Source organism: Artemia sp. Qi Xiang Cuo, chromosome 3 (assembly GCF_049724085.1).
Source record: "Artemia sp. Qi Xiang Cuo chromosome 3, ASM4972408v1, whole genome shotgun sequence".
NCBI classification, from domain to species: Eukaryota; Metazoa; Arthropoda; class Branchiopoda; order Anostraca; family Artemiidae; genus Artemia; species Artemia sp. Qi Xiang Cuo.
Window position 1 is genome coordinate 82,426,061 of NC_142796.1, and position 72,089 is coordinate 82,498,149.

Genomic DNA, 72,089 nt, shown 5'->3' on the forward strand with positions numbered 1-72,089 from the left:
TATTTGATTTACGAGAACGAACATTAAAGAACGAACATTAAAGAACGTACATTAAAGAACGAACTTTAGTCCATAGTCCGGGTTGCAGCGGTAGCTAGCAACCTAGTAAGAGACGATCACGTCCAATGTTAAGAAATATAAAAACTCCTAACTCCTGAGAAAAGAGTCAGAACAAATTATAATAAAGAACGAACCCTCGCTTATACTAACTCAAATCTTGAATATATTCCGGGTTGCAATGGTAGTCACATTAAAAGACAATCGTTGGAATAACAAACAATTGCATACATTGGAGTTAGTTAGCTGCCTGATTTTTTAAGAGTCGTCTCTTACTACTCCAGAGAAGAAAAAGCCGTAGGCTTTTTCCTGTTTGTAATCAGGGTTTACATAATCTGTGTTATCAATCTCGGTTACAGCGGTAGTTATAATAAACACCGATCTGTAGTCCATAGTAACTGAAGTCTTATAAGATACAGTAAAGTCAAATCTGGGAATGAGATTTTATTAGCAATTTCAATTTATAAGGTAAACTGTAAATTTTGTCATATGTATTAAGATGATCTAAAAACCCTAAGTTTATTTTCCCCATAATCCCACAGTGAAATTGCGTCATCCATGTAACGTCCCCAAAAGATAAGTTTAAAAAAATGCGAGTCCAGCGCCCAATTTGAAATGGAAAGGCAGTGTGATCTTCGTCACTATTTATTTTGTTCAAGACATTAACTGTAAACTCAAAAACTATAACCTGGAAAGTTCCCATAAAACTGAGATTAAGCCACTAACTATACCAGAAACTATAAACAGTAAAGTTCCCGTAAAATTTAGTTTAAGAGTAAATCAAAAACTTTAAATTTCAAAGTTCCCATAAAATTTAGTTTAAGTAATTAACTGTAAACTAAAAACTATAAACAGTAATGTTCCCATTAAATTTTGTTTAAGAAATTAACTGTAAACCAAAAACTAGAAACCGTAAAGCTCCCATAAAATTTTGTTTAAACCACTAACTGTAAACCAAAAACTAGAAACCGTAAAGTAAACTGTAATAAACCGTAAACAATTAACTGTAAACCAACCTGGAAAGTTCCCATAAAACTTAGTTTAAGCCATTAACTGTATACCAGAAACTATAAGCCGTAAAGTTCCCATAAAATTTTGTTTAAGAGTAAATCAAAAACATTAAATTTCAAAGTTTCTATAAAATTTAGTTTAAGCAATTAACTGTAAACCAAAAACTATAAACAGTAAAGTTCCCATAAAATTTTGTTTAAGCCATTAACTGTAAGCCAAAAACTATAAACCGTAAAGCTTCCATAAAGTTTTGTTTAAGCCATTAACTTTAAATCAAAAACTATAAACCGTAAAGTTTCCATAAAGTTTTGTTTAAACCATTAACTGTAAACCAAAAACTATAAACCGTAAAGTTTCCATAAAATTGTTGTTTAAGGCATTAACTGTGAATTAAAAACTAAACCGTAAAGTTCCCATAAAATTTCGTTTAAGTTATTAACTTTAAACCAATAACTATAAACCGTAAAGTATCAATAAAGTTTTGATTAAGTAATTAACTTTAAATCAAAAACTATAAATCGTAAAGTTTCCATAAAATTGTTGTTCAAGGCATTAACTGTGAATTAAAAACTAAACAGTAAAGCTCCCATAAAATTTCGTTTAAGTTATTAACTGTAAACCAAAAACTATAAACCGTAAAGTTTCCATAAAGTTTTGTTTAAGCCATTAACTTTAAATCAAAAAGTATAAACCGTAGTTTCCATAAAATTGTTGTTTAAGGCATTAACTGTGAAATAAAAACTAAACCATAAAGTTCCCATAAAATTTCGTTTCAGTTATTAACTGTAAACCAAAAACTAAACCATAAAGTTTCCATACAATTCTGATGAAGACATTAAATTTAAATTAAAAACTACAAACCGTAGAGTTTCCATAAAATTGTTGTTCAAGGCATTAACTGTGAAATAAAAACTAAACCGTAAAGTTCCCATAAAATTTCGTTTAAGCCATTAACTGTAAAACAAAACTAAACCATAAATTTCCCATAAAATTTCGTTTCAGCCATTAACTGTAAACCAAAAACTATAAACCGTAAAGTTTCCATAAAATTTTGTTGAAACCATTAACTGTAAACCAAAAACTATAAACCGTAAAGTTCCTATTGAATTTTTTTAAGCCATTAACTGTAAACCAAAAACTATAAACCGTAAAGTTTCCATAAAGTTTTGTTTAAGTCATTATCTGTAAACCAAAAACTATAAACCGTAAAGTTTCTATAAAATTGTTGTTTTAGGCATTAACTGTGAATTAAAAACTAAACCGTAAAGTTCCCATAAAATTTCGTTTAAGTTATTAACTGTAAACCAAAAACTATAAACCGTAAAGTTTCCATAAAAATTTTTTTAAACCATTAACTGTAAAACAAAAACTATAAACCGTAAAGTTTTCATAAAATTGTTGTTTAAGCCATTAACTGTAAACCCAAAACTAAACCGTAAAGTTCCCATAAAATTTTGTTTAAGCCATTAACTGTAAACCAAAAACTATAAACAGTAAAGTTTCCATAAAATTTTGTTTAAACAATTAACTGTAAACCAAAAACTATAAACCGTAAAGTTTACATAAAATTGTTGTTTAAGACATTAACTGTAAAACAAAAACTAAACCGTAAAGTTCCCATAAAATTTCGTTTAAGCCATTAACTATAAAACAAAACTAAACCGTAAATTTCCCATAAAATTTTGTTTAAGCCACTAACGGTATACCAAAAACTATAAACAGTAAAGTTCCCATAAAATTTAGTTCAAGCAATTAACTGTAAACCTAAAACTATAAACCGTAAAGTTCCCATAAAATTTTGTTTAAGCCATTAACTGTAAACAAAAAACTATAAACCGTAAAGCTCCCATAAAATTTTGTTTAAGGCATTAACTGTGAATTAAAGACTAAACCGTAAAGTTCCCATAAAATTTAGTTTAAGCAATTAACTGTAAACCAAAAACTATAAACAGTAAAGTTCCCATAAAATTTTGTTTAAGCCATAAACTGTAAGCCAAAAACTATAAACCGTAAAGCTTCCATAAAGTTTTGTTTAAGCCATTAACTTTAAACCAAAAACTAAACCGTAAAGTTCCCATAAAATTTTGTTTAAGCCATTAACTGTAAACCAAAAACTATAAACCGTAAAGTTTCCATAAAATTTGGTTTAAACCATTAACTGTAAACCAAAAACTATAAACCGTAAAGTTTCTATAAAATTGTTGTTTAAGCCATTAACTGTAAAACAAAAACTAAACCGTAAAGTTCCCATAAAATTTCGTTTAAGCCATTAACTATAAAACAAAACCTAAACCGTAAATTTCCCATAAAATTTTGTTTAAGCCATTTTACAATAAGGAACGAACTGTAACCCATAGTAACTTAAGTATGAAATCAAACGGTTCGTGGTCATAATAAAGAGCTGTTTAATGGCTCATTTTAAAGGAAACTGCTGTATATTGAAACCTTTTGGAATTAACAAAATTAATTATTATTATAAAACAAATTCTTACGATATGGTAAAGAACTAACTGTAGGCGATAGTAACTAATTTATATTTCAAAAGGGAGAATTACGGCAGAACCCTAAATGGTAGTATAAGTAAGCTACATTGCATAAGAACCATCTACCGGGATTTGAACTTGGATAGCAGGATTCAAAGGCATAACTGCTAACCACTACACTAAGGAATATTTATCTAAGAACGAATTTTAACAGTATATGATAACTTAAAGACTGAACTCTAACCATCAGTATTGTCAAGCAGTTCGTCTTAACGACCTTTATAGCAATTTTAAACAGTTCTTGGGATCCGGGTTGCAGCGGTATCTAGCAACCTAGTAAGAGACGATCACGTCCAATGTTAAGAAATATAAAAACCCATAGTTCCTAACAAAGGAGTCAGATCAAAACAAAAAGTACACCATTAGAACCGCCTTGTCCGAAACCCCTGTATAGGAAACTTTCTGTCCCTTGGCTTGAACAGCAAGGGAAATATATTGGCTTGAAAATCAAGAAAATTGACTTTAACCACGTTATTCTCCCCAAACGGGATATTCTTTTCTCTTTTCTTTTTTCTTTTCCACAGATAGCTTGGCACTGGAACATCGTAGAGGGTTGTTCAATAGCTCATTTTAAAGGAAATTAATTGGGTTAAAAATCTATAGTAACTAAAATAAATTATTTCTAAAAGAGATTATAGTAAAGAACGAACTCTTGCCCTTAGTTACCTACTATGTCATGTCAAATTAGCTAATTAATTTCATCTAATTTTGTTTAAAAATAATTCCCACACCGGGATTCGAACCCAAGACAATTAATTGAAAGCCATTATCCGGGTTGCAGCGGTAGCTAGCAATCTAGTAAGAGTTACAATAAGGAACGAACTGTAACCCATAGTAACTTAAGTATGAAATCAAACGGTTCGTGGTCATAATAAAGAGTTGTTTAATGGCTCATTTTAAAGGAAACTGCTGTATATTGAAACCTTTTGTAATTAACAAAATTAATTATTATTATAAAACAAATTCTTACGATATGGTAAAGAACTAACTCTAGGCGATAGTAACTAATTTAATTTTCAAAATGAAGAATTACGGCGGAAACCTAAATGGTAGTATAAGTAAGCTCCATTGCATAAGAACCATCTACCGGGATTTGAACTTGGATAGCAGGATTCAAAGGCATAACTGCTAACCACTACACTAAGAAATGTTTATCTAAGAACGAATTTTAATCCGGGTTGCAGCGGTAGCTAGCAACCTAGTAAGAGACGACCACCTCCAATTTTAAGAAATATAAAACCCCCCAACTCCTAAAAAAAGAGTCAGATCAAAATTTACAGTAAAGAACGATCGCTCATGCTTAGTAACTGATATATGGTGGTTCCAGGGGTAGTTATTTGTGGTTCGTCTCTTACTATTTCAAAAAAGAAAAAGCCGTAGGCTTTTTCCTCTTTGTAATGATATAGCATAAAATGAATTCCAAGTTGCAACTGACGTCATCCTGGTTGTTATAGTAAAGAACGAACTCTTGCCCTTAGTTACCTACTATGTCTTGTCAAATTAGCTAATTAATTTCATCTAATTTTGTTTAAAAATAATTCCCGAACCGGGATTTGAACCCAAGCCAATAAATTGAAAACCAACTATCCTAAACCACTAGACCATATGAGATATATATAGAAAGGTAATTAATTGTTTTATGATCTCTTATAGCATAAATTTCATCGGATATAGCTGAAACCTAGTAAAAAACAAACCACGGCACATAGTAACTATTTCCGGTTATAATAAAGATCGAACTCTTCCCTATACTAACTTGCCTAGGCAACTTCACTATAGTTAAGATTACAGTATTTATATTATACATCATTATAAATTATAAAAGGTTCAAATTATTCGAAGATTATAGAGTTAAAAATTTTTCACACCGGGAATCGAACTCGGGCCTGTTGAGTGAAAGTTAACTATCCTAGCCACTAGACAATATGGGACCATAAAGAAGTATGATTTAAGAACCTTATGCATATTATTATTTCACCATACCAATTATAATAAAGCCAAAACAAAATCGTCGACTTGCAACCTTACTTTTGACACATTAGTTAAATCTTCATCAGACTTAAAAAATGTTTTGCTAGTTTTACATGAAAGAACGAACCTTAGCCCATAGTAGCAGAAATAAGAATATCTAGGTTGCAGCGGTAGCTAGCAACTTATTAATTACATAATCCGAGTTTAAGTGGTAGCTAGCAACCTAGTAAGAAACGCCAAATTAAAAGATGATCATTAGAAGAACAAACCATTGCATATATTGGACTTAGTTAGCTGCCTGATTCTTTGAGGTTCGTCTGTTACTATTCCAAAGAAGAAAAAGCCGTAGGTTTTTTCCTGTTTGTAATCCGGGTTGCAGCGGTAGCTAGCATCCTAGTAAGAGACGATCACGTCCAATGTTAAAAAATGTAAAAGCCCATAGTTCCTAAAACAGGAGTCAGATCAAAACAAAAAGTACACCATTTGAACCGCCTTGTCCGTAACCCCTAGAAAGGAATCTTACCGCCCTTTCGCTTGAACAGCAAGGGAAATGTATTGGCTTGAAAATCAAGAAAATTGACTTTAACCACGTTATTCTTCACAAACGGGATATTTTTTTTCTTTTTTTCTTCTTTTCCAGAGATAGCTTTGCACTGGAACATCGTAGAGAGTTGTTCAATGGCTCATTTTAAAGGAAATTAATTGGGTTAAAATCTTTTGTAACTAAAACAAATTATTTTAAAACAGGATAAATTTTTCCACTAAAAACTGTATTTTGATGTCTTTCCATACTGCTGTCTTTTCAAAGACATTTGATTTTTGAAGCAATCAAACAGTTCGTGGTAAGGTTGTATTTTAAATTATAGTAAAGAACGAACTATATCCGGGTGAAAGTGGTAGCTAGCAACCTAGTAAGAGACGGTCACGCCCAATGTTAAGAAATAAAAAAAACCATAGCTCCTAAAAAAGGAGTCAGATCAAAACAAAAAGTAACCATTAGAACCGCCTTGTCCGAAACTTTCTGTTATTTGGTTTGAACAGCAAGGGAAATATATTGGCTTGAAAATCATCCGGGTTGCAGCGGTAGCTAGCAACCTAGTAAGAGACGATCACCTCCAATGTTAAGAAAAATAAAAACCCATAGCTCCTAAAAAAGGAGTCAGATCAAAACAAAAAGTACACCATTAGAACCGCCTTATCCGAAAACCCTGTATAGTAAACTTTCTGTCTCTTTGCTTGAACAGCAAGGGAAATATGTTTAGTACAATAAAGAACGATACCTAGCCCATGTTAACTGAAAAATAAATAGGATCCGGGTTGCAGCGGTAGCTAGCAACCTAGTAAGAGACGATCACGTCCAATGTTAAGAAACATAAAAACCCATAGTTCCTAACAGAGGAGTCAGATCAAATTCAAAAGTACACCATTAGAACCACCTTGTCCGAGACCCCTGTATAGGAAACTTTCTGTCCCTTGGCTTGAAACAGCAAGGGAAATATATTGGCTTGAAAATCAAGAAAAGTGGCAGCTACTATAACATTCTGCCTAAACGGGATATTTTTTCTTTTTTTTCTTTTTTCTTTGTATCCAGAGATTATAATAAAGAACGACCTCTTGCCTATCCTACATTATATACGCCACTTAACTATAGTTTAGGTTAGTAATTGAACAGATAGCATGGCATTGGAACATCGTAGAGAGTTGTTCAATGGCTCATTTTAAAGGAAATTAATGGGGTTAAAAACTTTTTGTAATTAAAACAAATTATTTTTATTACATTAAGAAATTTTAGTTATGTTCCTTAAGAAATCATCATGAGTAAAAATTTCCCATACGGAAACTGAACTCAAGCCTACTGAGTGAGAGATATCCAAACCTCTAGACCATATAGGATATATTAAAATATCCGATTAATGAAGTTTATGTTAAAGAACAAATTATAAACCTAGTTAGCTGCCTGATTATTTGAGGATCGTCTCTTACTATTCCAAAGAAGAAAAAGCCGTAGGTTTTTTCCTGTTTGTAATTTATTTTATAATAAAGAATTACATTAAGGGACGATCATTGCAATAACAAACCATTGCGGACTTTGGACTTAGTAAGCTACTTGATTGTTCGAGGTTCGTCTCTTACTACTTCAAAGAAGAAAAAGCCGTAGGATTTTTCCTGTTTGTAATCATATAACATAGAATCTGGGTTGAAGCGGTAGCTAGCAACCTAGTAAGAGACGATCAGTCCAATGTTAAGAAATCCGGGTTGCATCCTTACATAAAGGACCAATATAACTTATCATAAATGGTGTTTGTCAATTATTATTAGAGTAAAGAACATCCGGGGTGCAGCGGTAGTTATCCGGATTGCAGCGGTAGCTAGCAACCTATCCGGGTTGCAGCGGTAGCTAGCAACCTAGTAAGAGACGATCACGTCCAATGTTAAGAAATATAAAAACCCATAGCTCCTAAAAAAGGAGTCAGATCAAAACAAAAAGTACACCATTAGATCCGGGTTGCAGCGGTAGCTAGCAACCTAGTAAGAGACGATCACGTCCAATGTTAAGAAATATAAAAACCCATAGTTCCTAACAAAGGAGTCAGATCATCCGGGTTGCAGCGGTAGCTAGCAACCTAGTAAGAGACGATCACCTCCAATGTTAAGAAATATAAAACCCCCAACTCCTAAAAAAAGAGTCAGATCAAAACAAAAAATACACCATTAGAACCGCCTTGTCCGAATCCTCTATAAAGGAAACTTACCGCCCTTTGGCTTGAATAACAAAGAAAATATATTGCCTTGAAAATCAAGAAAATTGACTTTTACCACGTTATTCTCCACAAACGGGATATTTTTTTCTTTCCGCTTTTTTTTCCTGCTCAGCTAGCTGGGCACTAGAAAATCATAGAGAGCTGTATAATAGCTCATTTTAAAGGCAATTGCAACATCTAGTGCCTTTTGTAATTAAAAGTAAAATACTTTTTAAAGTAGAATCAATTTTGTCAAAAAAATTGCATTTTTGATGTATTTTCATACTGCAGTCTTTTCAAAGATATTTGAATTTTGAAGCAATCAAACAGTTCATGGTAATGAACTCTATAGTAATAATAGCTACTTGTCTCAATAGTAACCGAAACTCCTGGAACCAAAATTGTCTTTTTTGGCTTAATCGCTAAAATTATTATGTAAACTGCAAAAATATTTATGATGCCTAATCAGTAATAGTGAGTTCTTAATTTAAACAACAAAAATACATGAAAATTTTATAATTAGTTTTACTTTTTGTCTCCTGGAAGAAAAATTTTTCTCATCTCAGTTCAAAGTTATTATTGTATCCTGGAACCAAACTTTTTTTGGTTTGTAACCCGTAAAGTACGTATCTCCATATTATTGTCTTATAATTGCAATTATTTTAGTTTTCAGTCCAGAATCGCTAAACTTATTATTCAAACTGCAAAAATATTTATGGTGTCTAACCAATAATACTAATTTTGTAATTCAAACAAGATAAATACCTGAAAATTTAAAAATTAGTTTTTTTATGCTAGGTTTTAGATACTCGACACGGGGTATTGTGTACTTAATAATTTTAATCCAGGTTGCAGCGGTAGCTAGCAACCTAGTTTTATGTAATTAAAATTATTAAGTACACAATACCCCGTGTCGAGTATCTAAAACCTAGCATAAAAAAAAGCTGAAACTAAGTAAAGGACAATTATGCCTCCATATATTCACAGTGATGTATAATATTTCCCATTACATCTTTAAACTGTTCCACAGTTACCGGTCCATACCTTGGAAGCTTTTCACTAAACATGCAACATTTCCGGGTTGCAGTGGTAGCTAGCAACCTAGTAAGAGACGATCACGTCCAATGTTAAGAAATATAAAAACCCCTAACTCCTAAGAAAAGAGTCAGATCAAAACAAAATGTACACCATTAGAACCGCCTTGTCCGAAACCCCTATAAAGGCAACTTACCGCCCTTTGGCTTGAATTACAAAGAATATAATAAAGAACGATCTCTTGCCTATAGCCTATGCTTGTATATATATTTTTATTGCTGCTACATAAACTGCAATTGCTCCTTCCAAAATTAATATACGAATTTTCTAAGAAGTATGCCTCCGTATATTCACTGTGTTGTCAAACATTTTCCATTGTATCTATAAACTGTTCCGCAGTTGCCAATCCATACCTTGGAAGCTTTTCATTAAACTGACAACATTTCTTTTGGATATTACTATGAAGCTTTGCCAAAGCATTTCTAGCCGACTTTTCAACAGCATCCGCTCTTTCAAAGAGAATTTTAATCTGTGATTTTGAATACTTTTCGTGATCCTGGTAAAACATGCGTAAAATGTTTCTCAATTTACGAAGATCAGCCTTCATTTTTGCCATCTTCTTGTATTTCTGAATGTAATTTTTCCCTTTGTCCTTATGCGTTCTTCGGTACAACCTCGCAGAGAATTTAATTTTTTCATTATAGCTTTTGTCACCCCAGTATCTACCCATTATTCTGGTAGCAACTTTTTTCTTATATATTTTTCGGTAATCTTCATCATTGTGATAACGCTCCTTGATCTTTTGTCTAGCCTGCTCAATTGTTGCTTCTCTATAAAGTTTATCATTGTGATAACGCTCCTTGATCTTTTGTCTAGCCTGCTCAATTCTTGCTTCTCTGTAATCTTTATCATTATCATACCGTTCCTTGCTCTTTTGTCTAGCCTGCTAAATTGTTGCTTCTCTGTAATCTTCATCATTACCATACCACTCCTTGATCTTTTGTTTGGCTATCTCAATTTTTGCATATCTATAATCTTCATCATTGTGATAACACATCTTGCTGTTTTGTTTGATTACTTCTCAATACGCCTAGTCGGTTGAATACCTTTGCTTTTTTCTTTTCGAGATACTATCTCTGTTTTTTTTTATAGTACAGTTTTTTAAACTTGCGTGTTGCTTGCTTTGATCTAACCATTATGTATTCACGAATAAGACGATTTAAAGTTTTGAACTTTCTTATATAGTAATTATGACGTCAGGGCGTAATGATTTTATTTCAAAACGTCATGGCGCAATGGTATTATTTCATGACGTCTTCAGAAACAACAATATAATTTCGTGTTTTTCTATTCACGTCATAGCTCTAATATAAAACTATGATGACATTCATTATTTATCTAGTAGGGTTTCAGATAAGGTAGTTCTAATGATGTACTTTTGTTTTGATTTGACTCTGTTTTTAGGAGTTTTGTCATATTTCTTAGCATTGGACTGATCGTCTCTTACTAGGTTGCTAGCTACTGCTGCAACCCAAATTCACATATATATTTATTTATGAGAGGCAGCCTGGCCAAGTGGTCCAAGGCACTGGTGTTAGCCACCAGTCTCTTCAGAGGTGTGGGTTCACATCTTACCGCTGGTAAACGATTATGTTTGAAAGACTGCAGTGTGGAAAGACATCAAAAATGCAGTTTTTGGTGGAAAAATTTATTCTCTTTTAGAAATAATTTATTTTAGTTACTATAGATTTTTAACCCAATTAATTTCCTTTAAAATGAGCTATTGAACAACTTTCTACGATGTTCCAGTGCCAAGCTATCTCTGGAAACAAAGAAAAAAAATATCCCGTTTAGGCAAAATGTTGTAGTAGCTGCCACTTTTCTTGATTTTCACGCCAATATATTTCCCTTGCTGTTCAAGCCAAGGGACAGAAATTTTACTATACAAGGGTTTCGGACAAGGCGGTTCTAATGGTGTACTTTTTGTTTTGATCCGAGGAGTTAGGGGTTTTTATATTTCTTAGCTTTGGACGTGATCGTCTCTTACTAGGTTGCTAGCTACCGCTGCAACCCGGATTACATAAGGTTTTAAACCCAATTAATTTCCTTTAAAATGAGCCATTGAACAACTCTCTACGATGTTCCAGTGCAAAGCTATCTCTGGAAAAGAAGAAAAAAAGAAAAAAAATATCCCGTTTGTGGAGAATAACGTGGTTGAAGTCAATTTTCTTGATTTTCAAGCCAATATATTTCCCTTGCTGTTCAAGCCAAAGGGCGGTAAGTTTCCTTTCAAGGGGTTTCGGACAAGGCGGCTATAATGGTGTACTTTCTGTTTTGATCTGACTCCTTTTTTAGGAACTATGGGTTTTTACATTTCTTAACATTGGACGTGATCGTCTCTTACTAGGTTGCTAGCTACCGCTGCAACCCGGATATTCCAATGATCGTCTTTCAATGTAAATATTTCATTTTTGACTATGGGCGTGATCGTCTCTGACTAGGTTCTAGCTACCGCCTCAACCCAGATAGGTTGCAAGCTACTATTGCAACCCGGATTCCAGTTACTATGGGCTATAGCTCGTCCTTTAATATAATTGGACGTGATCGTCTCTTACTAGGTTGCTAGCTACCGCTGCAACCCGGATCAGTTACAACTTAGGTTTCTTTTTATTCTATATCATTACAAACAGGAAAAAGCCTACGGCTTTTTCTTCTTTGAAATAGTAAGAAACGATCCCCAAGCAATCAAGAAGCTATTTAAGTCCAATGTATGCAGTGGTATGTTATTCCAATGATCGTATTTTAATATAATTTTCTTGATTTTTAAGCCAATAGATTTCCCTTGCTGTTCACGCCAAGGAACTGAAATTTTCCTATACAGGGTTTTCAGACAAGGCGGTTCTAATGGTGTACTTTTTGTTTTGATCTGACTCCTTTTTTCGGAACTAAGAGTTTTTATATTTTGTAACATTGGACGTGATCATCTCTTACTAGGTTGCTAGCTACTGCTGCAAAAAAGACTAGGTTGCTAGCTACCGTTGCAACCCGGATAATTGACAAACACCATTTATGATGAGCTATATTCGTCCTTTATGTAACTACACCTGGAATCACCATATATCAGTTAGTATGTTCTTAACTGTAATTTTTAGGAGCTTTGGGTTTTTATATTTCTTAACATTGGACGTGATCGTCTCTTACTAGGTTGCTAGCTACCGCTGCAACCCGGATATAAGTGAGAGTTCCTCTTTTCTATTATAATACGGTGCAACCCGGATCTTCAGTTACTACGGGCTACAGATCGGTCTTTACTGTAAAATTCTTAAAGAATTAGGACAAAAAGTCAAAATTCTAGCGTTAAGAGCAAGGTCTTGTGGAAGTGACAACTCCTCTCATATACGTAATTATCTCTGTTAGTTTTCTGTATGTTAATTTCTGTACGTTAATGCAAAACTTTATGATGACGTCAGTTGCAACTGGGGTTTGTTATTCGCAATGTTTTCAGTTAGTATAGGCTAGAGTTCGCTCTTTATTTTAAATGCCGCTGCAACCCAGATTATGTAATTCACGAATGAGACCATTTACATCTTTGTCCTTTTTAAGTAGTAATTATGACGGCATGGCCTAATGATTTTATTTCATGACGTCATGGCGCAATGATATTATTTCATGACGTCTTCAGAAACAACAATATAATTTCGTGTTTTTCTATTCACGTCATAGCTCTAATATAAAACTATGACGACATTCATTATTAATCTAGTAGGTTTTCAGACAAGGTAGTTCTAATGATGTACTTTTGCTTTGACCTGACTCTATGTTTAGGAGTTTTGGGTTTTTATATTTCTTAGAATTGGACTGATCGTCTCTTTCTAGGTTGCTAGCTACTGCTGCAACTCAAATTATGAGAGGCAGCCTGGCCGAGTGGTCCAAGACACTGGTGTTAGCCACCAGTCTCTTTGAAGGCGTGGGTTCAAATCTTACCGCTGGTATACGATTATGTTTGAAAGACTGCAGTATGAAAAGACATCAAAAATACAGTTTTTAGTGGAAAAATTTATCCTGTTTTAAAATAATTTGTTTTAGTTACAAAAGGTTTTTAACCCAATTAATTTTCTTGAAAATGAGCCATTGGACAACTTTCTACGATGTTTCAGTGCAAAGCTATATCTGGATAACAAGAAAGAAAGAAAAAAATATCCCGTTTAGGCAGAATGTTGTAGAAGCTGCCACTTTTCTTGATTTTCAAGCCAATATATTTCCCTTGCTGTTCAAGCCAAATGACAGAAAGTTTTCTATACAGGGGTTTCGGACAAGGTGGTTCTAATGGTGTACTTTTTGTTTTGATCTGACTCATTTTTTAGGAACTATGGGTTTTTATATTTCTTAACATTGGACGTGATCGTCTCTTACTAGGTTGCTAGCTACCGCCGCAACCCGGAAAAAATCAAATATCTTTGAAAAGACTGCTGCATGATAAGTCTTCAAAAATGCAGGTTTTTTGTAGAAAAATTTGTTCTCTTTTAGAAATAATTGATTTTAGTTACTAATGATTTTTAACCCAATTAATATCCTTTAAAATGAGCTATTGAACAACTCTCTACGATGTTTCAGTGCCACGCTATCTGTGGAAAAGAAAGAAAAAATGAAAAAATATGCCGTTTGTGGAGAATAACGTGGTTAAAGTCAATTTTCTTGATTTTCAAGCCAATATATTTCCCTTGCTGTTCACGCCAAATGACAGAAAGTTGACAGAATGGTGCACTTTTGGTTTTGATCTGACTTCTTTTTTAGGAGCTACTATATGGGTTTTTTTATTTATTAACATTGGACGTGATCGTTTCTTACTAGGTTGCTAGCTACCGCTGCAACCCGGATTGCTAGCTACCGCTGCAACTCGGATTGGCCTTATTATAATTTGTATTGTGAAATAATAATATGCATATGGTTCTTAAATCATACTTCTTTATGGTCCCATATGGTCTACTGGCTAGGATAGTTAACTTTCACTTAACAGGCCCGGGTTTGATTCCCGGTGTGGGAAAATTTTTAACTCTATAATCTTCGAACATTCGAACCTTTTATAATTAGAATGATGTATAATATAAATACTGTAATCTTAACTATAGTGAAGTTGCCTATGCAAGTTAGCATAGGGAAGAGTTCGATCTTTATTATAACTTTGCGTAAGCATTTATCTAGTATAGGCAAAAGTTCGTTCTTTATTATGTGTCGTTCCTTACTATAAATACTTTCAACTTGAAGGGTACATTCTATAAGTTGTTCTTCTTCATTTTTGGTTAATGGAAATGCACTCCGGCCGGGGTGTTTTCATCTCTACTATTTCTCTTTTCAAGATGTTGTCTCTATTTTTTGTACTAACTCGCTTCTTATGACTCGTCATAATACTCTATTATGAAGTCATAAAACTTCTTATGACTCGTATCAAATATCCATAACCTAACAAAAAGTAAAACTAATTTTTAAATTTTCCGGTATTTTGTTAGTTTGAATGAAAAGATTAAAATTATTGCTCAGATATCATAAATATTTTTGCAGTTTACATAATAACTTTAGCGATTATAAACTGAAAATTAAGATATATTAAAAAATGGAATGTTTTGGTCGGAAACTACATAGTCAATCCCACATCAGGTAGTTAGAACCTAACCAAAAATAAAACTGATTTTAACATTTTAAGGTATTTTTCTAGCTTGTATTAAAATATTCAAACTATTGCTCGGATACCATGGATATTTTTGCAGTTTACACAAGCTAATAAGAATATTCATTTATATAATTTATAAGGAATATAAATTAATATAGGTAAGAGGTCGTTCTTTATTATATTTAACAATAATTATAATCTTATTTTAGCTACAATGGGCTGGAAGTTTGTTCTTTAATGTAAACAAAGTCTAATGTATGTAATGGTTTGTTATTCAAATGATTGTCCTTTAATGTAACTACGTAACTCATTTTAAAGGTAAAACTCTTTCTAATTGATTACAAACAGGAAAAAGCCTACGGCTTTTTCTTCTTTGAAATAGTAAAAGACTAGCCTAAAACACTCAAGGAGCTAACTAAATCAAATGTATGTATCGGGTTTTTATTCCAATGACCGTCTTTTAGTGGTTATTTTTTCTTTTTTTCCCCTCGCGTGAGACCATATTTTTTCAATTACTATGTAACGAAGGTTGTTCTTTACTAAGTTTCAGCTTTATCCGGTAAAACTTACATAGTCTCCATTTTTCATGAGCCATATTGATTCTTTATGTATTATCCTATAAAGTTAATTGATCCAAAATTGTATTGGATAATTTTCAAACATTTTTATTACGTCTTAGAAACCATAAACTGAATGGTATATTTATATTAGAAATTGCATCGGTCCAGTGGAGATGGACTCGTCCTTTAGCTAAGAAGGATTTTAGTTCAGAACACTAAGAGTTAACGATCGATCTTAAATGATAAAATCACAAACAGGATAAAGCCTATGGCTTTTTCTTATTTGGAATAATAAGAGACGAACTTCGAAGAGTCAGGCAGCTAACTAAGTTTAATGTTTGCCATGGTTTGTTCTTTAGTAGGTTTCAGCCATCTCTACAGCCATGATACTGATGAAAATTATATAATCCCTATTTAATTTTCAGTTAACATGGGCTAGATGTCGTTCTTTACTATAAAAAGCCAAGGGACAGAAAGTTTCCTATACAGGGGTTTCGGACAAGGCGGTTCTAACGGTGTACTTTTTGTTTTGATCTGACTCCTTTTTTAGGAACTATGCGTTTTTATATTTCTTAACATTGGACGTGATCGTCTCTTACTAGGTTGCTAGCTACCGCTGCAACCCGGAAATATAAATAATGTAATCTTAACTATAGTGAAGTTGCGTATGCAAGTTAGTATAGGGAAGAGTTCGATCTTTATTATAAGGCCTATAAAATTTAGCATAGGCAAGAGGTAATTTTCATAAAGTGAAATTGTTACTCAAACATTCTAAATATTTTTGCAGTTTACAGAGTTTTGCAGTTTTTTCTCATACCTTTTGCATTGTCATGATATAAATACTGTAATCTTAACTATAGTGAAGTTACCTATTCAAGTTAGTATAGGGAAGAGTTCGATCTTTATTATACGATAGTCTAATAGTAAACCTGCCCACTTGTTACCCGGGAGAAGGGGGTTCGATTCCCCGTCGGGGAGAACTTTTAATATGTTGAATTAAAAGCACTATCTTTTCAATTTAAAATTTAAAAAAGAAACTTGTTTATTTACATTCTAGCTCAAATAATGAAGATAATATGAATGAACCACAGGGTACAGTTTCTTTGGACTTGAGTTCGTTTTTTAACTATAAATACAAACAGGAAAAAGCCTACGGCTTTTTCTTCTTTTAAATAGTAAGAGACGAAACTCAAACAATCAAGCAGCTAACTAAGTCCAATGTATGGAATGGTTTTTTATTTGAGTGATCGTCTTTTAATGTAATGTAGCTACCCCTGGAGCCACCGTATATCAGTTACTATTGGCGAGAGATCGTTCTTTACTGTAAAATACAAACAGGAAAAAGCCTACGGCTTTTTATTCTTTTAAATACTAAGAGACGAAACTCAAACAATCAAGAAGCTAACTAAGTCCAATGTATGGAATGGTTTGTTATTTCAGTGATCGTCTTTTAATGTAATATCCTTTTATATACTTGTAAGCTACCCCTGGAGCCACCGTATATCAGTTACTATTGGCGAGAGATCGTTCTTTACTGTAATAGTAAGAGACGAGTCTCAAATAATCAAGTAGTCAGCTAATTCCAAAGGTATGCAATTTTTGTTATTCCAATGATCGTTTTTTATTGTAACTAGGTTTCAGCCATCTCTACAGCCATGATACTATTGGAAATTACATAATCCCTATTTATGTTTAAGTTAACATGGGCAAGGTGTCGTTCTTTATTGTATATGGACTAAGGTTCGTTCTTTCATGTAAAACTAGCAAAACATTTTTTAAGCCTGATGAAGATTTAACTAATGTGTCAAAAGTAAGGTTGCAAGTCGACGATTTTGTTTTGGCCTTATTATAATTGGTATGGTGAAATAATAATACGTATATGGCTCTTAAATCATACTTCTTTATGGTTCAATATAGTCTAGTGGCTAGGATAGTTAACTTTCACTTAACAGGCTCGGGTTCGATTCCCGGGGTGGGAAAATTTTTAACTCTATAATCTTCGAACATTTGAACCTTTTATAATTTATAATGATGTATAATATAAATACTGTAATATTAACTATAGTGAAGTTGCGTATGCAAGTTAGTATAGGGAAGAGTTCGATCTTTATTATAAAAAAAAGAAAAAAATATCCCGTTTAGGCAGAATGTTTTAGTAGCTGCCACTTTTCTTGATTTTCAAGCCAATATATTTCCCTTGCTGTTCAAGCCAAGGGACTGAAAGTTTCCTATACAGGGGTTTCGGACAAGGCGGTTCTAATGGTGTAATTTGAATTTGATCTGACTCCTTTTTTAGGAACTAGGGGTTTTTATATTTCTTAACATTGGACGTGATCGTCTCTTACTAGGTTGCTAGCTACCGCTGCAACCCGGATTGCTAGCTACCGCTGCAACCCGGATACTATTGTTAAGTGGCCCATAAAATTTAGTATAGGCAAAAGGTCGTTCTTTATTATAACTGAACTAAAACCGAAATTAGTACACAATAGGTTTTAGATATTACGTCATGTCACTTATTACGTCATATATGGTTATTAGTAGATAATCTGTAAAATATTCGTTCTTTATTATAATTATGAAATGTAGCTTAATTATGCAACCATTTAGGTTTCTGCCGTAATTCTTTCTTTTCAAAATTAAATTAGTTACTAATGCCTAGAGTTAGTTCTTTACCATATCGTAACAATATGTTTTATAATAATAAATAATTTTGTTAATTACAAAAGGTTTCTATATACAGCAGTTTCCTTTAAAATGAGCCATTACACAGCTCTTTATTATGACGAAGAACTGTTTGATTTAATACTTAAGTTACTATGGGTTCAGTTCGTTCCTTATTGTAATTTACATAATAACTTTAGCGATTCTAAACTTAAAAACTAACTCAGTCCAATATATGCAAGGGTGTGCTTTTCTAATGATCGTCCTTTAATATAAACTATGGACTAAAGTTCGTTCTTTAATGTATACTTCTCGATGCGCCTGGTCGGTTGAATATTTTTGCTTTTCCCTTTTCAAGATACTATCTCTGTTGTTTGTGTAGTACTGTTTTTTCAAATTGCGTATAGCTTGCTTCGATCTAACCATTATTCTAATCAAGACTGAGAAAATTTAAATCTTTGTTGTTCTTAAGTAGTAATTATGACGTCACAGCGTAATGATTTTATTGACGTCATAGCGCAATAATATTATTTCATGACGTCTTCAGAAACAACAATATAATTTCGTGTTTTTCTATTCACGTCATAGCTCTAATCTAATATAAAGCTATGACGACATTCATTATTTATCTAGTAGGGTTTCAGACAAGGTAGTTTCAATGATGTACTTTCGTTTTGATCTTACTTTATTTTTAGGAGTTTTGTTATATTTCTTAGCATGGGACTGATTGTCTCTTACTAGGTTGCTAGCTACTGCTGCAACCCAAATTCACATATATATTTATTTATGAGAGGCAGCCTGGCCGAGTGGTCCAAGACACTGGTGTTAGCCACCAGTCTCTTCGGAGGCGTGGGTTCAAATCTTACCGCTGGGAAACGATTATGCTTGAAAGACTGCAGTGTGAAAAGACATCAAAAATGCAGTTTTTGGTGGAAAAATTTATTCTCTTTTAGAAATAATTTATTTTAGTTACTATAGATTTTTAACCCAATTAATTTCCTTTAAAATGAGCTATTGAACAACCCTCTACGATGTTCCAGTGCCAAGCTATCTGTGAAAAATAAAAAAAAAAAAAAAAAAAAATATCCCGTTTGGGGAGAATAACGTGGTTAAAGTCGATTTTCTTGATTTTCAAGCCAATATATTTCCCTTGCTGTTCAAGCCAAGGGACAGAAGGTTTCCTATACAGGGGTTTCGGACAAGGCGGTTCCAATGGTGTACTTTTTGTTTTGATCTGACTCCTTTGTTAGGAACTATGGGTTTTTATATTTCTTAACATTGGACGTGATCGTCTCTTACTAGGTTGCTAGCTACCGCTGCAACCCGGATGGAGTCAAAATTGAGTATGTAGTCTGACAACAATAAACCAATCTGTAAATCCTTCCATAGTCTTACACCAATTGTGACATCAGTAACTTTCAGTATACAATTAAAATCATCTTAAAAAATCCTAAAATTAAATAAAACAAAAAGGAATTTGACTCCTAAGTAGAAACAATCAAACATGATGGAAATGAAATATTGGTTTTCAAAGATATTTGTCCCAAGTTAGAAATTGTAAGGAGTAGTCTACTACAAGGAGTAGTCTACTATTAAGTGTAAGGACACTTTGGCCTCTACTTTGGCAGTAGAGGCTGCCAAAGTAAATGGTGTCTTTGTAAAGGCTATGTTTAAAATTGATGGACAGTGGTTTTATGAACGGTGTTTTGATGAACCCCAGAGAGAGTTACTTTGGGTTACAGTTCTTTCCTTATTGTAAACCCTGATTACAAACAGGAAAAAGCCAAAGGCTTTTTCTTCTTTGGAAGAGTAAGAGACGAACCTCATAGATCTGACATACGTAATGGTTTGCTCTTCTAATGATCGTCCTTTGATATAATTTTCTATTCACGTCAAAGTTCTAATAAAATCATGACGACATTCATTGCTTATCTGTTAGGGTTTCAGCCAAGGTGGTTCTAATGAGTTACTTTTGTTTTGATCTATTTTTAGGAGTTCTGGGTTTTTATATGTCTTAGCATTGGGCGTGATTGTCTCTTACTAGGTTTCAAGCTACTGCTGCAGCCCGGATTCACATAGATAGTTACGAGAGGCAAAGTGGCCAAGCGGTCCAAGGCGTTGGTGTTAGCCACCAGTCTATTTGGAGGCGAGGGTTCAAATCCCACCGCTGGTATACGACTATGACGTCATTGATCAATCTTTAATATGAAATCTTTTAATGTGTAATAACCTATACTATAATTAAGTGAAGTATAAATTTAGTATAGGCAAGAGGTCGTTCTTTATTATATATTCATGTAAAACTAGCAAAAAAAATTTTAAGCCTGATGAAGATTTAACTAATGTGTCAAAAGTAAGGTTGCAAGTCGACGATTTTGTTATGGCCTTACTATAATTGGTATGGTGAAATAATAATATGCATATGGCTCTTAAATCATACTTCTTTATGGTTCCATATGGTCTAGTGGCTAGGATAGTTAACTTTCACCTAAGAGTCTCGGGTTCGATTCCCGGTGTGGGAAAATTTTTAACTCTATAATCTTCGAACATTTGAACCTTTTATAATTTATAATGATGTATAATATAAATACTGTAATCTTAACTATAGTGAAGTTGCGTATGCAAGTTAGTATAGGGAAGAGTTCGATCTTTATTATAAAATCTTCGAACATTTGAACCTTTTATAATTTATAATGATGCATAATATAAATACTGTAATCTTAACTATAGTGAAGTTGCGTATGCAAGTTAGTATAGGGAAGAGTTCGATCTTTATTATAAATTTATGAGAGGCAGCCTGGCCGAGTGGTCCAAGGCACTGGTGTTAGCCACCAGTCTCTTCAGAGGCGTGGGTTCAATTCTTACCGCTGGTATACGATTATGTTTGAAAGACTGCAGTGTGAAAAGACATCAAAATGCAGTTTTTGGTGGAAAAATTTATTCTCTTTTAGAAATAATTTATTTTAGTTACTATAGATTTTTAACCCAATTAATTTCCTTTAAAATGAGCTATTGAACAACCCTCTACGATGTTCAAGTGCCAAGCTATCTCTGGATACAAAAAAAGAAAAAAAAAGAAAAAAAAAGAAAAAAATATCCCGTTTAGGCAGAATGTTGTAGTAGCTGCCACTTTTCTTGATTTTCAAGCCAATATATTTCCCTTGCTGTTCAAGCCAAGGGACAGAAATTTTACTATGCAGAAGTTTCGGACAAGGCGGTTCTAATGGTGTACTTTTTGTTTTGATCTGACTCTTTTTTTAAGAACTATGGGTTTTTATATTTCTTAACATTGGACGTGATCGTCTCTTACTAGGTTGCTAGCTACCGCTGCAACCCGGATAGCTACCACTGCAACCCGGATAATGACTTGGTTTGTTCTTTACTAGGTTTCAGCTATATCCGATGAAATTTATGCTATAAGATATCATAAAACAATTAATTGGCTTTCTACACGTATCTCATATGGTCTAGTGGCTTAGGATAGTGGGCTTTCAACCAATTAGCTTGGGTTTGAATCCCGGTGTGGGAATTATTTTTAAAACAAAATCAGGTGAAATTAATTAGCTAATTTGACAAGACATAGGTAACTAAGGGCAAGCGTTCGTTCTTTATTATAAAACAAATTTCCCTTGCTGTTCAAGCCAAATAACAAAATTCCAATGATCGTCTTTTAATGGAAAATTTTAGTATATTGATCTTAAATATAACTTTACTAGACTATACTATACGTAAGTGGCCTATAAAAATTTAGTATAGGCAAGAAAATGTCTTGACTTAAAATACAAATGTACAAGCCTATGCTGTAGTTAAGCTGTCTATGCAAGATACTATAGGCAAGAGTTCGTTCCTTATTGTAACGTCTCTTACTAGGTTGCTAGCTACCGCTGCAACCCGGATTAACATTGGACATGATCGTCTCTTACTAGGTTGCTAGCTACACCTGCAACCCGGAAAATACCCCTGGAACCCCCGAATATCAGTTACTATGGGCGAGAGATCGTTTTTACTGTAAATGTAACATATTGTTAATTTTTAAACTTTTATTAATGACGTCATAGTCTAAGTGGCAAGCACGATTGGCCTTTAACCGAAAGGATGGTGGTTCAAGCCAACCGGGATCATTTTCTTTAATTTTTCAATTAATTAGCAATTAATTAGCTTTTCTACACGTATCTCATATGATCTAGTGGCTTAGGATAGTTGGCTTTCAACCAATTAGCTTGGGTTCGAATCCCGGTGTGGGAATTATTTTTAAAACAAAATCAGGTGAAATTAATTAGCTAATTTGACAAGACATAGGTAACTAAGGGCAAGAGTTCGTTATTTTTTATAGTCTCTCAATTTTTACTTCTCGATACGCCTGGTCGGTTGAATACCTTTGCTTTTCTCTTTTCAAGATACTATCTCTGTTGTCTGTGTAGTACTGTTTTTTTAACTTGCGTGTAGCTTGCTTTGATCTAACCATTATGTAATTCATGAATGAGACCATTTACATCTTTGCCGTTCTTAAGTAGTAATTATGACGTCATGGCCTAATGATTTTATTTCATAACGTCATGGCACAATGAAATTATTTCATGACGTCTTCAGAAACAACAATATAATTTCGTGTTTTTCTATTCACATCATAGCTCTAATATAAAACTATGACGACATTCATTATATATCTAGTAGGGTATCAGACAAGGTAGTTCTAATGATGTACTTTTGCTTTGATCTGACTCAATGTTTAGGAGTTTTGGGTTTTTATATTTCTTAGCATTGGACTGATCGTCTCTTACTAGGTTGATAGCTACTGCTGCAACCCAGATTATAAGAGGCAGCCTGGCCGAGTGGTACCAGGCACTGGTGTTAGCCACCAGTCTCTTCGGAGGCGTGGGTTCAAATCTTACCACTGGTATACGATTATGTTTGAAAGACTGCAGCGTGAAAAGACATCAAAAATGCAGTTTAAGGTGGAAAAATTTATTCTCTTTTAGAAATAATTTATTTTAGTTACTATAGATTTTTAACCCAATTAATTTCCTTTAAAATGAGCCATTGAACAACTATCTACGATGTTCCAGTGCCAAGCTATCTCTGGAAACAAAGAAAAAAAATATCCCGTTTAGGCAGAATGTTGTAGTAGCTGCCACTTTTCTTGATTTTCAAGCCAATATATTTCCCTTGCTGTTCAAGCCAAGGGACAGAAGGTTTACTATATAGGTGTTTCGGACAAGGCGGTTGCTTTTCTCTTTTCAAGATACTATCTCTGTTGTCTGTTTAGTACTGTTTTTTTTTAACTTGCGTGCAGCTTGCTTTGATCTAACCATTATGTAATTCACGAATGAGACCATTTAAATCTTTGTCGTTCTTAAGTAGTAATCATTGTGATAACACATCTTGCTGTTTTGTTTGATTACTTCTCGATACGCCTGGTCGGTTGAATACCTTTGCTTTTTTTCTTTTCGAGATACTATCTCTGTTTTTTTTAATAGTACAGTTTTTTCAACTTGCGTGTTGCTTGCTTTGATCTAACCATTATGTATTCATGAATGAGACGATTTACAGCTCTGAACTTTCTTATATAGTACTTATGACGTCATGGCGTAATGATTTTATTTAATGACGTCATGTCGCAATGGTATTATTTCATGACGTCTTCAGAAACAACAATATAATTTCGTGTTTTTGTATTCACTTCATAGCTCTAATATAAAACTATGATGACATTCATTATTAATCTAGTAGGGTGTTCAGACAAGGTAGTTCTAATGATGTACCTTTGTTTTGATTTGACTCTATTTTTAGGAGTTTTGTTATATTTCTTAGCATTGGACTGATCGTCTCTTGCTAGGTTGCTGGCTACTGCTGCAACCCAAATTCACATATATATTTATTTATGAGAGGCAGCCTGGCCGAGTGGTCCAAGGCACTGGTGTTAGCCACCAGTCTATTTGGAGGCGTGGGTTCAAATCTTACCGCTGGTATACGATTATGTTTGAAAGACTGCAGTGTGAAAAGACATCAAAAATGCAGTTTTTGGTGGAAAAATTTATTCTCTTTTAGAAATAATTTATTTTAGTTACTATAGAAGGTTTTTAACCCACTTAATTTCCTTTAAAATAAGCCATTGAACAACTCTCTACGATGTTCCAGCGCCAAGCTATCTCTGGAAAAAAAGAAAAAAAGAAAAAAAAATATCCTGTTTAGGCAGATTGTTGTAGTAGCTGCCACTTTTCTTGATTTTCAAGCCAATATATTTCCCTTGCTGTTCAAGCCAAGGGACAGAAATTTTACTATACAGGGGTTTCGGACAAGGTGGTTCTAATGGTGTACTTTTTGTTTTGATCTGACTTTTTTTAGGAGTTAGGGGTTTTTATATTTCTTGGCATTGGACGTGATCGTCTCTTACTAGGTTGCTAGCTACCGCTGCAACCCGGATTAACCTATAACTCTAAATTAAAACTCTAAGCTAAAACCCTAAGCTAAACAAAAACTTTAAACTGAAACCGAAACTGAACTAAAACTTTAAACTAAACTAAGTTAAACTCTAAACTAAAACTCTAAACAAAAACTCTACGCTAAAATTCTAAACTAAAACTCTAAACTAAAATCCTATACTAAAACTCTAAACTTGCATACGGCTTGACACACAACTTGACACAAAACTTGACACAAAACTTAACGCAAAACTTGACGCAAAACATGACACAAACTTTAACAAAAAACTTGACACAACTTAGCCATCAGATTTAAGCTTTATGATCTTGTGTTCCTTCCCACAAATCTCTAGCTTATAATTACCACACGGACTGCTTACGGCATTTTCACCATCACAATAAAGTTTTTTTATCAGTGATTATCCAGCGTAGTTTATTATTTTCCAAGAACTGCATTGCTCCTAGAGATGTGAAATTATATATCGTTTCGTCTCCTCCTGTTTTGCTTGTTTCAAAACATAGTGGAGAGTGAAAGTTTTTAGCAGCCGAAGACCATAAAATGTTCCTAAGAACTACTGGCATTAGTTTACTTACCCGTAAACGATCCTGCGGGTCTTCATTCAGCGGGAAATCAATTTTGTGTGGTAGATCTTTTTGAAAATAAGGAATACCACCGTATGCACACCAGTATCTATCGTTAACAACAGCAGCAATAGGTATGTACTGACAACATTTTATAATTAGATTATATATTTTGCTTGAATACTTCATAGTTTTTTTTATAATCTTCGCCATGTATTTGGGGCATTAGAATGGATTCATGATCACCCCGGATCAAATAGAAACTTTCAGGGTGGACAAGTGTCATTTTTAGGGTGTGTAGAAACGCCTTAAAGTTTTTAAGTCCTCCGCATAAACAATTCCCCAGCTGTATTATCTTGTGGTCTTTTGGTGTCGAATTCCACAGGTCAAAGCTATAGCCACTATGATTGCTACCGAATACCGTCACCTTTGTTGCATTTATGAGCAGAATATTTTCTTCCTGTTTCAAAATGTCAACGACATTTCTGATAAGGTTTTCTATTTGAACTTCTACGTCTGGAACTACGGCTGGATTGTAATTCTCCTCACGTTCTGAAATATTATTATTCTTTCTTTTTTTCCACTCGCGTGAGACCATATTTTTTCAGTGTTTAAAATTATTAAGAACACAATACCCCGTGTCGAGTAGCTAAAACCTAGCAAAAAACAAAACTAATTTTAAAATTTTCAGGTATTTCTCTAGCTTGAATTAAAAAATTAGTATTATTGGTTAGACACCATAAATATTTTTGCATTTTACATAATAAGTTTAGCGATTCTGGACTGAAAAGCTAAAATAATTGCAATTATAAGACAATAATATGGAGATGCGTACTTTACGGGTTACAAACCAAAAAAAGTTTGGTTCCAGGATACAATAATAACTTTGAACTGAGATGATAAAAATTTGGTTCCCAGGAGACAAAAAGCAAAACTAATTTTAAAATTTTCATGTATTTTTGTAGCTTAAATTAAGAAATTACTATTACTGGTTAGACATCATAAATATTTTTGCAGTTTACATAATAACTTAAGCGATTAAGCAAAAAAAGAAAATTTTGGTTCCAGGAGACAAAAACAATACTAATTCAAAAATTGTCAGGTATTGCTCTAGTTTGAATTAAAAAATTAGTATTTTTGGTTTGACATAATAAATATTTTTGCAGTTTACATAATAACTGTAGAGATTCTGAACTCAAAACTAAAAAAAAAAAAAATTGAATATTTCTCATTGGAAATATAGGACAACAATATAGAGATACGTAATTTATGGGTTAAGCCAAAAAATTTTGAACTAAGATGATACAAAATTAATGGCATAAAAATGGTGTAGCGATTCAATTGAAGCAAAAGGAAAACCAAACTAATTTTTAAATTTTCAGGCTTTTTCTGGTTTGAATTAAAAAATGGAAATTATTGTTCAGACACCGTGAATATTTTTGCACTTTGCAGCTAAATAAAATTATTTTTTTTTAATTTTCAGGAATTATTCCAGTTTCAGTTGACAAATAAGATTTTTTTTCAAGGAATCGAGCAGCTAACTAAGTCCAATATATACAATGGTATGTTCTTCGAATGATCTCTTTTAATTAGGTTCCTAGCTACCGCTGCAACCCAGAACTATTAAAAAAATATTTTATCTTTAATTAAAGAAGGAACTAGATGTAGCAAGTTTTACAATTGGGACGAGTCGCTCTTACTATACAACATACATTTCGTTATCACGAACTGTTTGCTTTGATATATCTATTGGTACCAAAATTTCGTTCTTTAGAGTTTCGGTTACTATTGAGACAAGTAGCTATTATTACTATAGAGTTCATTACCATGAACTGTTTCATTGCTTCAAAATTCAAATATCTTTGAAAAGACTGCAGTATGAAAACACATAAAAAATGCAATTTTTTTTACAAAATTGATTCTAGTTTAAAAAGCATTTGATTTTTAATTACAAAAGTGACTAGATGTAGCAATTTCCTTTAAAATGAGCTATTATACAGCTCTCTATGATTTTCCCGTGCCCAGCTAGCCGAGGAGAAAAAAAACGGAAAGAAACAAATATCTCGTTTGTGGAGAATAACGTGGTTAAAGTCAATTTTCTTGATTTTCAGGCCAATATATTTTCTTTGTTATTGAAGCCAAAAGGCGGTAAGTTTCCTTTTTTGGGGTATTCGGACAAGGCGGTTCTAATGGTTTACTTTTTGTTTTGATCTGACTGTTTTTTAGGAGTTAGGGGTTTTTATATTTCTTAACATTGGACGTGATCGTCTCTTACTAGGTTGCTAGCTACCGCTGCAACCCGGATTTTTTTATAATTTATAATGAACGACATCGATCCTTTATGTAAACATTTTTATATATCTTGCATGGTCTACTGGATAGGATAGCCTATTTTTACCCAGTTGGATATAGTTTGACTCCCGGTACGGGAAATTCTTACTTATGATGATTTCTTAACGAATATTATTTCAATAATAATTTATATTATGATTCCTTTTATTACTTCAGTTACTATGGGTTACAGTTCGCTCCTTAATGTAAAATTACTCAAACATTCTAAATATTTTTGCAGTTTACAGAGTTTTGCACTTTTTTATCATACCTTTTGCATTGTAATAATATAAATACTGTAATCTTAACGACAGTGAAATTGCCTATGCAAGTTAGTATAGGGAAGAGTTCGATCTTTATTATAATTACCCTAAACAAGATTTTAATTTATGTCTAATATTAATCATTAAGGAAAATTCATCATCTATATAATGATTTCTTATAATACTTCAATTACTATGGAAGAAAGTTCGTTCTTTAATGTATTAACATTGGACGTGATCGTCTCTTACTAGGTTGCTAGCTACCGCTGCAACCCGGATAAATACCTGAAAAGTCTAAACAAAACTTCTATTAATGACTAATACACGAGATCTTCTTGACTGACACTATTTATGATAGCTTTATCTATCCCTTATGTGAAATCTGGAAAAATACGTGAAAATTTTAAAACTATTTTAATTTATTTGTTAGGTTTTTTTTAATAACAAGCCGACATATTTTCTTTGTTGTTAAGCAAAGAGACTCCGCCGAAGTCTCTTTATACGGTGGTTTAAGGGGTAAACCACCGTATATCAGTTACTATGGGCGAGAGATCGTTCTTTACTGTAAACTAAGGTTCAAACTTTTGGTTTTATTTTTTTAAGGGTTTTGAATTGTTGCAATCCTGTTAAAATGTATACAATCATTTTTGCAATTACCAGTTTGTTTGCTCTTTACGCAATTAAGTTTCTTTTCATACTGTAGTCACTTCAAAGACAATATATATCTGCGTGCACTCGGCACGTGGAAGGCTTCTATATATGGATTCTTTATGCGAATACAATTAGAATAATCATCTATATAGTGATTCCTTTTATTACTTCAGTTACTATGGACTACAGTTCGTTCCTTAATGTAAAACCATTATGTAACCATTAGTTGAATGTTTAAGTCACGTATCAAGTATCAAGAACCTAACAAAAAATTAAACTAATTTTTAAATTTTCAGGTATTTTTCAAGTCTAAATTAAAAGATTAAAACTATTGTTCAGACACCATAAATATTTTTGCAGTTTATAACTTTAGCGATTCTGAACTAAAAACGAAAATAGAATAAAAATTATTTTTTTCAATTTTTACGTCACGTCGCTAATTAAGTCATATATGGTTATAAGTACACAATAGGTTTTAGATATTACGTCATGTCACTTATTACGTCATATATGGTTATTAGTAGATAATCGGTAAAATATTCGTTCCTTATTATAATATTTTAAAAATAATTTGTTTTAATTACAAAAGGCTTTTAACCATATTAATTTCCTTTAAAATGAGCCATTGAAGAACTCTCTACGATGTTACAGTGCCAAGCTATCTATGGAATTACTAACCTATAGTATAATTAAGTGGTGTATGAAATTTAGTGTACTCAAGAGGTCGTTCTTTATTATAAACAATAAAATGAGCCACAGAGTTCAGTTTCTCTGGGCTTTAGTTCGTTCTTTACTAAGTTATGAATTATAAGAACTTAGCCTTTAAGGAATAAACATCAGTCTATATATATATTCTTTTCCTTGTTGTATCAGTTACTATGAGATATACTTCGGTCCTTATTGTAAATATTCTAATGATCGTCTTTTAATGTAAAATAGATTATTTCAGTTAGCATGATCATGTCGTTCTCTACTGTAATTCTTTTAATATTTCAGTTACTATGAACTGAAGTTCGTTCTATAATGTAATTTAACCCCATTAATTTACTTTAAAATGAGCCATTGAACAACTCTCTACGATGTTCCAGTGCCATGCTATCTGTTGAAGTACTAACCTATACTATAATTAAGTGGCGTATAAAATTTAGTATAGGCAAGAGGTCGTTCCTTATTATAACTATGAACTGAAGTTCGTTCTTTACTATAATATAATTATGTAATTAATAGGTTGCTAGCTACCGCTGCAACCTAGATATTCTTATTTCTGCTACTATGGGCTAAGGTTCGTTCTTTACTGTAAACCATTGAACAACTCTCTACAATGTTCCAGTGCTATAGTATCTGTTGAATTACTAACCTATACTATAATTAAGTGGCGTATAAAATTTAGTATAGGTAAGAGGTCGTTCTTTATTATAATATTATCATATCTTATATGTAACTTTTATTTTATAAGTGTTAGATAGTCTAATGGTAAGCATGCCTACTCGTTACCTGGGAGAAGGGGGTTCGATTCCCCGTCGGGGAGAATTTTTAATATGTTGAATTAAAAGCACTATCTTTTCAATTTAAAATTTAAAAAAGAAACTTGTTTATTTGCATTCTAGCTAAAATAATGAAGATAATATGAATGAACACAGGGTTCAGTTTCTTTGGACCTGAGTTCGTTTTTTAACTATAAATACAAACAGGAAAAAGCCTACGGCTTTTTCTTCTTTTAAATAGTAAGAGACAAAACTCAAACAATCAAGTAGCTAACTAAGTCCAATGTATGGAATGGTTTGTTATTTCAGTGATCGTCTTTTAATGTAAATTTACTAACCTATACTATAGTTAAGTGGCCTATATAATTTAGTATAGGCAACAGGTCGTTCTTTATTATATTAAATAATAAGTTTAGTGATTCTGGACTGAAAACTAAAATAATTGCAATTATGAGACAATAATATGGAGATATGTACTTTACGGGTTACAGGATACAATAATAAATTTGAACTGAGATGAAAAAAAAATTTATTAAAGGAGACAAAAATAAAAAATAAGTTTATAATTTTAATTTATTTTTGTTTATTAAATTAAAAAATTAATATTAATTATTATTAATCATAAATATTTTTTAATTTTAAATAATAATTTTATATATTAAGACAAAAAAGAAAATTTTGGTTCCAGGAGTTTCGGTTACTATTGAGACAAGTAGCTATTATTACTATAGAGTTCATTACATGGACTGTTTTATTGCTTCAAAATTCAAATATCTTTGAAAAGACTGCAGTATGAAAATACATCAAAAATGCAATTTTTTTGACAAAATTGATTCTACTTTAAAAAGTATTTTATTTTTAAATACAAAAGTGACTAGATGTTGCAATTTCCTTTAAAATGAGCTATTATACAGCTCTCTATGATTTTCCAGTGCCCAGCTAGCTGAGCAGAAAGAAAAAGCGGAAAGAAAAAAATATCCCGTTTGTGGAGAATAACGTGGTAAAAGTCAATTTTCTTGATTTTCAAGCCAATATATTTTCTTTGTTATTCAAGCCAAAGGGAGGTAAGTTTCCTTTATAGAGGATTCGGACAAGGCGGTTCTAATGGTGTACTTTTTGTTTTGATCTGACTCTTTTTTTAGGAGTTGGGGGTTTTATATTTCTTGACATTGGAGGTGATCGTCTCTTACTAGGTTGCTAGCTACCGCTGCAACCCGGATTTAAAATGATCCATTGAACAACTCTCTACGATGTTCCAGTGCTAAGCTATCTATGGAATATAAAGTTTAAAATACATCCTTACCACGAACTGTTTGATTGCTTCAAAAACAAAAATCAAATGTCTTTGAAAAGACATCAAAAATACAGTTTTTTGTGGAAAAATTTATCCTGTTTTAATTTGTTTTAGTTACAAAAGGTTTTTAACCCAATTAATTTCCTTTAAAATGAGCCATTGAACAACTTTCTACGATGTTCCAGTGCAAAGCTATCTCTGGATAACAAGAAAGAAAGAAAATATCCCGTTTAGGCAGAATGTTGTAGTAGCTGCCACTTTTCTTGATTTTCAAGCCAATATATTTCCCTTGCTGTTCAAGCCAAATGACAGAAAGTTTCCTATACAGGGATTTTGGACAAGGCGGTTTTAATGGTGTTCTTTTTGTTTTGATCTGACTCCTTTTTTAGGAACTATGGGTTTTTACATTTCTTAACATTGGACGTGATCGTCTCTTACTAGGTTGCTAGCTACCGCTGCAACCCGGATGGTGTACTTTTTGTTTTGATCTGACTCCTTTTTTAGGAGCTACTTTTTTCAGGAGTTATGGGTTACTTTAGTATTTACTATAGGGCGTGATCGTCTCTTACTAGGTTGCTAGCTACCACTGCAACCCGGATGATTACAAACAGGAAAAAGCCTACGGCTTTTTTTCTTTGAAATAGTAAGAGACTAGCCTCAAAAAATCAAGTAGCGAACTAAATCTAATGTATGTAATTGGTTTTTATTCCAATGATCGTCTTTTAATGGAAAATTTTAATATATTGACCTTAAATATAACTGTACTAGACTATACTATCCGTAAGTGGCCTATAAAAATTTAGTATAGGCAAGAGGTCGTTCTTTATTGTATTTTAATGAAAATGTCTTGACTTTAAATATAAATGTACAAGCCTATGCTGTAGTTAAGCTGTCTATGCAAGATAGTATAGGCAAGAGTTCGTTCCTTATTGTAAAACATAAATATTTTTGCAGTTTACATAATAACTTTAGCGATTCTAAACTGAAAAGTAAAATATATTAAAAAATTGTATTTTTGGTCTGAAAATACATAGTAAACCCCACATCGGGTAGTTAGAACCTAACCAAAAATAAAACTAATTTTAAAATTTTAAGGTATTTTTCTAGCTTGAATTGAAATATTCGAACTATTGCTCGGATACCATGGATATTTTTGCAGTTTACACAAGCTGCAAAGAACGCACAGGCTGATCTTTGTAGATTGAAAAAAACTTTACGAATGTTTTACCGGGATTACGAAAAATATTCAAAATTAAAGATTAAAATTATCTCTGAAAGAATGGATTTTGTGGAAAAGTCAGCTAGAGATGCTTTCGCAAAACTTCATAGTAATATCCAAAAGAAATGTTGCATGTTTAGTGAAAAGCTTCCAAGGTATGGACCGGCAACTGTGGAACAGTTTACAGATGTAATGGGAAATCTTATACATCACTGTGAATATATGGAGGCATAATTGTCCTTTACTTAGTTTCAGCTTAAATTCGATGATTGAGCCCTTATGTATTAACTACATCTAACGACTATGAAGTCATTGATCAATATTGCATATAAAAAATTAAGTTTTTCGTAAAAAATAGTTGATTAAAAAAAAATTAAGTACAAATAACACTAGATCTAGAGATTTCCTTTAAAATGAGCCATTGAACAACTCTATACGATGTTCCATTGCCAAGCTATTGGTGGAAAAAAAGAAGAAGAAGAAAGAAAAAAATATTTCTGTTTGTGGAGAATAAAGTTGTTAAAGTCAATTTTCCTGATTTTCAAGCCAATCTATTTTCTTTGTTATTCAAGACAAAGGGCGGTAAGTTTCGATTAGCAGGGTCTGGGACAAGGCGGTTCTAATGGTGTACTTTTTTGTTTTGATCCGACTCTTTTTTTAGGAATTAAGGGTTTTTATATTTCTTAACGTTGGACGTGATTGTCTCTTACTAGGTTGATAGCTACCGCTGCAACCCGGATGCTAGCTACCGCTGCAACCCGGATACTAACCACATCCAACGACTATGACGTCATTGATCAATTTTGTATATAAAAAATTAAGTTTTTCGTAAAAAATATTTAATTAAAAAAAGAATAAAGTACAAATAGCACTAAATCTAGAGATTTACTTTAAAATGAGCCATTGAACAACTCTCTACGATGATCCAGTGCCAAGCTACCTGTGGAAAAGAAGAAGAAGAAGAAAGAAAAAAAAATATCCCGTTTGTGGAGAATAACGTAGTTAGAGTCAATTTTCTTGATTTTCAAGCGAATTTATTTTCTTTGTATCAAGCTTGTACATGAAAATGCATTATTTTTTCAAAATTGATTCTATTTGAAAAACTATTTTATTTTTAGTTTCAAAAGGCACAAGATGTAGCAATTTCCTTTAAAATGAGCCATTATACAGCTCTCTATGATTTTCCAGTGCCGAGCTAGCTGAGGAGAAAAAAACGAAAAAAACAAACCTGTTGTCGATGCGGAATATTGTGGCTTCAGTCACCTTTCTCGATTTTCAAACCAATACATTTCCCATGTTTTTCAAGCCAAGGAACAGTTAGTTTCCTATTTAGGGGTATTGGACAATGCGGCTCTAGTCCTGTGCTTCGCTTTTTGATCTGATTCTAGTTTTAGGAGTTACGGGCTGTTTTTATTTTTTACTATGGGGCGTTATCGTCACTTACTAGGTTCCTAGCTATCACTGCAACGCGAACAATTAGTTATACGTGCAGCTATTGGCTTAACTATGCCTACAGTTGCTGGCTTACTTGTACAAGCAGTTTTTGGCTCTGTTGTGCCTAAAGTAGTCTGTTGAAGGTTAAATAGTCTCTTGTAGGCCTGCAGCTGTTGGCTTAGTTATACGTTACCCCAGACAAGTCAATTTTCAGAAGATGCTTGCGTTATTTTAACTTTTAGTTACTATGTGTGTGGTTTCCTCTTTACTAGGCTTCAGCTATATCTGAAGATCGATCTTTTATATAATACTATGGACTAAAGTTCGTTCTTTTATGTAACTTTACTATAAACTAAAAGAATTACAGAATTTTACATAAATATATTTTCATGCTTTTTATAATGTTAAAATTACTATATCCATTTTAGTATGCAACAAGATGTAAATAATATTAGCTACTACAGGTATATGTGATGATCCGATGAATCTGATGATTCCTGATGTTATAATAGCATAAGCTGCTACTACAGTGCTATAGAAAATGGAGTGTTTCGTAAAAAAATGATTCCTTTTCAGAAATTATTTTCGTAAATTGGAAAACATTTCAAATACATCAATTTACTTTAGAATGAGTCATTGAAAAACTCTCTATGATTTTCCAGTGCCCTGACAGCTGCGGAGAAGAAAAAAGCCTGGCTGAAGCCACTATTCCAACCCTGAACTTCAACTTTTTTCCGGCTTGTCTTTTGTTATTATGAAATACATATCACCAAAACTTTATTTTTTAAACAAAGACATGGTAAGCATTGATGACCTTATCCATGTCGAAATCCCGAATTATTTATCATAAGTATCGTTTTCAATTTTTTTAAATTTTTACTACACTGTCGCTTATCTTCTAACTCCATTTTCATTTCTTCTTCATTTAGCATTTTTATAACTACAGGCAGTTTGCCGATCCCCTTGGCTTTAGCTGCCCTTATTGGTCTAGTTTTAAATGACGGTCCAGGTTGTAGATTTGTTAACTGTTCAGGTGGTGGGAAAAAACTTCTATTTCTTCCAACGAATTATCATTTATAACAGCTTGTAATTTTTTTTTTTTTGAGTCTACCTCTAGATAAGTTTTTCATACTGATATGTCTTTTCAAACTCCAGTTTTTTCAAAGATATATGGTATTGAATCAAGTCTAATTTCTAACACCGATAGTCTACTAAGCTTCAAACTTTGGTTTTGTTTTTTAAGGTTTTTGAATTGTTGTAATCCCTTGTTATATTTTATACAAATATTTTTGCAATTACCCTTTTTTCTACATAAATGTGACGTCATTGCAAAACTGTAAAAATGTATACAAGAATGTTGTCACTGACATGAATCTTTTTCCAAAATTTAGGCTCTAAACAAATTTTCTCAAACTTCTGACAAATCTAGATCATTTTTTTGGCCAGAATATCCCATGATACATATTTTCTTGAAAAAATATGGAACTGCTTTCGAGAAAAATAAATATATGAATGAATGAATAAATACTTACACAATTATTGTTAAGGTGGGGGGGGGGGGGTAATTCGGGTTGAAACAGCAGTTATACTTCTACAAGAAAAAATAAGAAAACACAGAAATAGACACTGAAAAAGAGAATATAAAAAATGGAAGGAACACGGAAAAATGTAGGAGTAAAAGATAAGAAAAAACACCCCTTATAGTATAACATACTGAAGATTCATCCTGGAACAAGCAATCTAAAAGATGAGGGCTTTTTATTGTACATGTAAGTTATATTAATAAACAAATTTACAAACATTATTGAAACACTTTATTCTTAGGGCACTGAAAACAATATTATACAGCTGGGAAAGGGTTATTTTTCACTATAAAGTTCCTCAATCGAGGATTGTCTAGATAACTGCTGATAAATTTGCAATAAGTATACCCACAACATCCAAAATATAATGCTGCGCGAAAACCATAGCTTTGAATCGATAAATCTTGGACTCTGAGTATTGAGTTCTTCATTTGACAATAAAAATTATAAATAAAAAACTACTTCAACAAGATCTCCCCCATAAGGCTCCATGGCCGGGAAAGAACAGGGGAGATAAAAATACGAACACAGTAAAATACAAACAAAATCCAAAAAAATCCAGTCGCCCACCTTAATCATCCCCAAAATGACAAGCTAGGCAGGGGGTGGCGTATGATTTCACGAACTCAAATACATATCCAACTCAATCCAGAGTCATCAACTCCAAGGGAAATGGTAAAAACTTAATTACTAGCTAGACATTCTCTAACATAATTTGTGAACATACAAACGAGTGGCAGCTTCGTGAAGGCACAGGGAGCATGTTCCATATCCTGTTGCAAATTGTCAGAGGGTTGAAGTCAGACCTCACTGATGGAGTATGAAGAATATTTGAATTGCTGGAATGCGAAGATGATAAGTCGATTGATCAGAAACCAAAGACATGTTATTATATAGAACAGCAAGAAGATGGCCGTGAAACTGTAAAAAAAAAGAACAAGAAAGGAAATAGAGAGATTGTACATCAAGCAAGGGTTTAAGTGAAGATCGAATAGTTTCCTTAATAAGAGTCCTTGGTTTATCATAAAGTTTTGAAAGTGGCATCAGAGGCGAGGGAAAAGTTGACATCAAAATAACAGAACAATATAAAACATAAGACTGAGCTAGGCTGTAGAACAAGATTCTAAGAGTCGACCCTGGAAATATGCGTTTGAGCTTTCGAAGGATTCCAAGACTTCTGGAAACTTTCATTTTAATCAGGTCAATATGGTGCTTGAAGGAAAGATTTTTGTCAAGCAAGATGCCTAGGAATCGAACTTAACGATCCTTAGGTCTACTTAGAGAACCTCTTGATACGTGGATTTCATTTAAGTCAGGGCAAACCTTTGATACTCTGGAGAAAATGAGAAAAAATGACTTCCTGACATTTAAGGCGAGATAATTTACATCAAACCATTGGATAGCTCTTTGAAAAAGGGCTTTCATCTTTGAACGAAGATCAGACTCAGTTCTACCACCTGTGCCGAGAGTAGTGTCATCAGAAAAAGCAATAAGTGCATCCGGTAAGGACAAACTCCTGTCGCAATTAGTGACGGATGCTGGTTGACAAAGACAACAGCAAATGGCAGATGTTAAATTTTCAACCGCACTAATAAGGTCATTGACATAGATTAAAAAGAGTGCCGGCCCAATGACAGGTCCTTGTGGAACGCCAAAATCTATTCCAGAAGGGTTAGAAAAATGCGAATCAACCGAAATGACTCAACCAGATAAATATGATAGAAACCAAGAATAAGTATTCCGTCTTATACCAATATGGGACAGTTTCCAAAGAAGAATATTGTGTGTTAATGAGTCGAATGCTTTTGGTACATCGAGAAAAAGTGCAGCAAGTGTCAGACCAGAGTCAAGACCTGAATGTAAATAATTCAAGAAAGGTGCGAATGCATGGTAAGTTGAGTGCTTCGCCCTAATACCAAACTGAGAATCATGAAAAAAGTGTTTAGAATTAAGAAAAACAAGAAGTCGAGAAAGTCTAGCTTTTTCCAAAATTTTACTAAATACTGATAAAAGGGATATGGGACGATAATTTGCAGGATCATTCCTTGATCCACCTTTAAAAAAAATAACAACGCGAGCATGCTTTAAAGCATTTGGGAAAACACCATTTTCAAAGGAAAGATTGATAAGTCTCGTGAGGGCAGAAACTATGATAGAAAGAATGAACTGGACAACCTTAGTCGGAATACGGTCTGGGCCAGAAGATGAAGAGCCCCTCAAACCATTGACAACTCTGGCTATTTCAGCGTCAGAGGCAGGTTTCAATGCCATTGATTTAGACAAGGCCATCCAAGTTAAGATCTAAAGTCAGGTAGAGAAGAAGAAGGACTTACAGAAGAGGCTGTAGTTTTGCCGATATTAGCAAAATAGAATGTAAATGCATCTTGAACTCTTAGCTCACCCTCTACATTTTCGCTTTCCATCATAATTCCTGAAGGGGCATTTGGAGGCGGAGAAGATGGCCTGATAACATAATTGATTACTTGCCATGTCTTCTTAATGTGTTTACCACACGCAGAGAATTTTATGTAATAAAACAAAGATTTGGCCGTTCGGCAAAGCGGATTGTAAACTCTTCTACACGCTTTGAAAAGTTGAAGTCGAAAATCACGAGAAGATGGCTTAGAGGACCTGTAAGCCTTCCAAAGATTATTTTTTTTCCTCCAAATTTTTAGGAGTCCCGGAGTCATCCAAGGATTCAAGGGGGTTGTTCTTTCCGATGCCGGATTCAACTGGGGCGCATCACATGTATCCAAGGTAACTTCTTTCAAAGAATCATAAAAAAAACTAAACAAAGAGTCCATATCAGATTCATTTTCAGAAATACTCCACAAACAACCCTCCAACCGTGACCTAAGAAGATACAAAAACTGGTCAATACATTTTAGAGAGGAAACAACAGCTCCTTGGCTCCTCCTAGGCAATGAATCGGAAAATCATACGTGGAAAAAACAAGAAAATGGTCTGAGATATCCCTCGTCAATATAGAATTTTGCACCAAGGTCAACGATGAAAAAATATTATCAAGCAAAGAAGCAGTAGTGTTAGTAATGCGAGTTGGAATCCATGCAGAAGGTAATGTTCCACAAGCGAGCATTGTTGAAAGAATTAGCAATGACGAGGATAACCTCCGGTCACACAAATTAAGGTTGAAGTCACCAACAATGACAAGTTCATATGAATGAAGTTGGATTGTTTCCAAAACCTCATCAAGAATCTGAAAGAAAAAAGGGAACAGACCCATTAGGAGACCGGCATATATTACCAACAATCAAATTTTTAGCTTGGGTTTTAATCTCAATAAATATGGATTCAAAAATTCCTTATTCATTTCTTGACAGGTCAGGTCTAACAGAGTACGAAGACATTTCGAAACATAAACAGCAAGGCCACCTCTAGCCATCCTATTTAGATTCAAATATTCCATCTTGTACCCACAGAGATGCAATAGAGATTCAATTTTCGAATCAAGGAAAGTCACACAAAGACCAATAAAATCAGGGTGGCCACTACGCACTATTTTTTCAACTCATGAAACGAAGAACAAAGACCCTGTACATTATGCTGAAGCACAGAGAAACTACCATCTCGTTTGGATACTCGATCTAAATCCCTTGCATACTTACTACTAACTGAAAAATGGGGATTTGATGGTGATTTATAAGACTGACCTACTGAATTATTAATCAAACAAAGAACATCTATTGGGTTATTTTCGAACTGAAGTAGTCGCTCACCGAAGGAGGAGATGTCACCCGAACTAGAGTCAGACAAATTCAAAATACTTACAAACTATGATCCATCACGCGCCCCTCACCATCCAGATTGGTATCTCCATAACAATGACATGTGGACAGCAACTAGACAAACAGAACGATGAACTCATTTTTTGAGACAAATGAAACTGAAACACAAAAAATGAAGGCCAACAACAGAGAGCTTAGATAAGATAAAAACCTGTATGCAAAATGAAAACAACGAAAACATAACCAAATCTCGCAAGTCAAGAGAAAAATTTACATATGTTAAATCACGAAAACAAACCAACAAAACACTAACAATATCAAACAAATAACTAAAGAATGAACGAATACCACCAATTACTTATCAGCTCCAATTGACACAGCGGGGGAGGGAGCCACAGAGACTGTATAACTAGATACTTTAAGGGGATCGAAACACGAGTCCTCTATTCACAACCAAGTCTTACTCTTAGAAGACTTTTTCGTTTCTATCCATACACTAATCCCTTTTGTTATCACTCGGGTATCATTAACTTTTGTAAAAGTATCAGATGACGTACGCAGGTTGTAGCTGAAAGATAGCAGTTCTTTTCTACGGCGGGCCAATTCACGCGGGAGATCTGAAGTGATACTTTTTCCTGATCCTTTCAGTTTACCACAAATTCTCATAATAGTGTCTTTATCTGCTAAATTAGCCAAGGTCACGAACACTGGCCTGGATTTTGCTGCAGACCTAGATGTTGCCCTAGTATTAGAGCCTGATGGTTTATTTCCATTCAAACGATAGCACTTGACGAAGGGCATTGAATTCGCGTTACTGACTCCTATTTCAGCGAGAAACCCAAGGCACCCGTCATCTTCACTTTAGCGTTTTCTGACGTTTGAATGTCCCGATAGGTATTTTTTTTTATTTGAACAGTGGGAACATATCATTTCATTATTAGATTTTGGTACTCTATGGTAATTCCCATTAAGTGACACTCTGTTCCTGGCCCGTGGCACCTTTGGCACATACTATCATTCAACAGGCATTTTCAACCATTTTTCTACAAGAAATAACCACAAAAACCGTATACAATAAAATCAATCGTTTAAACTTAAAGAGAAATTCCGAATAGCGTTTCTTTTGATGATTTGTAGCAACTCACGCCAGCGTGGCTTAATTTGGCTGTATGATGGCACCCTGTTGTACCCACTATCATCACTTAGGCGTTTTCTGACGTTTGGATACCCTGACAGATATTTTTTTATTTGAACAGTGGGAACAAACCATTTCATTATCAGATCGTGATACTCTGTGGCAATTGCCACCCTGTGACTCTCTGTGGCTGGCTCGTGGCACCCTCTGACACACATTATCATTCCTAAGGCATTTTCAAACATTTTTCTACAATAAACAATCGCACAAACCCTGTACACTAAAATCCATTGTTGAAACTTAAAGGAAAATTCCCAATAGCGTTTCTCCTGATGACTCATGACAAATCACGCAAGTGTGGCACAAAATGGCTGAACTGTGTTACCCTGTGGCACCTGTCATCACCACTTAAACGTTTTCTAACGTTTGATTATACTGATAGATGTTTTTTATTTGAACAGTGGGAATATACCATTTCATTATGAGATCGTGATACTCTATGGTAATTCCTAGTCAGTGATACTCTGTCGATGTCCTGTGCCACTCTCTGACACAAATTATCATAGAGAGTGCAATAGTGCTGCCTAAATAAAGAACGATGTTGGCACAATGTATCATTTTTTTTGGTTTCTCGGTCTTAGACCAGGACATTTCGTATTGAAGGATTGTCGTAGAAACTTCGAAAAGGGCTCAATCGATTGGAAATTGGAGTATCTTGTGCCCTTCTTAATAGTCGAAAGTGATTGGAAGGCAACTAAAACCCTTTCCACGCCCAAAATTTCCCCAAACACATCCAATCAAAATTTTGAGACAGCCATAAGATAGTAATTTTCAAAGTAGTTGATTTCCAGATAGAAAAAAATGTTTTTGAGGAGAACCCTCCCCCACAGCCCTCAGGGTAAGGGTTGTAAGTTATGCCCGGGAGGCATATAAGGTTTTTATAGAAAGCGTTCTCGTAGAAACTTCAAAAAAGGCTCGTTCGATTGGAAATTCAAAGGGCTAGTTCCTTTTATAATAGTCGGAAGTGATTGGAGGGCAACTAGTCCCCCTTCCACGCCCACCCTCCAATTTGCCAATTACGTTTAAAAACTAAATGTTGTCTTAACATTAAATCAAATTGCACTGTGTTAATGCTAATTCCCAATAAGGCATCTCAGCAGTATCTCAAGAACGACTGAGGGTGTTATGTTCAAACTTTTGGGGCTACTTCTGCTCTTAAAATATAACCAAATCAAAATAGCGCAAGTGTATCCCAGCTATCAAAGAAGGTAAACAAAATTTTTTTTGCGAATGGTATCAAGTTTGTATTTCTGGTCAACTAGAGAAGGTATGAAACTAAATTTTACACTACTATTTGTGTCCAGATTTTTAAAAGGGTGTATGCTGTCAAAAATTACTGAAATTTTTTCTCTAGCATACAAATTGCAGGCCAAACTATAAAGTATTAAAAAAACAAAAAGACTTAAAGAATTATTTTGTTTTTCCCTGAAAAGACTATGTCAAGATAAAACGAACAGAAATTATTTAAAAAAAACTTTTTTCACAAAATAAGTTTTTCAAAGAAAAGTAAAGAACTCCATTAAACCAAAAATGAGCAAAAATAAACCAAATAACCTACCAAGCGTGAAACTACCCTAATTCAGCATCTATAAATAAATGAAACCCAAAATGAACAAAACACTGACACTCTATGGCAATTCCCACTCCTTGACGCTCTCTAGCTGGCTCGTTGCACTCTCTGGCACACATAATTCCTAAATCTTTTGAGATATTTTCTTGATAAAACTAATTTTTTAACTCCATTGGCTTGTGGAAGCGTTGATTTTCGTATTGTCTTAGATTTTCAAGCATCAACACACTTTACACCCAATCGCGACAATACGTGGATGCCTTGTGGTATACATTTTCATTCCTCAAGTATTTTAAGACATTTTCCTACAAAAATACCAATATAAAAGCGGATTCACGCCCACGCACAGAGTCGGACACACATAAACAAGTACTGACAAAGAAACAAAAAAACACACACACACACAAACAGAGTGAGACATATAGGCACAGAGAGACAGAGAGACTAAAACCCATACAAAACACACAGAGGCAGACGCAGAAACATACAAACACAGACACAGAGACAAAAAAAAGAAAAAAACAAAGAGACAGACGCACAGGCACAGAGACAGACACAAAAAAACACACACACACAAATACACAGAGTCAGACACGCGAACACACAAAGACATACACAGAGGCAAAAGCACACACGAAGACACAGAGTCAGATACAGAGAGAGAGAGAGAGAGAGAGAGAGAGAGAGAGAGAGAGAGAGAGAGAGAGAGAGAGAGAGAGAGAGAGAGAGAGAGAGAGAGAAAAGACACACACAAAGGAAGACACACAAACACGCACAGACAGACAAGGAGACAGACAAACACACAGTCAGACACACAGTCACGGAGAGAGAAAGACAAAAAAACACGCACACAAACACACAGAGTAAGACACACAAACACACAAAGACAGACACAGGTACAGGCAAACAAAAAACACACACAATCCCACAGAGCTAGACACACAAATACACAAAGACAGACAATGAGACAGACAAACACACAGTCAGACACACAGGCACGAAGAGAAAAAAACAAGAAACACATACAAACACACAGGGTCAGATACACAAACACACAAAGACAGACACAAATATAGACAAACTCACAGTCAGACAGAGAGAGAGAGAGAGAGAGGGACGAAGAGAGAGAGAGAGAAAGAGAGAGAGAGAGAGATAAAAAAAAACACACACAAAGACACAGAACCAGTCACACAAACACACAAAGTTAGACACAGAGACATTCAAACACACAGTAGGACACACAGGCACGGAGAGAGATAGCGAGATAAAAAAAAAACACACACAAAGACACAGAATCAGACACACAAACACACAAAGACAGGCACAGAAACAGGTAAAAATTCGGTCAGACACATAGGCAGAGACAATGAAATGACACTTGACCAATAAAAGTGCCATCACCTTGATCAGTGAAAGTATCACTTACCATAGTTTGGGTACCCGCAGCCAACCTATAACTAATTCCTGGTACCTGCACACAAACTGCCGCACCCCAGGGTACATGCAGCCGTCCTACAGCTGTCCCGGGTACCTGCAACAAAACTGCCACACCCGGGGTAGATTGCTTTCAACCTAGGTTCATTTAAGCTCACCTAGCATGGCGTGCGCGATGGTAAGTGAACTTAAATGAACCTAGGTTGAAACAGTTCATTTAGCAGGGCGTGCACTATGCTAAGTGAACTTAATTGCATAACGGTTAAATGAACCTAGGTGGAACTATCAATATGCCAGTTTTATGAAAAACAACTTATGTTGCCGATACCAAGGCCAGGTCCTGGCACGGCTACGCGGCAAGCTTGTATATATTAATTCCCATTGTCATCAATTATTAATTCCCATATCATTGTCTTCTACTCTTAGACAAAGTAAGCCTCTTCTTAATGTCATGGTCTTGAGCCTCTTCTTGATAACTGCAGCCTCTTCTTGATGCTATGGCATAACCATAGGTTCGATAAACAACCCTCGGAAAAAATACAAATTCCTCCTTAAATTTGCGAAATTTTTAGATGGTTTTTGAGACCAGATATATCAATATGCCAGTTTTAATAAAGAGAACAATGTAGCCGATTTCTAGGCCGGGACCCGAGACTTGGCATGCGGCAGGCTTGTACATATTGATTGGCCTTGTAAATAACAACCTCCAAATGAATCACCTTTGTTTGCTACTCTTTCCTCAGGGAAATGGAGGGCTCCAAAGGGAATACATATAACCTTGAACGGTCCCAATGACTTGTAACTAATAGCTACGCAGTTTAAGGCACCTAGTGGGCTTGTTCTGGGTTTTGCACCACATTCTGTTGGTATTGAGGATTATGATGGAGTTGTTCTTCTAACGTAATATTCCTTTCTTCTTCATTTTTCATTTTTGACTGTTTCTTATTCTCGATGTCACTTGCCCTGTAGTAGTAGCATAATTCTTCATTATTTTCTTCATTTTTGACACGTTCTTATTCTCGCTTTCTCGATATCACTTGTAATTCTCGTTGCCGGTTGTCTTCTAACCGCATATTCCTTTTTTCTCGCTGTGGCATATCTTATAACCTTATGACATATTTTTTAACCGCATATTAATTTGTCCTTCACTTTCATTACATCAATTCTGAGTTTTCAAGTCCTTAATCTTTATTTTTTCCCTTGATTCTTTTGAAAAAATTACTGATAACCTCCTGGTGCCACTAAAATATAATAATATCACAAGGATAATTTACATAAATTCTGGGATTGTGAAAAACGAATGTTAAATAATTCCAAGTTTAACAATTTCTTAAGATTCACTTGGAGATAGTTACAAGGTTAAAATGTCCTAAAATATTAAATAATAATCATGGGTAATGTTTTGTTATAGTGCCTATGTTAAGTTCTTCATCCATTGACCTCCATTAAGCCGGTTTCTTCGTTAGTTTCTTTCAGCTTAGCGTTACAGAATAGATGAGAAATGTATAATTTGGGCTATATATTTGCAAGTTTGGGGGGGGGGGAGACAAATAATTTGGACTGCGTAATGTTAAAAAACAATTCTTACTTCATAACATGTTGAATAATTGTACATATAAAACGTTTTCAAGACATACAAATGTCCTTAAAACGACTGTAAAAAGGACAATCAGGCAGTTATGTAAATATGTAAATTAACCGTTGACATCAATGAGTGAAACTTGATATTTATGTTATATTTCTTGTGGAGTGTAATTAAGAATACTATTCTGTATGGCCTGTTTTTTGGCTTATAATAAATTATTATTATTATTATTATTATTACATGTAATACAGATGTAGAATAAAGACATTTTGCGTGCAGACCCACTATACCTTACACCCACACCCCGTAATATGCAAATATATAACCCAAATTGTTTCTAAAGTATTGTAAAGTTTCTAAAGTATTATATTTTCTTCACAATTTGTGGTGTTTCATTAGGATTTGTCAGAGAAACAGGTTCTACATAGATGAAGAACACAACATAGGCACTATAACAGAACAGTACCCAATCATATATACGTTTGGTATGTTTTTTTTTTCTAAGAATGCTGTTAAATTTATAGATCCCACGTACAAGAATGAAATATTAAGATCTTTGGAAATTCTCAATGGGCGGCACACCTGCCATAAACTGAGTAGTAGCTAGAAGAATTAACAAATTCTAAAATTACGAAGTGCCTTCACAAATAAAGAACCATATCCTAGATTTTAAGCTTTTTGAGATACTAACTACAATATATTATAAGTAGAGCAAGATAAAACTAATGGAATTGCGCAAGATAGATTTCATAAAGTCAATATTTAGTTAGAAGTTACTAACTGATATTAGGTAACGGTTTTTGGAGCAAGGAACACAGAGACGCTATTTCTTAGACTGGATGTAGACGTCTATAGGTTTTCTATATATATATATATATATATATATATATATATATATATATATATATATATATATATATATATATATATATATATATATATATATATATATATATATATATATATATATATATATATTATTATTTTTTTGGAAAACCCGTCATACAGAAATGGAAAAGACGGAGCAATAAGCAAAACAACAACAAAAAAACAGTACACATAAACTTAGGATTTATACATGTGGTTTGTATTGACGAACGCTGGAGCTAAGATCTAAATCAGCACTTAGAACAAATTACACAAAACGAGAAAGAAAAACACAATTATACATTGCTCTGTAGGTACGCGACATGTTTCTTTTCTTTCTTTTTTTAGGCTCCTACATACTGAACAAACATAAATAATATGAACATCATTGCATCAAGCCGTAATTGGTAAAAAAAAAAAAAAAAAAAAAAAAAAAAAAAAAAAAAAAACAAACACTAATTACACTAAGCGCGAAAAAAAAAAAAAAAAAAAAACAACAAAAAAAACAAATTAAAAAATGGGTTAAAAATGACGAACAGGGTTGATTCAAATTCATTAAAACGGAATTATAACCAGGAATTTTCTTTTACACGGCTATAATGGGGTCAGCAATGCTGAATTTTCTAATCAGATAAGAATTGCGCGTCCAAGGGGGAAAACGTAAAAGATATTTTGCGAACCGGAAGAAAACTGAACGAATTTTTGACTTGTCAGAATTTGTGAGCAGAATTTGTGTACAAATAATGTGGTAGAGCGACAGAGTTAAAAAGTTTCGAGAGAAGATGGCGGTTGAACCGTAACTTATTAGTTACAAAAGAAGCATATGATAACCCAACTCTACGCTCAATGTGAGCAATTAATAGTTTTCGCGTGTTGCATTACTGACGAACCAATGGGAAGACCGAGGTAGGTGATATGATCTACTGGCTTAATCCTACTATTTCCGAGAGGAATATCCCTAGGTGACGCTTGCTTCCAATTGAAGGATACAACTTCGGACTTTTCAGCATTGAACTGAAGACCTAGTTTCGCATACTCAGATTGTAGCGTTGCGAAAGTCTCGCTTATGCGCTGGATAATGCGGCTCACATTCAGAATGTCGTCTGCATAATATACGAGAGATAAGTCAAGACAGACAAAGATGAATGATGTGGGAACAGCTGACTGTGCATCAAGAACTCTATTATTGAAGAGTGAAGGGGAAGAAACATCACCTTGACGGGTACCTTTTTCAACATTGACAAAAATATTAGGAGTTGGTGCGTATACTTGAGAGCCGCCAACTGTAGCTAATAGGTGAAGTATTAGATAAACTTTAAGGCAAAAATAGATTTCTTAAAGGGCTCTGATCTATGAAATGCTCACTCCATATTTTGCTGTACGGAGTAGCATAGTAATGTGAATGAGAGAGTCGAACGCCTTACGAGCGTCATGCCCACCCAACACAAGAGTTTCACCTTGTGCATCAGCATCGATCAATGCGTTTGCGACAACCGACAAAGCATGGGCATAACCGAGACGTGGCTGGAATCCAAATTGGTTAGGTGGAACATAGCATTTTGCGTTCAGTTGGTCAATGAACAGAAATTCAAAAAGCTTACAGAAGGTAGTAGCCACTGTTACAGGGCAGAAGGACGAGCACTGGGTAGCGAGTTTACCTTTCTTTGGAATTGGTGTGAGATCTTCAATTGAGAAAGAAGAAGGTACAACTCCTTGGGTAGCAATCATCTGCATCAAACGAGCAATATAGTTTACCAGCGGATCGCTTCCATGCAGAATATGAAGAGCGCTCACTTTATCGATGCCAGAAGATTTCTTACGCTTTAGGCGTTGGATTGCTCGCAGTACAGAATCAGCTGAAACAATAAAATTATCGGTTGGACACCAAGACAGAAATTTATCAAGCTTATCTTCATATTCGGACTGTAGGGTGGCATCTGGTGGGGAGAATTCAGCAGAGAAGTATGAATTCCATTCGGAATCAGGAATAACTTGAGTAGATAGGCGGGCCCTTGGAGGATCTCTTGTTGCATTTCTCCAGAAGGAAGGTTGGGACAGAAAAGCTTGCTGGGATGTCTCTTCAACTATCTGGTTCATGTGGATACATAGTTCTCTTGCAAACTTTGTTTTGGTAGAAAGACAAATGTTAGAAACCCAGCCAGAGTGAGGACGGTCGCACTTGAGCCACAAATGGTACCAAAATTTAGATTTTCTCCAAGCTTCAACTAGGCTCGGATTACTGGGCCAGTGCTTTGTGACACCCCGATGTATACGTTTAACAGGTAAACTGGCTTTTTCTGCGCATAGCAGAGCATGGCAAATTTGTGCAAGATAGATATCTAGCAACATCCGTATTTCATTTGCATCAACTTGCGGATTTTCCATGAGGAGCTGGAACGGAGCATGAATTTTATGAAGGACAGAATTAGTTACTGCAGCAAAAAGGTCATCTTGGATATTTTCCCAATCCCTGTAAAATTGGGCGTGGGGCTGATGTGGTTGTGTAGTGGGAGTAGACTGAGCAGAGGAACAATAAATAGATGCAGATATTGGAAGGTGATATGATAGTTGTTAATCAGTAATGACTTTAACAGGTGACATTTTGAGATCTATAGAAGAAACAGGATTGTCAAGGTTTTACACGTAACTTAAACGATTTGTTTAGACGTAATTAAGATATTTCGGGAATTTCTTAAGCCAATTGTCAAAAATAAAAGACAAAATAGAATTACGCAATAATGAGGCGTCAGTTAAATTACAGTTAAAATCTCCTATAATAATACAACACTTACCTAACAGGCAAATCTTTGAAAGGTTAGACCCTAGTTTCTCACACGCAGAAGTAAATAAAAATTCCGATTGGTCAGTACGATAATCTGTTAGGAGATAGACGTTTACAATAACATACTCTTTTACACGGACAGCAAGAAAAAAATCACATGAATCAAAAATACTCGACCGGCACGAGGTCCTAACAAGCATCGCAATACCACCCGAGGGGCGGCCACTAGAAGCGGATCGTTTAGCGGGCATCGAATAGCTAGTAAAACTATTGTCAATTTTCAGAAGGCCTAAACTGTGACTCGTCAAGAAATGCTCTTGCAAGCACAATACGTCACAATTCGAAAGCCAACCTTTTATCACAGGAATCTTTACTAAAAGTCCACCATTAATATTCCACGAAAGTACAGCTTGCGTAGTAGTAGGCACATCCATGTCATACCATGGGCTTTGCTAGTTGACTGTTGTTATTAGGACACTTTAGACTGTAACAAGTATGGCCGGCAACTTTATATTCTAGACAGAACATTTTTTCCGAACACGGAGAGGCACTGTTAGAGTTGTGATCGCATGATCCGCAGCAAGAGCAGAGGGCCCGATTGGAGCACTTCGAGGCCAGATGCCAGTCTTATGACATGAGAAACAACGCTTTGGGAGATATACAAATGCTTGTGCAGAAACTTTTTCGTAGCCAACTTTCACGGAAACTTTTAAAAACTGATCCAGGTTTTGTTTTGACTCAAAGTAGACCTTGAACACTCGGGACTTTCCGCACTGTGAAACTTCCACGCAATTTAGTACAAGAGATTTTACTTGATTCTCATCGTATTCGATCGGTACACCTTTCAGGATCCCAAAAAACAGTGGGGATTTCACTCTCACCGAGATATATATATATATATATATATATATATATATATATATATATATATATATATATATATATATATATATATATATATATATATATATATATATATATATATATATATATATATATATATATATATATATATATATATATATATATATATATATATATATATATATATATATAAACATGGTTCGTATAAATTCTTGAAACGCAAAGATAGGTTAGACATTGTTTTTCTCTGATTGCCTTAAAACTTTCAAGGTAGGTAGAATCGATCAAATTAATAAATAGTATGCCCTGATTTGAACAAAATGGCTATCTCAAAATTTTTATTGGATGTGATTGGGGAAATGATGGGTGTTGGGGGGCTAGTTGCCCTCCAATCACTTTCGACTATTAAAAAGGGCACTATCCCTTTGAAATTCCAATCGAATAAGCCTTTTTTGAAGTTTCTACGACAACGCCTTCTATAAAAACCTTATATGCTCCCAGGGCATAACTTAAAACCCTTGCCCTGAGGGCAGTGGGGGAATGCCCTCCTTTAAACATATCTTCTCTGCCACGCTGAACAAAATGGCCATCTCAAAGTTTTGATTGGATGTGTTTGGGGGAAGGATGGGCGTGGGGGGGGGGGGGGCGTGGATATATATATATATATATATATATATATATATATATAATATATATATATATATATATATATATATATATATATATATATATATATATATATATATATATATATATATATATATATATATATATATATATATATATATATATATATATATATATATATATATATATATATATATATATATATATATATATATATATATATATATATATATATATATATATATATATATATATATATATATGACATGCTGAATCTGATTTTTATCAATATCACTTGATTGTTAAGGGGTGTTTCTCCCCTTCTTCGAAAATCAGGTGGATTTTTCACAGACTTAGTTTTGATAAGCAGCATTGAACTTAATAAACTTTATATATTTGGAGTCAATCTAACAAGCCAATTACTTTGATGCGTCAATTGCTGTAAAAATTACGTTGTTTCCAGCTTTGGCTATTATTGGGCCGAATGGCTCCTTATATCGCCGTCAAGAGTGTTTTGATATGTTTTTTATTTTTGTATGAGGATAGGAGTATACAAATATGTGAAATATGAATAAAGCGCAAGTAATTTGGCCAAGGTCTCAAAGCTAAACTGCTTTTTGACCAGAGGGTAAGCAAAAAATACGGCCGAAAAAATCGCCTTTTTAGTGTACTATATACGTTTTTTAAGTGGTCTTACATTTTCTCTTAAAGGGCCCGATACATCTAGCTTTTTTGGGCACCGATTTCAGCAGCTCAGTGGGCAAACAATAGCGGTACTAAAACAATACCCTTTGGGTGATATTTTCAAAACCAAAATGGTTTTGGGTTAATGGCGTCATGGACGCCATTAATCAACTCCAGGTTATCAATAGTTACATGATTTATTTCAACTTTTTGTTTATTTCCTTTATTATTAAAAAAAAGTTTAGTTCTTTTATAATTAGAATTTTCATTCTTTTTAAGTTTTGTTTCATTAAAAAAAATTTAAATACGGTACATTTTAAACTCTTTCATTTTTAAATTATGAAGGTCTTGAACGTTATGAATCTTAATTACTAAACATTTCATTATTCTTAACATGATTTTTTTTTTGGATTTACCTGTCTAAGAGAAAGAAATTATTGAGGATTTATTTTCTTTGATGATCACGATAAAATTCGGCACTGTTTTTGTAAATCGGCACAGAAAACCCAAAAATTTTCAAACTCAAATTGGCACCGACTTCAGCAACTCAGTGGGCAACGATAGTGGGGAAAAATATTGCCTTGTAGGAGCTCAGTAGCTGGGTATTTCATCAGAAACATCTCTGGCTGACTTTGTTTCATGTTTGATATATTTCGCTTTGTTTTCTCCTTTCATTTTTTGATGATTACGATGAAGTTAGGGCCGTTTTTATAAATCAGCACCGAAAACTAGAAAACATTTCAAGTTCGAATCACTGCCGCTTTCTTTGCAATTCGATGCCGATCTGGCAAATCGGTGCCGAAAAAAGTTACAGTCCTTTATCGTTGTGCTTAGCAATCGTTGTCTCAGAACTTATTTCAGAAAAACAACAACATGTAAAACAACAGAAAATTCATACAAGAAATTAATCAGTAAATGTTCTTCAGGATTTTATAATGACTTACTTAGTATTTTTTATCTATTATTTTATATATTTCAGTACTTCGATGCATTTTAAATTAAATATTTTTTAATATCCACAAATCAGTTAAGATATTCAAACAATTAAAAAAATTTTAATTCTTTTTTTTTATTTAAAAAAAATCACTATTTTAGAAAAATTCCATATTATTTTCCCTGTGGTTATATTTATTATGGAAAGGCGGTGTGGCTTTCGTTATTATTCAAACTTACTCCACTTCAAAAACTTCAGAAATAATTGTTCATGCATAATTCATTCCAAATGTAATTTTAATCAAATATTATAAGCTTATGGTCCTTTCCGTCTGGCCTTTATCCGAGTCTGACAGATAACACCTCCATGCATCTCATTTCGAAAAACAAAAACTTAAAATTGATTACTAACTTCTAAGTCAATATTAGCCTTACAAAGTCTATTTTATGCAATCCTATTAGTTTTATCTACTATTCACAATGACATGTCTTGACTTAGTGTCTAAAAAACTCAAAACGTAAGATAAGAGTTCTAATTTATGAAGGCACTTTGCAATCTTAAGTTTTGTTTCCTTTTCCTTGTTTGCTTTGTTCAAACTGCCTGCGAATTTTCGCTCTGTATACCAATTAAATATAATTTTTTTTTAACTGAAAGTAAGGAGCGACGTTAATTCTTAAAACGAACAGAAATTATTCCGTATATGAAAGGGGCTGTCCCCTCCTCAACCCCTCGCTCTTTACGCTAAAGTTCTTTATTACTTTAAAAGTAGAGCTGTGACAGAGTCAAACTTTAGCGTAAAGAGCCAGGTGTTAAGGAGGGGACAGCCCCCTTTCAAATACAGAATAATTTCTGTTCTTTTAAAGTTGTTATGTAATTCCTTACTTTCAGTTAAAAATGTTATTTAATTTCTGAATGTTTTTTAACTAATGCATGTTTGAATTTGGCTCACCGTAAACGGAAAATTAAAACAGAATTTCCATTTTAATTTTTGCAAAGTTTCCCCCTTTGTAAAATTTCCTCTTGAAAGTTCACCTACAGAAACTAACCACCCAATATAGATATCTCCCCGTATAAAATAACCGCTCCTAGACCGAAATTACTTCATTCGAAAAAGTATCTGTTTACTTCCCAAAACCAATAAAATATGTAATATTTTATGGAATGATACTCTAGACCATTCCAACGCGGTAAACATTACCCACGGACAGTTCCCCTTAATATCGCTTAAAATTGAGTCGGCAAATAGAAAGTAAGACAAATAAAAAGAATTTTGCATAGGAATCTCGGCAAACTTCCCCAGTGTAAAATTTCCCTTGGAAAGTTCACCCCCCCCCCGAACTTTCCTCCCCACGGAAAATTATCTTCGTAGAAACTTCTCCAGCAGAAAATTATCCCCCCTCCCTGACAAATGTCTGTATACTTCCTAATAAGAAATACTATACGTAAATAATGGGCAAATTTTCTTACTCACAAATCTTTGCCCAGGGGCTGTGGGATTTATGTTATCCTCAAAGACATAGTTTGTGCTTCTCAACTTTGTTGAATAAAATGGCTATTTCAGAATTCTGATGAGATGAATTTTAGGGATAAAGGTGTGTGGGAGGGGTCCAGTTGCCCTCCAATTATTTTGGTCACTTAAAAAGGGCACTAAAACTTGTAATTTCCGTTTGAATGAGGCGTTTGTCAATATTAGGACTATTGTTTCGATGCGATTACCCCTGGGGAAAACAAACAAATAAACACATATCCGTGATCTTTCTTCTGGCAAAAAATACAAAATTCCACATTTTTGCCGATGGAAGCTTGAAACTAGTACATCACGGTTCTCGAATGCGCTGAGTCTGATGTGGTGATTTTCATTACGATTTCTTGACTTTCAGGGGGTTTTTACCCCCTTTTTCGAGTATCAGGCAGATTTTCTCAGACTCGTAGCTTTTGATGCGTAACACTAAACTTAACGAATCTTATAAGTTTGAAATTAATATAATAAGGCGATTCTTTTGATATAGGCTATCTATCACAAGAACGGCTTACATTATTAAGTTAGACCTTTCAGGATAAGATGTAGTGGATTCTCAATTAGCCAGAAAACACTATGTGTATACTTTTAATGCTACTTCTACAGCTACTAAAGACTCTAAGGGCATTAAGCTGAAACTTTTAGGGGAAGTTTAGGAGGAGTTTCAATTAAACAAAAAAAATATATGCCTGCAGGTATTGAAAAGGCATTAAATCAATATCATAAAAAGGGCTGCTCTTTAATAGCTAGCAATATCGTTGATATTTTAAAGGAGCTAATTTGATTGGAAATTAAAAGTTCTAATGTACTTTTTAAGAGTAAAAAATGATTGGTTGCAATAAGCCCTATTCTTTTGACATAATTTACAAACCACTGTCAATCATAATTTGAAGACAACCATTTTGTTCAGCATAGCTGAACTGTCTTGTAACTACATCTCTAGGGTGATTGGGTAGGTTAGTCCCTCACAGTTATGAAATTTACCCATTATGCTTAATAAACTAAATATTGCTTTAAAATTAAATCAAGAAACACTGTGTGTGTGCTGGTTGCCAATACGATTTCTCAGCAATATCCCATAAACAACTGAGGGTAGTAAGTTCGAATTTTCGGAGGTAATTCTATTACTACCTCTGCTCTTAAAATTCATGTAAATCAAAAGAGTGTTAGCGTATCCACGCTGTCGAAGAGCGTAGATAGAATTTTTAAGAATGGTATTAAGTTTTATTTATCCAGGTCAACTAGAGGAAGTATAAAAGTAAATGAAACACTACCATTTGTATCAAGATCTTTAAAAAAGTGTATGTAGTTAAAGTTGTTGAAAAAGTTTCTCCAGCATACAAATAGCGGGCCAAACTATAAATTCTTAAAGAAAAACCAAAAAGATTTAAACTATTATTTTATTTTTCCCTGAAAAGACTATGCCAATATAAAGCGAATAGAATTTTGTTAAACAAAAACCTTTTCCCACAAAATAATCTTTTCAAAGAAAAGTAGAGTTCCATTAAACCAAAAATGAGCAAAAACAGAATCAAATGATCTACCAAGTGTTAAAATACAGCATAATAATAATAATAATAATGTATTGTTAAAGCTTTTTTACAGCCATATACAAAACAAAAAAGAAAAGAAAAAGGATAAATAAAATGAAGACATACTAAAATCACTATCCTCTTAATCAACATTCATACCTTTCAATGCAAAATTTATCACACTTACTACTGTCTGTGGTGAATCTGAACTTAAAATCCTCCGAAGTAGCCAATCATTACCCTCTTTCAAAATTTCTCCCCTTATGTGAGAAAGCCGCCGGCATCGCAGGAGGAAATGACCCAGCCCAAAACCAATCTCACCACATTTTAGACAAGTACGCTGCGTTTCCGGACCTTCTCTATTTTTCCAAACTTCTTTTCCTTGTATTGGTAAACAATTGGTTCGAAGCTGAATCCACGTTTTCATATACTTACTAGGTAATCCCAGCTTCAAATATGTCTCCTGTCCATAAATCCGCTTTATATATCTATACAAAGTAAGACTAGTCGACTTATCTCAAGCTGTCCACCAAAGTTGAATTTCCTGGTCGTGCAATCTTGCTTGGAATTCCTTTATGAAGTTTTCTTGGTCCAGTGGTCCCTGTCCTCCATTCCACGCGTCTGTTAAGCCTGTTTCCTGTAGTATTTTTCTGATCTGTGCTGTCCAAGTGGTTTTATTTTTTTCGGTGAGAAGATATAAGCAGCAAAAATAAGTCTTTCTTCGGGTAAATTCAGGATTTTGAGCCAAAAATTGATCATCTTTATCTTTCTTCGTATTTTTGAACTGTAGATGGCTAGGTCACCTTTCAATACTAGAGAGTGAGTTGTTTTATGCAGCCCATATGCATGCCTGTAGTATTGTGGTTGTAGAGTTTCTAATCCTTGTGCAGTCTGGTAGCCCCAAATTTCTGCCCCGTAATGCAGTATGGTTAAAACTTTTGCGATAAATATATGCTTATGAAGGCTGAGATCGCTTATTCCTGTTGTAACGTTGCTTCTGTAAATACCGAAAAGTGCATTTTTCCCTTTTGTCGTAGTTGCTGATATATATTGTGTCCATTTACCACTTCGAGTTACTGTAAAGCCCAAATATGTTGCTTTCTCTTCTATTTTTAAAATTTGACCTTCCAAATAAAACTTGGGGGGGGGTAGCTCTGGTTGCTTTTTGTTAAATATCAATATTTGGCTTTTCGATACATTAGCCTTCAGTTTCTTTTCCTGCAGATATTCTGCTAGGATATTCAGTAGAGATTGTAGATTTTCTCAGAATCAGCCAGTAAAATTATGTCATCTGCAAAAAGCAACATTGAAAGATTCAAATTTCCAAGACGAAGTGTTGGTGCCCATTGGCGTTGGAAAAATTGCACTATATCATTAATAAATATACAAAATAATTTTGGAGATAAAGTACTTCCCTGTAAAACTCCCTTACTTACAGGAAAAGAGGAAGAGACAACCTGTTGCGGAACTTTCACAAAACTTTTAGTCCATGAATACATGGAAGCTATTATATTCATAAACTGATGTGGTAATCCAATTTCACTCAAAGCTTCAAACAACAAAATTCTATCTACGTTATCAAACGCTTTCTGTAGGTCTATAAGCGCAGCGTATAATTTACTATTTCCTTTAGAATATTTTTGTATCATTGCATTTAAAATGAATACTCGATCCACTGTTGAATATCCCGGTCTGAATCCACCTTGTTCTTCATTTAGAATACTATTCGCCTCCATCCATTTACCAAGCCCTTTGTCCAAAATTTTCTCCAAAATTTTTCCCCCACTGTTTAAAAGACTTATAGGTTTATAGTTTTCATGAACGGCTGGGCTACCTGTTTTAAATAGGGGAAATACGAGTGAGGTCTTCCAAGCTAGTGGCCAATGTGTCGTAGATATTACTAGGTTAAACAATGATGTTAACACGGGGATGATGATATTCCTTATCGATTTAAATATCTTAACTGGGATTCCGTCTGGCCCAGGTGCTGAGCCCCCTCTCATTTTTTGCAGTGAATCATTGATTTCTTCTGGGGCAATGGGTTCAAATAGGGCGTAATCTGTTTCTCTAAGAGGGAAAGGTCCTTTTTCGCAATATGCTTGCTTTATCCTTTCCTCTAGTGTGTTGTTCGTTTTTTCTGCATCTTTCTGTTGTTATTGAAAATAAGATGGCCATGTTTCCGGTGGTGGAATTTTCAGGGAATCGTTTCTTTTTTTATTGGATGACATATTTTTTAACTTATTCCAGAACTCTTGGCTGTTGCTTTCTTTAAAACTCTTACATAAAGCTGCCTGTTGGTGAAATCTGTATTCTTTCTTTTTCTTTTTAATTAGTTTTTTATGCTTTTTTCTTGCTTGCCTATATTCTGTTAGCACAATATTGTTTTTTCTCTTCCTCTCCCAAGAATCTTTTTACTGTAAGGAGTAGAATAATCAGGTTTGAACTACTTTCTTTACACTCTTGGTCATAAAAATCTTTCTGTTTCTGTTTTCTTGATTTCATAGGTGTTAGCACATTACTTACAATTCCCATAAGCCTTTCAACTACTTCATCTGATTCTGATTTCGGTAATTCCATATCAGACCTTAACTGGCTCATTTCCTCTTGTACTGGTTCACTAAGAAAAGCCTCTTGTACAGATAGCCATTGTTCTTTCGACCATTCGCAATAAATCCGGGGCGGAATTTTCGGCTTGTTTTTTCTTTCACCTTTATCTTTAGCCAGTATCCTATTTTGATTCATTTCAGCATCAATAAATGAATAAAACCCAAAATGAATAGAAATTATAATAAATAATCAAGTTAAACTCAAAACGAGCAGAAATTAACATGAAGAGGGCTTACAACCCCTATGCCTTTTCAAGGCCAGAATATAATTTACAATTTACTGAAAAAAATTCAAATGAATGTGCATTGTCAGTTTAGTATATATGTGCTGATATTTATTTCTTAAAATCACAATAATGTTTTGTTTTGTTAAAGCTATAAAAATAAAAACATTGAATTTTTTTTCAATAAAGTGTAAATTATATTCTGGCCTTGACAAGGCATAGGGGTTGCGAGCCCTACTCATGTTAATTTCTGCTCGTTTTGAGTTTGACTTGGTTATTTATTGTAATTGTAATTAATTAAAGAAAACTTTCTCCACAAAATAAGTTTTTCAAAAAAGCAAAGAACTCCATTGAACCCAACATTAACAGAAATGGAATCAAATAATCTACCAAGCATACAACTACCACAAATCAGTATGAATAAATAAATGAAACCCAAAACAAAACAGAAATTAAAATAAATAACAGAGTCAAACTCAAAACGAGCAGAAATTAATATGAGTAGGGTTCTAAAACCCTATGCTTTCTAAAAGCCAGAAGACAAGTTGTACTTTACTGAAAAAAATCAAATTAATTTACTGAAAAAAAAATGTGCATTGCCAGTTGATATACATATGCTGCTATTTATTCCTTATAATCTTAATTAACTTATTATTTGTTAAAGTTATAAAAATAAAAACATTTAAAAAAAATTTTTTCAGTAAAGTACAAATTATATTTGTACTACAATTAAAGCATAATTTTGAAATTTATACGGCAACTCTTTCTATAAGAACCTTATATGACCACAGGGCATAACTTACAACCTTAGCCCTGAGAGCTGTGGGGGGAAGGGGTGTCATATTCAAATACATAATTTCTAGACCCTTCAACTATGTTCGACAAAATGGCTATATCAAAATTTTTATTGGAACTGTTTGGAGAAATGATGAATGAGGGTGGGGGGGCATTTGCCCTCCGATCACTTTTGACCATTATAAAGGGCACTAGCCCTTTCAATTCCCAATTTAACGAGTCCTTTTTGAAGTTTCTACGACAATGCTTTCTATAGAAACATTATATGACCCCAGGGAATAACTTAGAACCTTTGCCCTGGGGTTTGTGGGGGGTTTATCATTTTCAAAGAAATAATTTCTGGACTTTTCAACTACGTTGAACAAAATTGCTATCTCAAAATTTTTAATTGAATGCGTTCTACGAAATGGTGGGCGTGAGAGGGGGGCTAGTTGCCCTCCAATCACTTTCGACTATTAAAAAGGGTTCTTATCAAGTATTTTGCAATAGGTTGCATAGGTTGCATCAAGACGCTGGGTAATTGTAGACAGATAAAAGCGAAGAAAGATAGTCCAAGTAATTGAGAGGCAATGTTTAAATGGCTGGGGCACGGGTAAATGGCAGGAGTATGCATGACTCTCTTATTGGACACATACTTGTCAGGTTAGCCCTTTTGAAGCACCTTGCCCTATGAGCTGTGGGGGGGGGGGTGTCATCCTCAATGGCCTAATTTCCAGAACTTCAAACCATGTTGAACAGAATGGCTATCTCAAAATTATGATTGGCTGTGTTCGGGGAAATGGTGGATGTGAGAGGGAGGTTAGTTACCCTTCAATCATTTTCAACTATTAAAAAGGGTACTAGCCCTTTCAATTCCCGATCGAATGAGCCCTTTTGAAGTTTCTACAACACGATTTCTATTAAAAATCTCATTTGACCCCAGGGCATAACTTACAACCCTTATCCTGAGGACTGTGGGGGGGGGGGGGGGGTTGTCATTCTTAAAGACCTAATTTTCGGAGCTTTCGACTACGTTGAAAAAGATGGCTATGTCAAAATTTTGATTGGATATGTTTGGGGAAATGATGGGCATAATAGGGGGATTAGTTGCCCTCCCATCACTTTCGACTATTACAAAGGGCACTATCCATTACCAGTTCCAATGGAATGATTCCTTTTTGAAGTTTCTATGATAACGCTATCTATATAAACCTTACACGCCCCAAGGGAATGACTTACAACCCTTGCCCTGAGGATTGTGGGGTGGTCGTCGTTCGCAAAGACCTAATTTACAAAACTTTCAACTACGTTGGACAACATGGCTATCTCAAATTATTTATTGGATGTGTTGGGGGAAATGGTGGTTGTGGAAGGGGTGTTAGTTGCCCTCGAATAACTTTCGGGTATTTAAAAGAGCACAAGCCCTTTTAGTTTCCAATTGAATAAGCCCTTTTTGAAGTTTCTACGACAACTCGTTCGATACGAAGTTCCCTGGTCTTAACTAAAAAAAAAAAAATAATAATAATACATTGTGCCAACATTACATCGTTCTTTACTTAGGCAGCGCTATGCGCTGCGTATGATCTTTGTTTGTTTTTGGTTTTCTTTATTCATTGCTACTGATATGTTGAATTTTTACGCTTGGTAGATCATTTGATTCTATTTTTGTTCATTTTTGGTTTAATGGAGTTCTTTACTTTTTTTCGAAAAACCTATTTCGTGGAAAAAGTTTTTTAAATTAATCTCAGAAAAGATTCGGGGATGGAGCTGAAACTTTCACGTAGCTTAGAAGAAGAAACAAGGGGGGGAGGGAGACTATAAATTTTTTTGCCAATGGGAATGGTAGAACCTAAAAATGTTATTTTCTCTGATCCACTCGGACGTTTTTGCACTACAAGTCCTTTCGATAAATATGCTAACGTCTTGGTGATGAGACAATCAAAAGACAATATGCGGTGCGAAGCTATCAAAATACCATGTTTACTTTATATATAGAAGGCTTTAAAATATCAAGTTGAAACTTTCAGATTGTGGGGTTAAGTACACCTCACGTCTTAGCTCACGATCTGAAAAGGTGATGGGGAAAAATTATTTTTCTTTGACCCACTTAAAAGTTTTTTCACTGTAGGCCTCTGTGAGATGTACAATATATTCAGGGTTAAGAAGTGAGAAAAATCAAAAGAGACTATATATTGCCAATTCATTAAAAAACACGAAACGGGGATCTCAATGAAGACAAAAGCTATGAAAAAAATTGTTGTATACATTGGCAAGTGTTCCCAAGCGATTCAAAAACGATACGGGCATCTCAGAGAAGACAAAATCTGTGGAGGAAAAATTGTTGTATTGACTGGCAAGCGTTGCCAAGTGATTCAAAAATCGAGACAGGGATCTCAGCGAATACTGGGCGAAATGGGCCCAAGACAGGGGTATGCATACTGGGCCAAACGAACCTAAGAGTAATATATATATATATATATATATATATATATATATATATATATATATATATATATATATATATATATATATATATATATATATATATATATATATATATATATATATATATATATATATATATATATATATATATATATATATACATATATATATATATATATATATATATATATATATATATATATATATATATATATATATATATATATATATATATATATATATATATATATATATATATATATATATATATATATATATATATATATATATATATATATATATATATATATATATATATATATATATATATATATATATATATATATATATATATATATATATATATATATATATATATATATATATATATATATATATATATATATATATATATATATATATATATATATAATATATATATATATATATATATATATATATATATATATATATATATATATATATATATATATATATATATATATATATATATATATATATATATATATATATATATATATATATATATATATATATATATATATATATATATAAAACATGGTTCGTATAAATTCTTGAAACTCAAAGATAGGTTAGACATTGTTTTTCTCTGATTGCCTTAAAACTTTCAAGGTAGGTAGAATCGATCAAATTAATAAATAGTATGCCCTGACTTGAACAAAATGGCTATCTCAAAATTTTATTGGATCTGATTGGGGAAATGATGGGTGTTGGGGGGCTAGTTGACCTCCAATCACTGTCGACTATTAAAAAGGGCACTATCCCTTTGAAATTCCCATCGAATAAGCCTTTTTTGAAGTTTCTACGACAACGCCTTCTATAAAAACCTTATATGCCCCCAAGGCATAACTTAAAACCCTTGCCCTGAGGGCAGTGGGGGAATGTCCTCCTTAAAACATATCTACTCTTCTACGCTGAACAAAATGGCCATCTCAAAGTTTTGATTGGATGTGTTTGGGGGAAGGATGGGCGTGGGGGGGGGGTTAGTTGCCCTCCAATCACTTTCGACTATTAAAAAGGGTGCTAGCCCTTTGAATTTCCAACCGAATGAGCCTGTTTTGAAGTTTCTACGACAACGACTTCTATAAAACTCTTATATGCCCCCAGGAGAGTCCCCGAAGCCGCGCCATGCCGACATGACGGCGGCGAATGTGTGATTTAGTATCGGCGGCGGCGCCGATACTAAATCACAAAGGCAAAATCACCCCACAATTGTATAATAAATTTCTCCCCCGAGGTAGCTTTTGCCCAAAGTTTTACTGTTTACCGAAATTACACAAGCAAGGTATTCACTTAAGGCCAATTGCAGCATGTACGAAAGCCCCTGCTTCCAATATTGGAAAGTGGTTATGTACAGCCTTCGAACCTTTACTTTATTCGCAAAAATCGTACATATGTAATTCAGTAGATTTAGTAGAAAAACTTAAAAGTGCAAGCATTTCAGAAAATACAATAGTAAGTAGTTTCGACATAGTTTCTATGTACACAAATATTGATGTAGCAATATCTGAGCAGTTATTAAAAAATAAAATAGAAGAAAACCATCATTTAATTGAAGATTCAACAACAGGAATAGATTGTGAGGTTTTAATGTCCTTAGTCAAAATTTGTAATAAGTATTCAATGTATTTTCAGTTCCGTAATTCTTTTTATCAACAAAAAAATGGTCTCCCTATGAGTGTACTACTATCTAGGTTGCTAGCGAACATTTATGTAGAATACTTTGAGAATTGGGCCTTAAAGTCATATTTTTTAAAACATGTATATTGTGAGCCTTATATGGATTATGTAATATCACTCTGGAATTATGGGGGAAATGAACTTAGGGGCTTTCTAGACCACCTTAATACATATGACCGAAATTTAAAATTTACCTTAGAAATTGAAAATGCAAATAAATTACCGTTTCTGGATGTTTCAATTATTCGTGACATTGATAAACTGGATTTTACAATTTAGAGAAAACCCACATAAAATAACAGATATCTACATTTTAAATCCAATCACCCCCCCAATTTAAAAGAGGTGTTGTTACATCTCTTGTTGATCGTGCCCTAAACATTTGCTCTGAATCTTACATCACAGATGAACTAAATTTTATTAGACATACTTTTTGGAAACGGTTATCCTATTGTCTTTATTAACAATACAATTAGTCGAAGATTGGCAAGACACTCCCGTAAAATGAAGGGTCTTTTACAATGTGAAGTTCCCGCCAAGCCCTAAAATATAATTTACCTTCCATTTGTTCCAAATGTCACCACAAGTTTAAAAAAAGTTTGCACAAAAAATTATGTTTATGTCGTATTTACAAATAATTTTAAAATCATGAATCTCCTAAACTCTGGTAAAGATATAACCCCAGTTACTCTTAGAGAGGGGTTTATCAAATACCATGTGACTGTGGTCATTTTATGTTGGTAGAACCCATCAAAATGTAGAAAAACGCCTGCAGCAACACAAAGATGACATAACTAAAGCTTTAAATTCTAATAGTACAAATATTTCCTTTGATTCTGCTTTAAGCAGTCACATATATGATAACCCTAGTCATAAAATGCTTTTTGAAGAAACTTGCCTTATTGGCAATGATTTAGGCATAAAACAGGTCGTTCGAGAGGCAATTGAAATTAAAATCAAAATAAATAGTAATATTTCTTTAAATAGAGATTTGGGGGAATATTCGTTTAATGCCCTATACAAAAATTTAATTAAAAATGATTTGACTAAATATATTAAAAAACCAGTAAATAACTCCACTCAACCTATTACGAATAGACCTTCCAGGCTGGCTGCCAAGAAGGCGAGATTAGCTTTAAAAGCTTGTCTGTAAGTATTTTAATTCCATCTGAATGAATTGTTCTCTGTCCATTTCGTTTGGAGTACCAGTCCTGGTTGAACTTCCTTGAAGTAATGATATTAGGGCTGTTTTTAAACATTTTTTTATACAGTTTTAATGATTGAATTTTTAATGTAAGTTTCTTTTATAGTGTTTTTATTCTCTTCATCTGTTTTGCTGAGGAGGGCCCTTGGATATAGGGTCGAAATATTCATTTAAAGTTGCGTTCCACTGTCTTGTATAAAAAAAAAATTTCCCTGTTGTTCTACTTATTTGTTTGTGATGGAAAGGCAGTGTGGTCTTCGTCGCTATTTAACATTAACTCTCCGAGAAACAACAAATATGGGCTTTGAAATAAAATTAGAATGTTTAAACCCACAGTAATAGCTCTTATTCTCAGATATACGAGTAGTTACTGCTAAAGATTAAGAAGAATCTATTTTGGCTCATTGAGAGAATTGAGTGATGTAAGTGTTAATTTAACTGATCGTAATAAAACTTTTACTGGTTGGCGATAATTGGCCGTTTTTCTTAGGGCAAGGAATAATCCAGATACTCTCAAATTGATTTGCTGAGATTAGTCGGGTCGTAAAACGAAATTTAAACAGATTTGGATTAAAAATGAGGCCTGATAACTGTATTTATTTGTTTCGAATTTTTGGCAAGATGAATTTGTAAAAAAAAAACAATTTAGAATTTCAAACTATGTACCCAGTTTCCAATAGATTATTGCACACTAGCTTACTTTTTCCAAGAGTTTGAATCAGATCTTGGGTCTTGAATAGTATTGATATAGTTTACTGCTTTGTATAAATGTTTTGGCCCAAAATACCCTTAAATCATTTCTTATACAAGTTACCTAGACATATGTTCCAAGTTTTAATCAAGTATACACTACTGACAACTCTTTGTTAGTATTTTTGCTTCTTTGTAAGCAATTAGGTTTTTCTTTTGATATTAGTCATTTACATAGTTTCCCGAAAATAGCTTTTGAAAAAAATAAATATTCTCGACGAAAATATTTGGCAGATCCGCAGTTCAAGAATGAACAGCCAGCCTAGCTTTCGTCAAACGTTCATTTATGAATCCTTCTATACGAAATAAGCAAGTTGCCCAAGACTCACCTTTAGTGACACAAATTTTCTATTTTGGCCTTGGCCATTTTGGCTCTTTGTTGAGTTGGCAATTTTGAAAATAAATAAATTTTATTTTTTAATAGAAAGGACATGGTGGTTCTAATGGTGTACTCGTTATTTGATCTAATTCTAGTTTTAGGAGTTATGGGCTATAATATTTTTTACAATGGGGCGTGATCATCTCTTACTATATTGCTAACTACTGCTGCAAACCGTGTTAAAATGAAACATTAAACAACTCAACGATGTTAAAGCGCCAAGCTATCTGAGGAGAAAAAGGAATAAAAAAAGACGCCGCATATACAGAATATCATGGTTTTAGCCCCACTTCTTGATTTTCAAGCCAGTATATATCTATTGTTGTTCAAGCCAAGGGACGGTAAGTTTTTTTATATAGGGTTTTTGGAAAAGCCTGTTCCAATAGTGTACTTCTTGTTTTTATCTGACTCTTTTTATACTTTTATGGGCTATTATATTTTAGTATTGGACGTGATCGTCTCTTACTAGGTTGCTAGCTACAGCTGCGACTCGGATCTTCAATAACACACAAGTTTCAGTACTTTAGTGGGTATAGCTAGTCCAAGAAACCGCGCCACACCGACATGACGGCGGCGAATGTGTGATTTAGTATTGGCGAATGTATGATTTAGTAAATTTTTTTGGTGGCGCGCCGCCAATTTCTGACCGGCGGCACGCCACGGCGCGCCGATTTTTCTGATTAAAAATAATAATAAAAATTCCACTTCACCAAGCACGTTCAACCTCGACTTGATTTTAGTAAGGATTTTTAAATGGTTGGCTAAAAACATTCAATAACAATATGACAAAAAAGGGATTTGTTCGGCCGTGCGGAAAGTGTTTTTGTTCACCGTCGATCAGACCAAGTAGAATTCTTATTTTTAGCCACTAGACCCAGGGAAACCTAAGTTGTGTTTATGTTTAACATCGCATTGTTCCTGTAAGATCCCGTGTTTAGTCATTTCCTTCTTGTTAATGATTTGGGCTAATGTGTGTATAACTTTCGAAGTTTGAGGTTCAAACATCTCCTGTTCATCAAATGCATAGGAAAAGGAAGTGAAAAAAAACAAATAACAACATCAAGAAAACACTGTATACAAGTCAGATACCATGGCTTAACAACACCAACAATTTTAAATCAGCGGTTACATCACTTCAGTTATAATTGATGTAACAAAAGTGATATCTGATACTAGCATTGGACCTTGAGGTCCCACAAAATGCCGCAAATGGGCTTCTTCTTTGTATCTGCTGAAATAAGTTCTTTTTATAAGGGAGAATATACCTACACCTTTACCATAGTTCTCCTGCGCCCTACACTACAGGGGGAACAAAACTCCACCTTTACCCTCTTTTCTTATCAACACGGAATGACCCTCCAAAATTCTTTTCTGAAAGAAGTGGTTAAGTTATGACGTTTCAAGTCAAAGTGTAAGGCTACTTCAACTTCAGTATGATCTTCTCACTTTTCAAATAAAATTTAATTCATTTCCATATATATATTTCTATACTAGCCCTAGCTCTTTTCCAGATTAATTAAAATAACTTTTTCTACAAAATAAGTTTTTTAAAGATAAGCAAAGAACTGCATTAAACGAAAATGAGCAAAAATAAAATCAAACAATCTACCAAGTGGGAAACTAACACAAATCAGCATCGATAAAAAAATGAAACCCAAAACAAACCGAAATTACAATAAATAACCGAGTCAAACTCAAAACGAGCAGAATTGAACATAAGTTGGGCTCAAAACCCCTATACCTTCCCAAAGCCAGAACTTAATTTGCACTTACCTGAAAACATAAAAATGTTTTTACTTTTATAACTTTAATAAATCAAATAATATTAATATTTTGATTACTTAATATCAGTATATATATATTAAACTGACAATGCACATTCATTTGTATTTTTTCAGTAAAGTTCAAATTATGTCCTGGCCTTGGGAAGGCATAGGGGTTTTGAGCCCAACTTATGGTAATTTCTGCTCGTTTTGAGTTTGACTCGGTTATTTATTGTAATTTCTGTTCGTTTTGGGTTTCATTTATTTATCAATGCTGATTTATGGTAGTTTCACGCTTGGTAGATTATTTAATTTTATTTTTGCTCATTTTTTGTTGAATAGAGTTCTTTAGTTTTCTTTTAAAAACTAATTTTGTGGAAACAGTTTTTTTAATTAAATTCTGTTCGTTTTATATTGACATAGTCTTTTCAGGGTAAAAGAAAATAATACTTTATATTTTTTCTTTTTTTTAAGAATTAATGGTTTGGCCTGCTTTTTGTATGCTGGAAAAAAAATTTCAGCAATGTTTAACAACATAAACCCTTTTAAAAATATGGACAGAAATAGATATGTTTAATTTAGTTTCATACCTCCTCTAGTTGACCTGAAACAGAAAACTTGATGCCATTCCCAAAAAAATCTGTTTGCTTTCTATGATAGATTGGATACACTCACGCTATTTTGATTTGGTTAAGTCTTAGGAGCAGAAGTAACTCCGAAGTTTGAACATAATACCCTCAGTCGTTCTTGGGATACTGCTGAGATGCCTTATTGGGAATTAGCATTAACACAGTACATTTTGATTTAATCTTAAGGCAACATTTACTTTTTAAGTATAAAGCAAATGGGAGGGTGGGCGTGGATTTCCCTCCAATCACTTTCGACTATTAAAAAGGACATCAGTCTTTTCTCTTTTCAATCGAATGAGCCCTTTTCGAAGTTCCTACGACAGCTCCTTCGATACGAAGTGGCCTGGTCTAAACAACAAAAAAAAAATTATAAATTATACCCACATCAATCTTTGCCAAAATATGTCAAAGCTCCAAATCACTTTTGACCATTAGAAAGGGCACAAAGCCATTCGAATTCAAAGTAAATAAGCCCTTTTTAAGTTTCTATGAAAACGCTTTCTATAAACACGTTACATGCCCCCAGGGTATAAGTTACAACCCTTAATCTAAGGGCTTTGAGGGTGGTTGTGATCCTCTAAGACCTAATTTGCAGAACTTTCAACTACTTTAAACAAAATGGTTATCTCAAAATTTTGATTGAATATGTTTTGGGAAATAGTGGGTAAGGAAGGGGTGTTAGTTGCCTTCCAATCACTTTCGACTTTTAAAAAGGGTACAAGCCACTCCAATTTCCAATTGAATGAGCTCTTTTCGAAGTTTCTACGACAACTTCTTCGATACGAAGTGCCCTGGACTAAATGAAAAAATAATAAATAATACATTGTGCCAACATCGTTCTTTTATACTCCCAGGGCATAACTTAAAACCCTTGCCGTAAGGGTTGTGGAGGAGTAACCTCCTCAAAAACATATTTTCTCTCTGGAAATCAATTACTCTGAACAAAATGGCTATCTTAAAATTTTGATTGGATGTGTTTGGGGAAATGGTGGGCGTGGAAGGTGTGTTAGCAGTAGTAATCAACATTATACTTCTAATGCGCCCCTGTACCAAACAGGTTTCTAGTAGGTATAATCTGGTTTGGTAGGTATAATCTGGTTAGGTGGGTATAATCTGGTTTGGTTCAAGTTTTTCTGACACAGTTTTTCAGGGATACATTCACGGGTTTTAGAAGCACTTTCATCATAACATGGTTTATTATTATTTTTTTTGGCAATTGAAATTTTTTTGTGGGTACATATGGAATCCGGTTAATAGCCTGTAGCTTAAAGGTATCTGAGATCTCGCCCCAGTATTGCATACACTATTAGAGATATCAAGTGATTTTTTCTTTACATGGTGTTCGTTCAATTGAAAGCGAGGATTTCTGTTAAATAAATAATTGTTATACCTTTTAAAATAGCTTTACGGGGTTTGAGGGACTCTGTTGTTTTATTCCGTGTGATTTTTTCTTTACATGGTTTTCTTTACATGGTGTTCGTTCAAAAAGCGAGGATTTCTGTTAAATAAATAATTCATATACCTTTTAAAAAAGCTTTACGGGGTTTGAGGGACTCTGTTGTTTTATTCCGTGTGATTTTTCTCTACATGGTGTTCGTTCAAAAAGCAAGGATTTCTGTTAAATAAATAATTGTTATACCTTTTAAAATAGCTTTACGGGGTTTGAGGGACTCTGTTGTTTTTATTCCGTGTGATTTTTTCTCTACATGGTGTTCGTTCAAAAAGCGAGGATTTCTGTTAAATAAATAATTGTTATACCTTTTAAAATAGCTTTACGGGGTTTGAGGGACTCTGTTGTTTTATTCCGTGTGATTTTTTCTTTACATGGTGTTCGTTCAAAAAGCGAGGATTTTTGTTAAATAAATAATTCTGATATTTTTTCCGTTCAATTGAAAGCGAGGAGTTCTGTTAAATAAATAATTGTTATACCTTTTAAAAAAGCTTTACGGGGTTTGAGGGACTCTGTTCTTTTATTCCGTGTGATTTTTTCTTTACATGGTGTTCGTTCAAAAAAGCGAGGATTTCTGTTAAATAAATAATTGTTATACCTTTTAAAATAACTTTACGGGGTTTGAGGGGCTCTGTTGTTTTATTCCGTGTGATTTTTTCTTTACATGGTGTTCGTTCAAAATGTGAGGATTTCTGTTAAATAAATAATTCTTATATTTTTTCAGTTAAATTGAAAGCGAGGATTTCTGTTAAATAAATAATTGTTATACCTTTTAAAATAGCTTTACGGGGTTTGAGGGACTCTGTTTTTTTATTCCGTGTGATTTTTTCTTTACATGATGTTCGTTCAAAAAGCGAGGATTTCTTTTAAATAAATAATTGTTATACCGTTTAACATAGCTTTACGGGGTTTGAGGTACTCTCTCGTTTTATTCCGTGTGATTTTTTCTTTACATAGTGTTCATTGAAAAAGCGAGGATTTCTGTTAAATAAATAATTCTTATATTTTTTCCGTTTAATTGAAAACGACGTTTTCTGTTAAATAAATAATTTTTATACCTTTTAAAATAGCTTTACGGGGTTTGAGGGACTCTGTTTTTTTATTCAGTGTGATTTTTTCTTTACATGGTGTTCGTTAAAAAAGCGAGGATTTATGTTAAATAAATAATTGTTATACCTTTTAAAATAGCTTTAGGGGGTTTGAGGGACTCTGTCGTCTTATTCTGTGTGATTTTTTCTTTACATGGTGTTCATTCAAATAGCGAGGATTTCTGTTAAATAAATAATTCTTATATTTTTTTGGTTCAATTGAAAGCGAGGATTTGTATTAAATAAATAATTGTTATACCTTTTAAAAAAGCATTACGGGGTTTGAGGGACTCTGTCGTTTTATTCCGTGTGATTTTTTCTTTACACGGTGTTCGTTCAAAAAGCGAGGATTTCTGTTAAATAAATAATTCTTATATTTTTTCCTTACAATTGAAAGCGAGGATTTCTGTTAAATAAATAATTGTTATACCTTTTAAAATACCTTTACGGGGTTTGAGGGACTCTGTCGTTTTATTCAGTTTGATTTTTTCTTTACATGTTCTTCGTTCAAAAGCGAGGATTTCTGTTAAATAAATAGTTGTTCTAACTTTTAAAATATCTTTACTGGGTTTGAGGGGCTCTGTTGTTTTATTCCGTGTGATTTTTACTTTACATGATGTTCGTTCAAAAAGCGAGGATTTCTGTTAAATAAATAATTCTTATATTTTTTCCGTTGAATTGAAAGCGAGGATTTCTGTTAAATTAATAATTGTTATACCTTTTAAAATAGCTTTACGGGGTTTGAGGGACTCTGTTTTTTTATTCCGTGTGATTTTTTCTTTAAATGGTGTTCGTTCAAAAAGCGAGGATATCTGTTAAATAAATAATTGTTATACCTTTTAAAAAAGCTTTACGGGGTTTGAGGGACTCTGTTGTTTTATTCCGTGTGATTTTTTCTCTACACGGTGTTCGTTCAAAAAGCGAGGATTTCTATTAAATAAATAATTGTTATACCTCTTAAAATAGATTTACGGGGTTTCAGGGACTCTTTTGTTTTATTCAGTCTTATTTTTTCTTTACATGGTATTCGTTCAAAAAGCGAGGATTTCTGCTAAATAAATAATTCTTATATTTTTTCCGTTTCATTGAAAGCGAGGATTTCTGTTAAATAAATAATTGTTATACCATTTAAAATAGCTTTACGGGGTTTGAGGGGCTCTGTTGTTTTCTTCCGTGTGATTTTTTCTTTACATGGTGTTCGTTCAAAAAGCGAGGATATCTGTTAAATAAATAATTGTTATACCTTTTAAAAAAGCTTTACGGGGTTTGAGGGACTCTGTTGTTTTATTCCGTGTGATTTTTTCTCTACACGGTGTTCGTTCAAAAAAGCGAGGATTTCTATTAAATAAATAATTGTTATACCTTTTAAAATAACTTTACGGGGTTTGAGGGACTCTGTTGTTTTATTCCGTGTGATTTTTTCTTTACATGGTGTTCGTTCAAAAAGCGAGGATTTCTGTTAAATAAATAATTCTTATATTTTTTCCGTTCAATTGAAAGCGAGGATTTCTGTTAAATAAATAATTGTTATACCTTTTAAAATAGCTTTACGGGGTTTGAGGGACTCTGTTGTTTTATTCCGTGTGATTTTTTATTTACCTGGTGATCGTTCAAAACGCGAGGATTTCTGTTAAATAAATAATTCTTATATTTTTTCCGTTCAATTGAAAGCGAGGATTTCTGTTAAATAAATAATTGTTATACCTTTTAAAATAGCTTTACGGGGGTTGAGGGACTCTGTAGTTTTATTACGTGTGATTTTGTCTTTACATGGTGTTCGTTCAAAAAGCGAGGATTTCTGTTAAATAAACAATTGTTATACATTTTAAAATAGCTTTACGGTGTTTGAGGGACTCTGTTGTTTAATTCCGTGTGATTTTTTCTTTACATGATGTTCGTTCAAAAAGCGAGGATTTCTGTTAAATAAATAATTCTTATACTTTTTCAGTTAAATTGAAAGCAAGGATTTCTGTTAAATAAATAATTGTTATACCTTTTAAAATAGCTTTACGGGGTTTGAGGGGCTCTGTCGTTTTATTCCGTGTGATTTTTTTTTTACATTGTGTTCGTTCAAAAAGCGATGATTTCTGTTAAATAAATATTTCTTATATTTTTCCGCTCAATTGAAAGCGAAGATTTCTGTTAAATAAATAATTTTTATACCTTTTAAAATAGCTTTAAGGGGTTTGAGGGAACTCTGTTGTTT

The 72,089-nt window shown here is 33.7% G+C and overlaps 1 pseudogene; it reads right to left on the reverse strand.

Moving 5' to 3' along the window:
* Positions 1 to 2,238: 2,238 nt before the first annotated feature.
* Positions 2,239 to 55,276, reverse strand: LOC148954635 (uncharacterized; annotated as a pseudogene).
* Between the last annotated feature and the right edge of the window lie 16,813 nt (positions 55,277 to 72,089).